This window comes from Lolium rigidum, chromosome 6 (assembly GCF_022539505.1).
Source record: "Lolium rigidum isolate FL_2022 chromosome 6, APGP_CSIRO_Lrig_0.1, whole genome shotgun sequence".
Lineage (NCBI taxonomy): Eukaryota > Viridiplantae > Streptophyta > Magnoliopsida > Poales > Poaceae > Lolium > Lolium rigidum.
This window is the reverse complement of record NC_061513.1, coordinates 190,620,467-190,692,555: the sequence shown is the minus strand read 5'-3', so window position 1 is coordinate 190,692,555 and position 72,089 is coordinate 190,620,467. Positions and strand designations below refer to the sequence as shown.

Below are 72,089 nucleotides of genomic sequence, written 5' to 3'. Positions count from 1 at the left end.
ATCATAGTATATCATCCTCCTCTCTTGACCCTTGAAAACTTCCTCCACACCAAACTCGAAACAAACTCATTAGAGGGTTAGTGCATAATCAAAAACTCTCATGTTCAGAGGTGACACAATCATTCTTAACACTTCCGGACATTGCTCAAAGCTACTGGAAGGTAATGGAACAAAGAAATCCACCCAACACAGCGAAAGAAGCAATGCGAAATAAAAGGCAGTAATCTTTCAAAACGAACAATCCGTAAAGACGAATTTTAAAAGGGCACCGGACTTGCTCAAATGAAAATGCCCAAATTGAATGAAAGTTGCGTACGTATCCGAGGATCACTCACGTAAATTGGCATAATTTTCTGAGTTACCTACAGAGAATTAGACCCAGATTCGTGACAAAGAAAGAAATCTGGAACTGCGCAGTAATCCAAATCTAGTATTTTTTTTTTTGAAACTTTCTACTGTGGGGGAGCCCCCCACAGCCTCACTTTATTACCCCCAAAACATAAGAGTTACAATATGTACAAAAGAGAAAAGAAAATAAGGGACAAGCTATATACAAAAGAAGCCTATGGGAGAGACTTTAGCCATATTGACAGAGGATCTACATCAACAGCTTTCACCCTATGCATAAGCATGGTGATGTCATGAAAAAACCTCGCCTTCCAACTTCCGAAAGTCGGCCTCGATATGTTTAAAGATGCATGCATTCCTTTGCTTCCAGATGTTCCAACATGCAATGACCACCACTTCAACAAAGCATGGGCCCCGAAAATTTCTTTTGGCGAGCATATAATGATGCAAGTGTATCTCCCGGTGCCAGGGTATTTGCAGATAATTCCAAATTCGTGTGCTCGTACATGCAATTAAAAAAGAGGTGTCTCCAATCTTCATAAGAGTCATCATGACACAACACACAACTCGTGAGTATCGGACACATTCCAATGCCTCCTCGCAGCATGTCCTTGGTATTTATTCTATCATGAAGAATAAGCCGGGCAAAGAATTTGTGTTTTGAGGTACATTTGCTCTTCCACAACCAAATAGAGGGAGTATGGTTTGGCATTGAACCAAAATGCAATCGATAGATCGGACTTGGCTTATATTGTCCATTACCTTTTTGGATCAACCAAGTGTCCTTTGTCTCCTCAGATAATTCCACATTTTGAAGAAAATCCCTCAACTGCAACATTTCTCCATGAGCCTGTGTGGACAAAGGAAGATGAAATCCATCTGTAATATCATCCATACTACAAAATTCTTTGACCGATCGAAGCTTATCCTTAGTGAAAGAAAACAGCCTAGGAAACCCGACATCCAGTGATTCCTCTTTCCACTTGTCTCCCCAAAAAAGTATGGACTCACCATTTCCAATTGTACATTTAGTGACAAATCTGCATCGATCCACCAAGCTGAACACATCTCTCCACCGTGAAGGAGCCAACAAGTACAGTGGCATGAGGAACTCGATCCAAAATAGTAAGAATCCCTCACTAATTGCACCCAGGGAGTAGCATCATTATTATAGAATTTATGAAGATACTTCAGCAGGCGGCTGTATTTTGAATTCTTAAATCAATGATGCCCAGGCCACCTTTATTCTTGGGTTTACAAATCATTTGCCAGGCAGCCAGAGAATGAATTTTCTCCTTATCTTTCCTTCTCCACAGGCAGTGTCTCCTTGCTCTATCAACTACATTCACCACTCCCACAGGAATCCTTAGAGAAAGCATGAAAAAAGTAGGCAAAGAAGAGAGCACCGAGTTGACCAAAACCAATCTATCCCCATAAGACAAAAAGGATGTAGTGGCAGTATAATCTCCTCTCCACCCTATCAATAAGAGGTGACATATCTCTCGATTGTTGGCTTAGTGGTTCCCATTGGGAGACCTAAATAAGTGAAGGGCATGCTACCCAACCGGCAATCAAAATCTCTAGCAAGATCAACAGACTTCATCATGTGACAAATTTATAGGGATCATAGAGGATTTATTATAATTAACCTTAAGACCTGTGAAAGCAAGCATACCGATCCAGGATATGTTTGAAGGCAGCCAATTGCACTCGTCGACAGGTAAGATAATAATAGTATCATCGACATACTGAATGATAGGAAAATCATTTTCAACAGGAATTGGAGCAACCAGAATTCCCTCTCTGTATGCAATATTGACCAATGTCTGTAGCAGATCAGCCCCTTGTACAAAAAGCAGAGGAGACAGAGGATCTCCTTGCCTTACCCCTCTCCTACATGGAAAAGATTTACCAGGCACACCATTGACTAAAATAGAGGAAGATCCCGAGGACAACACCTCCCTTACCCAAGTCGAAATAGCTCGGGATATCCCTTGGCCCTCATTATCCGAATAATGGCTTCATGGTCCGAGTATCAAAAGCCTTTTCAAAGTCAATTTTCGGGACTACAATCTGTCTCTTTGACCGCCGACACCGGTACAAAAACTCAAAAGACCATGCAAGGCGATCCCGAATTGTTCTCTCGCTGGATAAACCCATACTCGATTGGCATGAACAGCTTCTTTTGATTTCACTTTGCATCCTATTAGCAGCCAATTTAGTCAAGAATTTGAGGCAAGTATTAGTCAGAGAAATTGGCCTAAAATCATTTATAGTCTCAGGACTGTGTTTCTTAGGCACTAAAGTAATGAAGGATCCATTTATACTCTGTAGGGAGGCTTTGCCACTGTGAAACTCATGACATAAGTTAATAAAATCAGCTCTGACTATACCCCAACATTTTTTCAAAAATAAGCCATTGAAACCATCAGGACCAGGGGCTCTATCTGGCTTCATATGTTGAACAATCTTGTCAATCTCTTCATCAGAAAAAGGAGTAACCAGAGAATCAAGGTTATCCACCCTCTGAATGACAGACTCTCGGATCCATAGGAGTAGTTGCCCCGCAAACTCCCATCCTATTTTTGAAGCTATGAAGGAAAGCATTAGCCTTTTCACCATGAGTGGACAGAGTATTCCCATCATCATCCATAATATCTGCAATCACATTATGCCTATATCTCTCTGTGGCCTTGGAGTGAAAAAATTTTGTGTTTTCACCTCCAAGTTTGATCCATCTTATAGTGCATCTCTTCTTCCAATAATCGATCGAGATCTGCAGCGAGCTTTTAAATGTTCCTTCACAATATTCCTGAAATTAAATTCAGGCCTGCTCAACTCCCTTTCATCCTCCAACCGATCAAGAATCGAAATTGCCTCGGTTACACTTCAAAATTAAGCGCTCAATGGCGTGATAAGCTTTTCCCCCATCTCTTAAGCTCATATCTCAGATTTTTTAGCTTGGCTGAAAGAATGCCTGCAGCATAAGAAGATCTAACTGGCCAATTCCACACCTCCTTAACCAAGTCCATAAACCCAGGCTGCCCAACCCAATGATTTCAAACCTAAAAATGTGTGCTTTAGGTATAGTTGTAGCAATTTGAATCACACAAGGAGTATGATCAGACACAGGTTTGGCCAAGGGATGAACTAAGGTATTTGGATACTTGAGAGTCCATTGACGGCTAGTAAAAAACCGAGTCAAGCTGCTCAAGCAAGGGCTGATCCTGCATATTGGACCAAGTAAACTTTCCGCCTTTTAAGGGAATCTCCACTAAGCCAAGGTAACTAATAATTTCATTAAAAATGAAAATATCATTCATATCGACTCCAGGCTTGTTTCTATTATCAACGGATCTCATAAAGTTAAAATCCCCAACTAGCAACCAATGTTCATCAAAAGGAATCGAAGATCATGCAGCCATTGAACAAAGTTATCCCTCTCTATGCCTCTACAAGGACCATAAACACCGACCAAAGTCCAAGACTCTTTTGTATGCTTTGAGGTAAAAAGAACCCTCAATGCTCGATCTATGTATTTCCAAAAGAGTACCATCAAAAATAGAACTGTTCCATAATATAATAATGCCACCGAGAGGCCCCCACGAAGGGAGAAAGCAAACTGATCAAACCTTTTGGGGCAAAAGCTCCTGATAAAAGAATGATCAAAATTCTCACACTTAGTTTCTTGCAGACATACCACTGAGCAGTTACTTTCATCAATTTTATTATACACTGCCAAACGCTTATCTTTATCATTTAGGCCTCTCACATTCCAGTCCAGAACCAACCAATCCATTAACCATTGTTTTGTGCTATCCATTAAAACCCAGTGAGTAAAAAGCAGCACATAGCCATTGGACAACCAACAACTCATACAATACACAAGACAGCAAATAAGGTCCAAGCATCATAGCATTGCAGTTCATATATATATAATACTGTGATAGATAGTCTTGCACACAGGCATCATAAGTGTAGCTAAGGCAACAAAATAAGCCCACATTTGGGCACAAAAGCACCACATAAAGATGTATTATCATTTAAACTCCTGAAGTAGAGTCTTGCACGTAAGAGGCCATAAGCTTCTCCTCAGTCAACTTGTCTGCAGGTATCTCCAAAGCTGCACCAACCTTCTGAATCACCTTTATGGGAGTAAAAGGTGCAACATTCTCCTTACTGGGCTTGGACCTGGGCTTTTTCTTTGCCTCCTTCTTGGGCTCCAGCTGTTCATTGATGGGCTCAACCTTGTATCCCTGCTTGATGGCAGCCTGCCTAGTACTCCTCCCCGACTCCTTCCTCCGAACGGTGCACAACCTTTTTCCCGCGTCCCCTCTTCCTTGTACCCTCCAAGGGAGGCACCACCAGCTGATCAAGCAAGCATATCTCGAGAGTCTTGTACCGAAGAATTCGTGTCCGAAACCGAAGATCCACCGTGTACAAGCAGGGTCAGCATCCACCAACGGCTTCAGGAAATGCATCAAAGAAGCAGGCATTCCCAGTACATTATCTTGCAATGAATCAGGGATCAGAGCATGCTGAGCTGTGTTTGCAGATGAGCCAACCTGAAACCAAACAGAGTGCCAGACAGAGTATTTGTATGGGACCAGGGCAAGATGGGGATCAACCATATATCCCTGCACATCATGCATTGGTACATTCTGTGGCTGCTCTTCCTCCCACTCTTCAGTGATATCCTCAATCTCAATGAGCTCCATGTTTCCTTGCTCGCACAAGTACTCGGCCCTTCTCCGGGAACAAGTTGAACGAAGAAATAGTATGATCGGTGAACTGAACGGATATGGAGGAGGGGAGCTGCTGCATAAAGACGAGCCCAGGTACATCCCATCCATGGTTAACATTGTCATTACCGAGCATGACCCTCTTCATTCCAATTATCCCAAACCCTGGTTCATTGGGGGAGCCCAATTGTCTTGTGGTGGAATAGGACCAACAAAGAACTGTGGATGGGGATTGCCATTTTCTGGCTCAGGGGATTCATCAGGTGGCAGCACATCCTCTGGTTCACTAGTCAAAATGTAGATTGGAACGATCCATGATACTACCTGTCCCCCCATATCTCTCGTGGTTCCCTAATAACCAAAGACCTCGGGCACATCTCTAGTTCCTCCATATGCAACTCTAATCGGAGTACGAGCGAGGGTGGGATCCTCTCTAATCCATCCCCTCATCTTACCAAACTTGGCAACAGAATCCCTTAAGAATTCCTCATTGCGATAATCCATAGGCAAGTTAAGCATCATTAACCAACTAAGACGAGTATAAACCGTTGCTCGGAAATTTTCTCCTTCATCATGCCTAACAAAGGTTACTGTTCGACCATTTTCAAGTTGATGAGCAGGTTGATTAACTAGCAGATCTCTAACAGCACTATCTCGCATGCGGTACAAGCCCAATCCAACTGCACTTTCCGCAAAGTTCACTACCTCCAAATGCGAGATTCTCCTCGGATGTGATCATGTACCCGATTGAGAACTTCATCGATCTCTCGCTCCTCTCGGCCGCGGAAGAACTTGAGCAATGGCCCAAGACTCATGGCGACGAGGTGGTGGAGTCGCCGCCGTGACGTACATGCGCGCCGGCCTCTCATCAGCGCCCCAGGGTTGAAGCACCTGGAAGCCCGCCGGCGTGAATCGGTGGGGATCCACCGGGAAGTTCGCCATCGCCGCGTGGCAGGAAGGTGAAGAAGCAGAGACGGGACAGAGAGCTAGCACAGGATGAACAGTGCAGGGCGGGGCATCCGACGTATTAAGCACGGGAATTATTGCCTTCCGTCCATCCTCGCGCGAAACGAGGTTGCCGGCTTTGGACAAAACTTTTGCTACCCATCGCATTGATGGTGGTTTTCTCCAACGTCTTTTTTTCATGCCCATATCGGTAACACGATTTGCAACGAATTTTGCCAACACATTCCTTTGTACTCGTGCGAGAACCGAGGCATCGTTGGCAAGTCCGGACACGATCCACCATATCATCAAGCATTGATCGAAAATCAGAATCATGGGCCGGGCTATCGGGGAAAGAATCAATTGGGCCCGAGAAAACCGGCCTATCCAAATTCGAGGCTAGCCAAACCAGAAACTTCCCGCTCATTACGCTGATCAATCTGCTGAGCCCTTGGTGGAGTTGCAACACTGCCAAACTGAATTTCCAACGGTGGAGGAGGAGAAAGAGATGCAGCAAAAACCACCTTAGACTTTTTTCCCAACTGCGGGCAAACATACCCTGCCTCAATAAGATCATCTTTAAGCGTCTGGGAAGCAGGATACTCATAACTCTGTACAAGCGGGGTACTCCAATGAGAGCAGACAAAAGAAAGACGTTTTTGCACACCATCTACTCTTTTCTTTATGGCTGAAACAGATGGTCTGCGCTTAAGAACCCTAAGGGCATGATCTCGTACGCTTTTTATTTGGGCTAACCGAACCCATTCTTCAAGACATTCCCTTTGCCACAATTTGAATTCATGTTTCCAAGATGGTCCACCATTGCCCCAAAGATGAAAGAAGCATTTGAAAGCAGGACAAGCAAAGGATCTGAGAGAATAAACCATAAACCCAACATGCTTTGAGGCCACAGAGAATCTGAACATTCTATCCCCAAGATGAATAACATGCAGATCATAACATATGCCTCCAATGCAGGACTTCAGAGCTAAACCAACAGATGACTCATCCAATTTAAATTTGGCACGTCCAAAGGAGACAACCATGATAAAGTGGTTAGCCTTGCCTAAGGGATGAACTGTAGATCTAAATCTACGCAAGACATCCGATTGAAAACCAGATCCAAAGGAGAAGTCCATACCCAAATCAACTGCTTCATGCATAGAGAGGCTAGGGGATTCATCATTCAACTTGTCTAACCCATGAACACGTACCTTAGGGGCAGAGATGCATTGAGAGAGTGTTGCCGTGTGAGAGGGGAACCTCACATTTGTGCCAACCAAAAGAGAGTCCCCATTTTCAAGAGATCTACCAACAAGGCATTCACCTTTTGCATTTAGCAGATTAAGCCGAGCGTGATCCGACCAAAAGTGAATCATACCATCATAGGAGTTGTCACGACGACGATCTTGGTCCCTTGAGGTGGAATACTTGACCTTCCAAATGCCATCAGGAGCCGCCATACCGCACCAGCCAAACCAAGAAAAAGGGCTCAAAAGAAAGAGGACAATCCGCCGGAGAGGATGATTGGAGAGATTGGAGTGATTCACCAGAGATCAAAGAGATCGCCGGGGAAGAAAGTGTTTAGGGTTTGGGGTCGTGGGAGGGAGAGGGAGACGCCATCTTCGTTAAAACCATCCAAATCTAGTATTTACTTTACTATCAAAGACTTTACTTGGCACAACAAAACATAAAACTAAGATAAGGAGAGGTTGCTACAGTAGTAAACAACTTCCAAGACACAAATAAAAACCAAGTACTGTAGCAAAATAACACATGGGTTATCTCCCAAGAAGTTCTTTCTTTATAGCCATTAAGATGGGCTCAGCAATTTTAATGATGCACTCGCAAGAAATAGTATTTGAAGCAAAAGAGAGCATCAAGAGGCAAATTCAAAACACATTTAAGTCTAACATGCTTCCTATGAAGAGGCATCTTGTACACAAATGAATTCATGAAGAACAAAGTGACAAGCATAAGAGGATAGAACAAGTGTAGCTTCAAAAATTTCAGCACATAGAGAGGCATTTTAGTAACATGAAAATTTCTACAACCATATTTTCCTCTCTCATAATAACTTTCAGTAGAAACATGAGAAAACTCAACAATATAACTATCACATAAAGCATTCTTATCATGAGTCTCATGCATAAAATTATTACTCTCCACATAGGCATAGTCAATTTTTTTACTAATAGCGGGAGCAAATTCAACAAAGTAGCTATCATTATTATTCTCATCAAGTGTAGGAGGCATAGTATAATCAAAATAAAATTTACTCTCCATAGTAGGTGGCACCAAAAGACCACTATCATTATAATCATAAATAGGAGGCAAAGTATCATCAAAGAAAATTTTCTCCTCAATGCTTGGGGGACTAAAAAGATCATGAAAACCAGCTTCCCCAAGCTTAGAACTTTCTATATCATTATCAACAATGGTGTTCAAAGCGTTCATACTAATATTACTACCAAGCATGCAAATAAGATTTCATAGGTTTTTTAATTTTCACATCAAACAATCCATGTTTTAAATCGGGAAATAGAATAAGAAGCTCATTGTTGTCCATTATGCCAAACTAGTGTAAACAAGAAACAAAAAGATGCAATTGCGGGATCTAAAGGAAATAGCTTCGAGCACAAACACAATGGCGCCGTAAAAGTACTCGTTACCGGGACCGGAGTATGAGTGCCTTTTTACCTTTCCTCCCCGGCAACGGCGCCGGAAAAGTGCTTGATGTCTACGGGAGCTTCTATTCTTGTAGACAGTGTTGGGCCTCCAAGAGCCAGAGGTTTGTAGAACAGCAGCAAGTTTCCCTTAAGTGGATTACCCAAGGTTTATCGATCTCAGGGAGGAAGAGGTCAAAGATATCCCTCTCATGCAACCCTGCAACCACAAAGCAAGAAATCTCTTGTGTCCCCAACACACCTAATAGGTGCACTAGTTCGGCGAAGAGATAGTGAAATACAGGTGGTATAAATAAGTATGAGCAGTAGCAACGGTGCCAGAAAATAGCTTGCTGGCGTATGGTTGATGGTGGTAATATGGTAGCAGTAGTAACGCGATAGAAACAAGTAAACAAGCAGCGATAGCGATATTTAGGAACAAGGCCTAGGGATTAGACTTTCACTAGTGGACACTCTCAACTTTGATCACATAACGGAATAGATAAATGCATACTCTACACTCTTGTTGGATGATGAACACATTGCGTAGGATTACACGAACCCTCAATGCCGGAGTTAACAAGCTCCACAATTCAATGTTCATATTTAAATAACCTTAGAGTGCATGAAAGATCAATACGACTAAACCAAGTACTAACACAGCATCCACACTGTCACCTTCACGCTATGTAGGAGGAAATAGATCACATCAATACTATCATAGCAATAGTTAACTTCACAATCTACAAGAGATCATGATCATAGCATACGCCAAGTACTAACACGGATGCACACACTGTCACCATTACACCGTGCAGGAGGAATAAAACTACTTTAATAACATCACTAGAGTAGCACATAGATAAATTGTGATACAAAACACATTGCAATCATAAAGAGATATAAATAAGCACTTCACTATGCCATTCATAACAGTGAATAAGTATTCTGTGAAATATAGCCTAATAGACCCACACGGTGTACACACTGTCACCTTTACACACGTGGGACAAGGAGTCTCCGGAGATCACATAAGTAAAATTCACTTGACTAGCATAACGACATCTAGATTACAAGCATCATCATATGAATCTCAATCATGTAAGGCAACTCATGAGATTATTGTATTGAAGCACATAGGAGAGAGATGAACCACATAGCTACCGGTACAGCCCCGAGCCTCGATGGATAACTACTCCCTCCTCATGGGAGACAGCAGCGTTGATGAAGATGGCGGTGGTGTCGATGGAGAAGCCTTCCGGGGGCACTTCCCCGCCCCGGTAGCGTGCCGGAACAGAGACTCCTGTCCCCCAGATCTTGGCTTCGCGATGGCGGCGGCTCTGGAAGGTTTCTCGTATCGTGGCTTTTTCGTCTCGAGGTTTTAGGTCAGTGACCTTTAAATAGGCGAAGAGGCGGAGTCGGAGGGGCGACGAGGCGGCGACACCATAGGGGGGCGCGGCCAGGGCCCAGGCCGCGCCACCCTATCATCTGGGGCCCACAGGGCCCCCTCCGGCGGCTCTCGGGTGTTCCGGATGCTTCCGGTGAAAATAGGAACTCGGGTCTTCGTTTCGTCCAATTCCGAGAATATTTCGTTACTAGGATTTACGAAACCAAAAACAGCGAGAAACGAGAACCGGCACTTCGGCATCTTGTTAATAGGTTAGTTCCATAAAATGCACGAATATGACATAAAGTGTGCATAAAACATGTAGATAACATCAATAATGTGGCATGGAACACAAGAAATTATCGATACGTCGGAGACGTATCAGCGGGTGACAAGGATGATAGGAAATCAACTTCCGGGGCTTGCCAATTCCTTGGTAGGTCCTTGGTGTGTTGGTCTTCTAAGAAGCAAAATTGCATATCTCTCTCCACCGCCGAAGCCGAATATGTTGCCGCCGCAAGTGGATGCACTCAATTGTTATGGATGAGGCAAACTTTAAAGGAATACTTGTGTCATTTGTGACAAAGTGCCTCTATTATGTGACAATGAAAGTGCCATCAAGATTGCCTATAATCCGGTGCAACATTCAAGAACGAAGCATATTGAGATCCGGAATCATTTCATTAGGGATCATGTTGCCCGGGAGATATTGAGCTTATCTATGTTCCTACCAAAGATCAACTTGCCGATATATTCACGAAGCCTCTTGATGAAGCAAGGTTCTCTTATTTGAGGAATGAGCTAAATATCATTGATTCAAGGAGTATAGCTTGACCATCTTGCAAACACACCTTCGTCTCAAAACTTTATTTGGTTTAGATGTGGGCATGGAAATAGGGGAGTGCGGTTTAAATTATTGAGCTATCCCTCCCCCATAATGCCAACATTAAGAAATCATTCTCTTAATATCATGTGTTGATATGTGAGCTTCAATGATGAGTAGTGACTTGGACCCAAGATATATCTTCGCGGTGCCATGTCACGTCACTCATATATGGTGGCCTAGGCCACCACACTCTTCTTTGTGAAGAGTTGGAGTTATTTGGATCTTCATTGGTTTTTATTGACATCTCCTTGTTTATGGGAAATCACCCATGTTTGGTCTTCATTTGCAATATTTTGCAAATATGGGTGATATCGTACCATCAACTCGTGCTATCTCTCTATCCTAAGCCTCACCTTTCCTAAAGAAACCTTATCTATCTCCATACTCTAAAACTCCGCAAAATTTCGAGGGCTTTTGGGCTGTGGGCTGTGTCGGCGGCACTGCCGGCGCATTCACACCGGCACTGCCGGCGGCGCCGGCACTGCCGGCCTCGGCTCGGCGGCACTGCCGCTGTGGGCGTGGGATAAGTTGAGGGCCCGCAGGGGGAGTTAGGGCAACTGCCCTCTTTCTTCCCCAGCGCGAGTGCTCTCCTCCCACCCGACCCCAGTCGCCGCCGCCGTCGCCCCTGCCTTCTCAGCCGCCGTCCCGGGACCTCCCTCCTCCTCTGGTCGGCTGGATCCGGGCTGTGCCCTCTCCCCTCCATGGCTTCCTCCTCCGGTTAGCTTCCTCCCCTCCCTCTCCCTCTCTAGAATGGGTAGACCTCTCTAGAAGAAAGAAGGGTGGTTGAATCTCTCCGAAAGTTTTGCCATAGAGGTAGATGATCTTGTGCATTGTGGTGTGAAAGTTTGAGGAACAATGGTTGAGTCTAGAGCAGATCTGGTAGTTCTTCATGTTTGCCGGCACTGCCGCCCCCTCCACACCGGCACTGCCGGTCGGGCCGGCACTGCCGCCACTGTCGAGCCGGCACTGCCGCCCTTACCGCCCCGGCACTGCCGGTGTAGCTGTGCCAGATCTCTTTCAGCCTCCTCTCTTGTATCTTGAACACTTCTTTCACCATGCTTTGATTATCATGTTTTGCTTTGTTTTAGTGTACCTTATCATATGCTATTCCTATCCATTGCTCTCACAGGTGCAGGTGGTTCTCATCGCTCTAGCTCGGGCAAACGGGCGATACCTAGTGACTTTGAAGCCGAAATTCTACCTATGAAGAAGTCATCTCGTCGGGAGAGGAATTCCGCTCCGGCTGAACCTCGAGCTAACCTCATCCGGAGGTTGAGAGGCATGCCCATTGGGAAGTGGCCAGATAATGAGTATGCTCGGCTGCGTCAGTCCAACGCCTACACCTCTCCCAAGGGCACCAATTGCTCTGCACCGTTCCGGACTAAGTATCAAGAGAAGACTTTTGATGATCTCTATGCAAATGCCACTTATAAAGTTGCTCCTATGCATCACATCAACTTTGCTCACATGGATAAACACGCCAACTACTTTGCTGAAGCTCGAGATATTTGTGAGCAGTTTGGTCTTTTTCCTCTGATGAAGTTTCAACATCCTTACTGTGTGGAGGTGATTGGGCAATTCTTTGCCACAGTTTATGTTGACAATCATGATGCCAAGACTATGACTTGGATGACAGAAGGTCGCATGTTGCATGGCACTTGGGACCAATTTGCAGCTTGTCTTGGTTATCCGGTGCTCACTGGCAATGAAGATGGATACTTTAGAGCCCACAACACTCCCAAGCCCGTTGAGAAGGCTCTCCTTGCTGATCTTTATCTTGAAGGAGAAGTGGTATATGGTTCTCGAAATTCCTCCGTCCGGTGTATGACATTCTTCTCCGCATTTACCGAGAGGTCCTTAATCCCAAGGTTGGCTGCGTTGATCGGATCTATGGATACCTTGGGAACTTGTTGCTTCTTTCTCACCAAGCACCGTGACACCTGGTATGCAACTTGATGTGATGGACTTTCTCGTGGAATGAGTTTTGGGCTTGCATAATAGCTCGCAAGGCCCCTGTTTTTGCTCCCTACTTCATGTTCTTCATATGCTCTCGTTGGGACAATGCTGGATATGGCAAACTCACTGATGAGGTAAACCTTCTACCTCACAAGGCCAAGGATCTCAAGGTCAAGACTCATGCTAATCCTCCTCGTCTTCCCAATGATGAGGAGTCTGCCCAAGAAGACTCTGATATGGAGTATGCTCCCCCTGCTGACAATGGTTGGGTTGCTCGTATAGAGGCCAAGTTGGCCAAGATGTTCTGTCTCAAGACTGACATCAACGAGCGTCGATATCAAGCTCACAGGGAGCGGAAAATGGACAGGGAGGAACACAAAGCTCATCATGCGCAAGTTGGATATTCCGGTTGAGAGTGGATCTGAGGAGGTCATAACTCCTGAAGAAGAATGGCTCTCTAAGCATGGCAATGTGGCTGAATTTGAACAGCTTGGTCTTCCCGGTCCTTCTCGCCGTCGGCCCCCCTAGTGATGATGTTGAGCCCGCCGAGTCGGATGATGATGAAGATACGGAGGAATCCTCCGAGGATGATTGAGTTTTCATGGGACGATGTAGCATCGCTTCTTTTCTCCTTTTTGGTGTCTTGATGCCAAAGGGGGAGAAGAAGGTCTAGTAGGACTTGCACGGGATTTGCTAGGGTTTGAGGGCACAAGCATTTGCTCTTTATCATTCCGTTAAAGCTTGTGTCCTTCGTTTACCGTCTATGTTTATGTTGAACCTTATCTTGTGTTTTATGTGTTCTATGTGTGGTGAGCAAGACCTTTTAGTGAGTGAACTATTGCTATGGTCTTCGGTATTCTATATGGTTGAGAGTATTGTTATGAATTGGTATTGTTATGAATCGGTATGACCATCTTATATCTCATATTGTCTATGGATTCATCTACTTGATATGGTCATGGGATTCTTGTTCATGAATTTGAGACTATTGTCTTGTTTTGTTGAGGATGTCAGTATGCAAGGGTATGATCTTAACATCTCAACTTTTATCTTTGTCCATACATTATCTATCATATACATATTATGAGCATTGTGCTTTCTACCTTGAAAGTTGGAGTTGCTCCATACCTAATGTGTGCATCATTTTTCTTGCATAAATTTCTCGCATGCACACATCTAGGGGGAGTTTCTTTCTTATACCAAGCACAATGATTTTCTTGCCCTATTCTTTGCAAAATCCCGGTATTGTCATCAAACGCCAAAAAGGGGGAGACTGAAAGAACATTTCATGATCTCTAAGTTTTGTGTGTTTGTTAACAACACCGGTGACAATTTAACCGTGTGCTAAGTGGTTTACAGTTATGGAAAAGATACCACGGAAAATCTCGACCCACTCAAAAAGGAAGAAAAGAAAAGAAGGAAGAAGCTGGAACCTGGCAGTGGCCGGCACTGCCGGCAACTCCGGGCCGGCACTGCCGGTGTGTACACCCCGGCACTGCCGGCGTTTTCGGCCCGGCACTGCCGGCCTGTCTGTCGATCTTCAGGTTCAGAAAAAGGGCCGGCACTGCCGGCGTCTCCAGGCCGGCACTACCGGCGTTTCACCTCCAACGGGCGAGAAAAGTAGGTGGGGTATAAAAACCCCCTTCACCTACCTTGGAAGGTTGCTCAAACCCTAAGATCTTCATCCTCCATTGCTGAGCCACCAAGAACACCAAAATAGCCGGATCTCCTCCCTCAACCACCCAAATCACTTGTGCTTTGGAGAATCGAAGGAGAAGACCCCGATCTACATCCTCACCGAAGCGTTTCTCATTTCCCCCTCTTATGCTTGAGGGCCCCCTTGCTAGTGTTCCTCTTTGGATCCCTAGTTGTTGTTGTTGATGTATGCTTGTTGATTTGTTGTGTTGTTACAGATTTGGGAGCCTCCAATTTGGTTGTGGATGTGTGCCCCAAGAACTTTGTAAAGGCCCGGTTTCCGCCTCGAGGAAATCCCTTAGTGGAAGTGGGCTAGGCCTTCGTGGCGTTGCTCACGGGAGATCCGAGTGAAGCCTTCGTGGCTGTTGGTTTGGCTTGCGTAGCAACCACACTCCTCCAAACGTAGACGTACCTTCTTGCAAAGGAAGGAAACTACGGGAATCATCTCCGTGTCATCGCGTGCTCCACTCTCGGTTACCTCTATCCCACTCTATCTCCTATTGCGTTGCTATACCTTGCTTAGTTGATATCCTTGTCATATAGGTAAATTCACTTAGTTGCATATCTAGAGAATTTACCTTTGTGTCAAGCCTAAATTGAAAAAGAACTAAAAATTGGTTAGCACCTATTCACCCCCCTCTAGGTGCGGCATACGATCCTTTCGGACATCCAACTCAAATCATAACTCGGTGAATAAGTATTCCGTAAAATATAGCCTAAGAGACCCACACGGTGCACACACTTGTCACCTTTACACACGTGGGACAAGGAGTCTCCGGAGATCACATAAGTAAAATCCACTTGAATAGCATAACGACATCTAGATTACAAAGCTCATCGTATGAATCTCAATCATGTAAGGCAGCTCATGAGATCATTGTATTGAAGTACATGGAGAGAGAGATTAACCACATAGCTACCGGTACAGCCCTTAGCCTCGATGGAGAACTACTCCCTCCTCATGGGAGACAGCAGCGGTGATGAAGATGGCGGTGGTGTCGATGGAGATGCCTTCCGGGGGCACTTCCCCGTCCCGGCAGGGTGCCGGAACAGAGACTCCTGTCCCCCAGATCTTGGCTTCGCGATGGCGGCGGCTCTGGAAGGTTTCTCGTACCGTGGCTTATTCGTATCGAAGATTTAGGTCAGGGAGGCTTATATAGGCGAAGAGTCGGAGTCGGAAGGGCCACGGGGAAGCCACACACCAGGGGGGCGCCCCCCCGCCTTGGCCGCGCCGCCACCACGTGTGGTGGCCCTGGGCCTCTCCTCTGGCCCCTCTTCGGTGCTCTGGAAGCTTCCTTGAAATATAAGATGTTGGGCGTTGATTTCGTCCAATTCCGAGAATATTTCCTTACTAGGATTTCTGAAACCAAAAACAGCAGAAAACAGGAACTGGCACTTCGGCATCTTATCAATAGGTTAGTTCCAGAAAATGCATAAAAATGACATAAAGTGTGTATAAAACATGTAGGTATTGTCATAAAACAAGCATGGAACATAAGAAATTATCGATACGTTGGAGACGTATCAACCATCCATCTTTGTTTGACCGTAAGCATCGCCGTATCCCTGACCAAAACGCGGACGCGTGACAGTTAACCAGCATCGATTTGTCGAGTAAAACTGGGCACGTTACTCCAATCCCTTACGTACTATCATATTTGCATTCGAAATTTCAGAGGATCCGATATAAAGAAGATATCGGATGATGAAGACAATTCAGAACACATCGTCGTCATGATCTTCAAGTAGAACAACTTGAGTCTACGCACGGTTGCAACATCCGTCCCTAGACTCGGGGGCTACTCCCATCGGGAGCGCTGGACACGCACCCGATATCAAGAGGATTGAACTTCATGATGAACAAGGAAAGCATCGATAGCGGAGATTTACGAGTGGTACAACTTGAGTCCACGCACGGTTCCAAGCATCCGTCCCTAGACTCGGGGGCTACTCCCATCGGGAGCGCTGTACATGCACCCGATAGAAATGACTTTGGAGCTGCGAAGGACTCGAAGATTCACTTTATTTCGATAGATAAAGATGTTCGAATGAAGACAATTAAATTCCTTGCCTGAAGCTTCACTTCGGCCAGTTACTCGGGGGCTACTGATGTGGGCATTACCCTTCGGGTAACCAACATTAGGCTACCTCCACCGGCCCAATTGGGGGCCCATGGAGATTGCCGAATATCCAAAGTGGGCCTGCGCATCGATGTTGATGAAGAAGACTCATCCGAAGGAAAGATGCTTGATGGACAAGGAAAGAAGATGCGATACAAGGACACCTTACACTATGACTCTTTGTACCCTAGTCGAGTTCGGACAGATCTCTTGAGACCTGGCTTGCTATATAAAGGTCAGGAGAGGATCTGCCGGATGACAACTTACACGCATAGAACCACCGCAAGATTAAACCCTAGAGTTTAGAACCCTTGCCTCTCGACGAGACCACCGTAGCCTATCGGCTACCCCATTGTAACCAGATATACTTTCGATTATCAAGATCAAACAAGTAGTAAGTAAGGGTTTTATCTCATCGAGGGCCCCGAACCTGGGTAAATCTCTCTCCCCGTTTGTTCGATCACCGATGTCTCGTGCTAGCCTGCAAGATTCCGTCAACCCTAAGCCACACATGGTGGGCATTACCGGGGAGCACCCCCGACAGTGATGTTGTTGCTGCCACAACGAACCTCCCGGCTGGTCAGGAGGTGGCGGTCTCGGTGTCACCGTCGGTGTGAGACGTGGATGTGGATCGTATCGTCGCTGCTTTTGTGTGGAGGGCGCAGGGCAGGTGACGATGCTAACGTCCGAAGTACGACTGCACGTGATAGCAACGTAGATTCCGCGTAGTTTTTCCTCCATACTTCTCACCCAGGACTTCTGCTTCTCCCACGGCAGAAGAGGCCCCGTCGATAGGGAACGCGCGTATCTACCTCCAAGTGTGTCGTGCAACAAAAACCACCTCTCCACATGCTCGTGCTCTATCCACTGCTCAAAGTTTTTTTTTATCTTCCTTCCCCTCTTTCTCTTGTACCGGGCGAGTCAAATACGGGCAAGTCACACAGACGTTGTGGTTCCTCGTAAACTAGTGTTGCCATGTTGTTGTTTGTGCTACAACTACCTGCATATGTGCTGCTATGTTTGCATCTAGTGCTACTTTCCTCTGCACAGCTTGTTGCTTTATGTAGTCCTGAAGTTTGCGCCGCAATAAACTATACTTTCACTCATGGTTCTAGATGCACAGCTTCTTGAAGAGATTCATAAGGTTCTTATTCTTGAATTGTGTTTAAAATTTGGCCCCCTGGGTGGCGCATGCACCAACGGCTCTGAATGTCAATCCATGGTGTTTGTTCCCCAACCTCCTTCAATGTCTTAATAGCTTTGAGTATACCTCCATTCCCATCATGAACGATGCAAACATTCGGCTTGTCCTTCACAATTGATATTTTTGGCTACATGAAGAACGATAACCAGCTTTAAGTGTTCTCGCTCTCCACAAAAGCAAAAGCGAGTGGCACGATTTTCTTGTTGCCGTCCATTCCAATGGCGGTCAAGATTTGACCCTTGTACTGCCCAGTGAGAAAAGTGTCGTCCACACATAACACGGGTCGACAGTGTAATCGAAAGATTCGATGCATACACCGAATGAGAAAAACTCGATGCAGAACCCTATAAGTTGGGTGCTATCGCAAGAACAAGTCTTGGATGTTTATATGTGTGCATGTAACTTTCTCTTCCCTGTATCTTCTTCTTTCATATGGTTCTGCATGCGTCCATTTTCCTCGTCACCATCACCCTCACCACTAGAACCATCTTCTCATGTGTAACCATCAGCCTCACCACTATAACCATCTTCTGTATGACTCATGTATCTTGACTCGTAACCATCGCCTCCACCGTGTGCATCACTGCTCTGTTCGGGTGAGTAACCACCGCCACCACCATGTGTCTGACAGCTCTGGCCTGATTCGTAACCACCTCCTCCACCGTAACCTCCTTCCTGAGGAGCGACCTCCTTAGCCACTGGAAGCACTAAAGCCACAGGGTGAGTTCTAAAGCCACAGGGTGAGTTCCTCTCGTCTCAGACCCTTTTAACTAGCACACCCACTTAGAGCTTTCATCTACCGAGCTTAGATACCAGAAAAATGTTTGATAGCGACTTAGTCCACAAAGCATATACACTCACTGTGTACACTTCAGAATTAAGCCCGAAGCATTATGTTAACAAGTCCTTCACCTGCTCCATTGTCCATGTTTTAGGGACTGTTAAATTCATCTCTACTGACTTGAACTCACTCAGATCAACTCCCATCTCATTTGATCGGACAATACCTAAACCATAGTAAAATACTATCTTCACAATATCCGACATCTCTTCTGACCTAAAAAAAATCGAACACATCAACAATTAACCGATCAACTAACAAATGTAACTACTCGTGAGCACAAATATACACGACCATAACTAACCATGTACCGAACACCAACAACAACCCGCATAAGCATAAATAATTAAAATTAATAGCCAATGATTAGGGTTTACCATTGAAGCGCGAGGAGCCTCTCCGTGAGACGTCCTGAAACCACCCTATAGCAGCAACACCACCACGCCGCAGCAGCAGCTCCACCATGTGCACACAACAACATCTCCACCATGCCGCACCTTACACCACCACAAAGCTCCACCACTTCATCACCATTGCTACAAAACAACACCATCAATTGCCTCCAAACACTAACCCATCTATAGATCGGGTTCCCCTAACTCGTATCAGCAAAGTGGTGAAGTTTTGGTTGAATTTGAATAGAAATTAGACAAAACCTGTTCATACTTAGGCGAATTTATTACATACGGATAGTTAAATTTTAGAAGAAAAAAAAACTTAACACCGGTGGTTTTTTAGACTTTCGGCATTTATTTTTCATTTTTTTCTCTTTTCTTTTTCGGTTTTGCTATGTCTCAGTCAACTGAGATTTTCTTAAGTCTAAGTCAATTACAAAAAAGTACTTGAGTTGCACTTTTCTGTTAAAAATGTGCAATTGCACTTTTCTGTCAGAAATGTGCAACTGAACCGAGTTGCACTTTTTTTTAAACTGCAGTTGCACTTTTCTGAGTTGACTGAGACTTAAGAAAATCTCAGTCAACTTAGACATAGACACACCCTTTCTTTTTACCTTCGGCCACGAAGAAAAAGGAGATAAAATCCTACCTTCGCTCCTCTCTCGGCGGCCGGTCGCTGCCCCCGCCCAGACGCCGCCACCGGCGGTGGCTCTCCTTCCGGCAGCAGGCTCTCCCACCTTCCACGAAGCCGCCGCCTCCTCATACGCAGGTACCACCCCTTTCCGATATTTATCCTGAAATCCCTCCCCACTATGTCTTGCAGATGTGTTCTTGTTTAGTAGGTCAGGAAGGCACTCCCTGCATTTAACGGGGGCGACTAGTTGGCCTATGCATCAAGTAGATTCTGGCTATATCCTCAACACCTGGACCATATTGGTTTTTTTATTAGATTGAAAACATGGATTTGCATGGTACATCCATAAATAATACGGAGTACCCTATTTTGTTTACGTAAACTACAATACTGTATTTATTAGAATGAATGAAATAGCAGCATTAGTGAGAACTTTTCTATACGAGATGAAGAAGGAACTTGTGATTTTGCCACCTTAGCATGTGTAGGCTACTCCGACTAAGCAATTCTACCAATATATTGTTCGGAGGAGTGGTGAAAGTTATAATGATTTTGGACTTCACTTAGATATTGCTCTGAAAAATCTTGTTCACTTCACCTGATCATGTTTTGTGTTTGGTACTTATAAGGTGTGCCTGTGAATTCCGAGAAAAAAAAGGTGCATGAGATGTTTTCTGAAAATCCATTGCTAATTCATAAATTTCCTCCAGAAATTTGTCATCTGTGAATGATATTACGGGGGAACTTTGTATATTTTGTAGCAGTGTCTCATCGTAATTGGGTGTCTAATCTGTTGCCTTTACCAACTAATACACTACTGAAATGTCATCACCAAGTTTATCCTCAGTGATAATTAACTGGTGGCCTGCTGTGTGATCTAACACATTCGGATTATCTATGCGTTGGCTGTGTCGCAGCTGCACAGAAACTTTGGAACAAATATATATGTAGCACACGCCACACAGACTTTGAGAGAGTAGTTTCCATCACTTGAATACCAAAGAAAAGAAATTTTAATGTGCTCACACAGTCACACATGACATGCTTGAAACATGGTACAAGTGCAGTAAGGGCGAATGAGTTGACGCAATCCATATCTCATAAAAAGAAGTCTGAAGAAAATCCATGACAAATATTTTAGCTTTGTGTGCACTGTGCTAGCTAGATGTCACTATTTCTGACTCTGGGTTCTTTGTTTTTCCATGGAGTTCCTGTGCTTTTTTCACGAGGGAATCAAGGGTGTCGGTAGTAGCAGGCAGTGTCGTCGTTCCGGTGATGAAAATCATGGAACTCTCGATATCCAACATGGCCTCTGATACGCTGGACAGCAAGACCATGAGGCTCTCCAGATCAGCTCGTTCGACGACAGTGCCATGGCCACTGAGTTTCTTTATTTCTGCTATCACCATCCTAGTGGTAAGCTTCATAGCTTTCAGGCTCTCGGGGGTGATGAGATACCTGTTTTTTTGCACCATCTTAATCGCAAACCTGAACGCAACGTGTTCTCCTTTATCTTCTTGGTCTTTTTCTCCCACCGAAATGGCATTGATATCGAGGTTTAGTTTCTCACATGCCGTCACACAGAGGGATAGCATGGCAACATACAACTTGTGATGTTTCTTTTGCCCAGAAGAGCGGGAAATACATTTTTTATTGTTCTTGTCGTTGTTGTTGGTGACTTGGCTTTCGATGTCAGTACTTGATGTTGTATAACCGGGATTTCCTTCTTCTCCTGTCCACCCAGATAGTATTTCTCTCAGCACCTGCAACGTAATAACAATAATTCTTATGGGTACATGAATGTGGCCAAGCAAACGCTAAGGATATGCACTCATTAATTGTTTCGAATGGGGAATGTATGAATGACTGGCTTGGAGGATTCATCAATTATTTTTGGAAGAAGGAATAGATATTACAGAAATGAATAAAGAAGAGATTAGGTAAGTACCTTTGGCATCAAATCCTTTATAGTATTCTTGAGTAGTTTATTCCCGGTGTACTGTATATACAGATGCTCCAGAATTTCTGCTGCACTTTTACTGCATGTGTCGTTGTCCCCAACTTGTAAAAGTATTTTAGCAAGATCACCGACAAACTTATCATTTTCTTCCTTGGTCAGGAGGGAGCCAACACTTTTGGTGCTAAGGAACAGCACAACCAGTGTTTCACCTGTAGTCTTTCTGATGGAGTCATCGCTGCTATCACCATTAACGAAGATTCTTATGAGCATCTTCGTTAGATTACCTCTGTTTTCAGTTTTGTCCATGCATAACTGCGTGAGGATCTGCATGGCCTTCATGTGCAGCTCTCCGCCTTTACATCCTTCACAGGTAACAATTCTTTCCATGGTGGTGATTGGCCCCTTGTCGCTTGTGATCTGTTGATGCAGGTCGGCCCTAGTGTCTCCCTTGGCTGTCACAATCAGCCGAAGCATCACCCCCAGTGATCTCTCTGAAACCTTGGTAGACCATTCAGTATGACCTGCGCGGTGCATTAGGTTGCAGCTAACAGGTACCATGATCTTGGAGACAAGATTTTTGGTGTTGCTTATGATCACACAGTTGTCCTCACTGCCCGCGAGGCTCCAAAGGATACTTAAACCAGTCAAGACCATTTCTTTGTAGCCATGGAGCGCCTCAGGTGATGAATGATCGACATCGCTGTCCGAGTCTGATTCTGAGTACTCTGATTCTGTATCAAACAACGAAGTGTTGCTGCTTCCTTGTTCTTCTTGATCATGATATCTCTTTGTGTTTGACGAAGCTGGAGGCCTTGTGGTGGTGTCGTCTGTGCTTAGTGACAGTGATGATACTGATTGACGTGGTCGGAGTTGATAGTATTCTTCGAAGGAGTTGATGAGTGAAGATATCGATTGAATTCCTCGCGGGAACTGGTCTAAACGAATCCTGTCGGCAACATGATCCACTATCCTCGCAGCGGCTCCCCTCATCTTTTTGTCATATGAGTGTCTTGAATCCAGTGTTTCAAGCAGTTTTTGGAGAATGTGGGTGGCGGATGCAGAGCCTAAAAGCTGCCTTATCACCCTACACTGCTGCACAATGATCTCGTCCTCCGTTTGCTGATGTTTCTTCTTTCTCCTTTCCTTTATCTTCTTCATGTCTCCCACTTTCGTCATCTTCCTCTCTTCCACATTCTTTCTCCTCTCCTCCCTCTTCTCCGTCTTCTCCTTTTTAATCAGATGAGCTCTAGTCTTGTCCACAAAATCTATTTGATGCTGCTGCTCTTCTTCATGTTCAATCAAATCAGGGGCTTTTATCTTGTCCAAATGTTGTCTGGTGAGTAGTCTGTCCAGTATCAGCGTCCCGGAAAGGAAGCTACTAGGCGACTTGGACTCCATGAGTTCTATCGCATAAGTGATGAGGTTCCTTTCTCTAACGGAGGATGGCTTTCTTATGCAATCCGACCTTATTTGTTGACAGTAGCCCCAAACTGCACGATCACCATCTTGGAAGCCGTATGCTTGGCTCACTTGGTCCACTATCCTCTTCTCACATAGCAACAAGAGGAATCTATATAGGAACAAGGCACATTGGGCCACACACAGGATGTACAAGACGTTATGCGCTTGGTACATATTTGTTCTGCCCTCAGCCGTGTCACGGTAATAATCGTGTTTCACTAAACCGTAGATCGAAAGCGAAATGGTGATGAGCACCCCAAAGACAATGAGACACATGCCGAAGGAAATGCAGAACACCAACAACACACTGTGAACTAGCGCTAGAACCCATCCCACCACCACACGTAGCGCTAAAACAACTCGCTTAATGACTGCTAGTTTCAGGTGACCACTACGTGCATTATCAGCCAGCTGCCACTTGCGCGTCAATAGTTTTTTCACCATCTTCAAGCTCGATAACGTATAAGAACTAGTTTGCAGCCTTTCGATGAAAGACGCATTTATCCTGTCATAGGTATATGTTCCAAGTTAGATACACTTATGAGCGAAGAGAAACAAAATTACGCATTACAAAAAAGACTTTTATATACCCTCCTGTTTTCACTTGCAGAGTTGCATTAGCAAACTCGACATGGTTAACTTTGGCAGTTTTGGCTTGTCTAGTGCCTTTTCACCTTTTCTCTACAGTTTTGTCCTCTTGCTCCTCCAGCATTGACCCGCTTTCCCAATTGTCTCTGCCCAACCGGTGGATGGTGGTCGATCACCACTGCTCGGCATTGACTTTTGACGGCTCATCTTCTTTTAGCCACTGCCAGATCCACTATGTTTGATGATCATCCTCCCCTTCTAAGACGGAGATCAAGAAGTACCCTAGCTTGCTAACGTCAAAAGTGACGCTTCTGAAGTGGTGGAAGTTTTTTTTAAAACACTTTTTTTTTAGACGAGGGCAAAAGTTTGCCCATTTCATTGATTAAGCAAGGAGTTTACAAGAAAATAAAAGACTATTATTACAAAAGAGTATTACTCTCCCGGCATCAAATGGCCCAAATGTTTCGCACCGGCAAGAACCCAAAGACGTGCCTCTTTTTTTTACCCTATCGAAGATGATTTGTATCAGTGCTTGCTTGTTCTTGAATACCCTATCGTTTCGCTCATTCCAAACCTCCCAAATGATGAGCATAAAAAGCCTGGCCAGCCCTCTTCGTCCATTACCCGAGGTCGATATATTCCACCATTCCGGAAAAGAGAGGTCCGCCCAATTGTTTGTGCGAAGCGCATGGAGGCCCAACCACTTCTTAGCTTTGTTCCATAACCGCAAGGTGAAGCGGCAATGCACGAAAAGGTGGTCGGCGGACTCGATGCAACATTTGCAAAGGGGGAAAGACCACAATTCGGCCATCCGCGCTTGGCCAAACGGTCGGCCGTCCAAATCCTATTTTGGTAAACAAGCCAAATGAAAAACTTGATCTTGGGAGGGGCCCAATTCTTCCAAACCGACTTGTGGAGAGTTGAGATAGTGGACCCAAGGAATTGCACCTCATAAGCGGATTTGGTATTGTATTGCCCATCTTCAGTGAGCCTCCACGAGATATCATCCTCGATGTTGTCATCGAGATGGAAATTTTGTATGAGGTTCCAAAGCTCCACAAATTGGGATAGGTGGTCGAGGGAGAATTCATGATTGAAGACAATCTTTTGAACCCATGCACTATCATGCAAGGCTTGTGCAACCTTCCAATTTTTCCTCTTAGAAGAGGCAAAGATCAATGGCGCAATGTCGATTGGCCTTTTTCCCTCAAGCCAAGGAGCATGCCAAAAGGGGGTCTTTTTCCCATTTCCAACCGTGATGCAAGTGGCGGTATAGAATAAATCCATGTCTTGTTCCGTGTAAGGGTTCCCGGATCCCCTCCAAATTTTGTTGGGGTCCTTCCACTCTAGCCATGGCCACCGGAGGCGAAGAGCCGTCGCAAATTTGTCGGTGTGCAAAATGCAAGGCCCCCATATTTTTTAGGCCGACAAACCATTTCCCAATTCACCTTGCACTTAGCCCCCTGGTGTGGTCCTTCCCGGCCCAAAGGAACGCACGCTCGATCTTGTTGATGAAGGTGATAGTGCTTGCTGGGATAGATAGTGGGGTAAGGTAGTAAATCGCTTGAGAGGCAATGACGGACTTGACAAGAGCGGCCCGTCCGACCGTGGTGATGTATTTCCCATTCCAAGTGGGTAGCTTCCCGGCACATTTATCCTCAAGGTGTTGGATGTCTCCCCTCTTGAGGCACCTAACCGTAAGGGGGAGCCCAAGATACCGAATCGGGAAGGACTCCCTTTTCGCCGGGATTCCATGAAGGATGTCCTCGAGGTCAAGGTTGGCACACCTAATGGGTACCACGGAGGTTTTGAGGAAGTTTGTGGATAGCCCGGTGACCTTTCCGAAGTTATGGAGGATGCAAGCAAGGTTTTGAATATCCTCTTTGACCGGAGCCACAAAGATAGCCGCATCATCCGCATATAGCGAAGTCCTAATGATGTTTCCACGACCTTTCAACTTGTGTAGCAAGCTATGATCAGTTGCCCTTTCCAAAATTTGTGCAAGCGTGTCAATGCCCTTTAAAAAAACTTTTTGATTATTTGGTGGAAGCTTTCTTGAGGTCGAGTCCAGCCCTAGTGCAATTTAATCTCAACCCTACTTCACGGATGTGTGACAAGCCAACGAAGTGAGTTCCAGTGTACTTAAAGCCCTAGCCTTCTCTTCTTCTTTGCAAGTGATCCATTGACAATAGACAACAGTTGATCGAGCTGAAGCTATAGCTGGCATAGGCGGTAGAGGAGCAAGAAAAGATCGAAGGAAGCTAGATTCGACCAAGCAGAGGAAATGCTTCTGTGGAGTAAGGCATCGTGGCGGCACCAATCCATTGATTGGTCAGCTAGAGCTAGCTCTCGAAAATCTTCTTTACTACTCCCTCCGTCCCACGAAGATTGTCCGAGTGTTAAAATTTGGATGTATCTAGAGACTAAATAGCATCTAGATACATTTAAATTTTAACAAATCTGAAACAACCTTCATGGATGGAGGAGTATTAAATTGAAACAGGACTTGGCGGTTGGTAAGTTGTCCAGAAATTGTCCCTAAACTTGAAACAATTACAGAATATGCCACCCCCAAGTCAACTAACCTGTTGATTTTCTCTTTTCCCTGCCTCGACACCGTCCTACAATGACCATGTCGCAGGCCACACCTGCAGCCACCCGCTACGCCGGTGATCTTCTGCGCAAGGCGCCAACGCCATACGCTGCTGCTCTCGGTGTCTTCGTGCGCTCAGCCAGCCTCACGCCATCTCAGCTATGTCCGAAGGGGGGGATTCCTGATCTTGACCTCGCTCCCACCACCACCGGATGGGGGCGTGGACAATGGGCCGACACAACCGACCTAGACAATTTATTTGCTTGCCACGGAGTTTCATGCGCGTGTGGACGTACGTTCACCGGCGGCGTTCACGGAGAGCCCCTCCTCCTATCTCTTTGCCGCCGCTAATCTTGTCCCGGTTTACCATCAGGTCCTAACTACTCAGTACATGCATATCTCTGCACCCCGCCTTGGACTTTGTGTTTGTTCACAATTCATTCAATTAGTTAGGCCAGAGCGACTGTCCTTCTTTTTTATGTGGTTAGATTCGTGTGTCATCCTGATCAATTTTGTTTGTTCCTGGGCAGAAACATAATCAGTGTGTGGTGGGGACTGCAGATGAGCAATGAGTCAACCTGGAGGAGCAGACTTGGCAACTAGAGAATGAGCTCGTGGTTAAAGAAAGGGAGGCGCTTCATGTGCTCAAAGAACTGGAGTCAGCCAGTTACCGAATACAACAACTCACGATGAGCAATGAGTCAGCCAAGAGGATTATCGCATGTTGAAGTTACCGAATACAACAACTCACGATGCATTAGAACCGGTACAACCGGAGGAGAAGCAGCCTGTGGACAAGTTCCCATGGCAGATCCTGTAGAGGATGTCTGAGGGAAATTCTGAAGCTCACGTGGACCTGTCGTGTGCCCTACACATCTTTGAGAAAATATCCCAACCACGTTGGTCACAAGGTTTAGTCATTCATGATGGAAATAAAAAAGATGCATGGCTTCCAATCCATTTTATGCAAGATCATCGGAGTAGCTACTCTTCAGTACTTAAGAACTGACTCAGATTCTTAGAACAAGCAACAGGCTTAGAAAATAGTTTTATACGAGATTTAAGGGGGCGATACATGATTGGATTAATGTTTATAGCGGCAAAGACCGAAGCCAAAGTGAATAGGAGCACATGGTAGTCAAGAATGGAGAAACAGTAGACGTGGCATTTTTCTTGATGACATTTTGCTTGTAATAAAACACTAAACTTCTGACATGTTTCATGGGACAGAGAAATTAAATAAGTTAATTCGAATAAATTGAGCAGTAAAGAAGTAAAGATGCATATAAATAAACGAGATGATAGATAGATATACTAACCAGATTATCTGTATGAGTGTAATCACTGTGAGACGCCAAAAGTCGTGCTTATCTATCATAGAGACGAAGCCACCGAGAAGAACAACCGTGGTCCATGTAACCACCAGGAAGCCTATCCCTCTGATTGCGGACAGCACATACGCCACAAGCACGGCGTAGGCATTAATATCACGCACTTCCTTCCATCGATAGTCGTATCTACGCCAAGCTATTCTTGGCATCAACGGCAAGGGGATGGTGCAGATCCGGTTTATTGGCATGGCGAGAGAGAGAGAGAAAGTGAGGGGCAAGGAGAAAGTGAGCGTGCGCTACTGCGCTAGCCCAGAGCTTCTGGTTTGGAGATAAGGGGCTGCGCTAGCCCAGAGCTTCTGGTTTGGAGATAAGGGGTACAGAGCGCCAGCAAACATGAGAGAGACGGAGGAGCAAACATGAGAGAGACGGAGGAAATGAAACAAAACACAAGTACTACCGTCTACCAGCTAAGAGCATCTCCACCGGCGGTTCGATAGTGGTCTCGATAGTTTTGAGGGCCGGAAGTGAAAATAGGCTCGCACCAGTGCATCTCAAATGGCGTCGGCTTTTTTTCGAGCCTAATAGAATCGTCGGCAATCCCGTGCCGGCCCCTTCGCCAAGGACGCAAATCGGACGCGCCGACGCTCTGCGGAACGACGGTTTTCGCGGGTGGGGGCACCTTGTCAGCGAGAGGACGCGGCGGTTCGCGTCGAAAACGACGCGGGGAGGTTGTTCATCGGCGTTAATGGCCTCCTGCGTGGAAAACCAAATGGCGAGGGTGGCGACTGGCCACACGGCGTCCACCTACCTTACCCACGCGCCTTCAATGTGCGTCCGTCACCTCCCTTAAAACCCCACCGGCGCGCACTTCTCGCTTTTCCCCGCCGGCCAAGAATCTTGTAATTCTTGTGCTTCTTGAGGTGGCTCTAATGGTGATGAACTTGGCAGGAATTTGAGCATCTTGGGGAGGAGGAAGAAGGGGGGTATAAATACCCCCTCCAAAATCCAGCCGTTGGAGATATTTGGGGCCTGGATTATCTGGCTTAAGTAAGGGGCGGATTATCCCCCCCCCCCCCCGGATTTTCCGGTTTCTGGAAAAATTCGGAAAAGTCCGGCCTGGATCCAGGGGGTTACTGAGCCACTCAGAAAGTCCTTAGCCGTTTTCAGGGGCCGGATATTTTGCAAATATACGGCCCGGATTATCCGGCCTGGTGAAGTTGTTCCTGCTGCCTTTTGTCTTGTTTTTTCACACAAAACAACCACATACACATATATAAATATTATATGCACCATCTCGTCAAACATTAGTGTATCGCATATATTGACATCAAACATTCCAAAACTAATCCGAGAGATGTTCTTTCAACGACGAGGAGGACTCAACTTCCTACGACACGTCGAAGGACACCGGCTCTTCGGAGGAGGTGTCGAGCCGGAAGCGTCGCCGCCAGGACGATGAGGCGGGGCCATCTAGGAAGAAGAAGTAGTTTAAGTTTGTTTTAAAGTTTTTATATGTAATTTTTATGTTTATTCGAAGTTTTATATGTAATTTGTCTATGTTGCACCACTTAGTTTGTTCAAAGCTTTCGTTCGACGAGGGTACTGCCGTAGAATTGCAAATTTCCCCCCAAACACACGCGTGCCGTATATCGGGAAGACGAGGGTGTTGCCGTAGAACCCATGCCTTTGTCGCCGACAGCTCGGGGCCACCTGACGGTTCCCGTGCTTTTCTCTCGTCCGGAGTCCCCGAGCACTCCCCGGGGACCCGGGGATGGCCAGTGCTCGCCGGACGGACGAAAGGCCTAATCCGGGGGAAAACGAGGAGCCGGGGCGCGACTGGGCCGTTTTCGTCCACCCGGATGAAAAAAAGGCGTCCTGGGGGCCTTCCTGGGGAGACGGCTGGAGATGCTCTTACCTTCGACAAGGCTGACGTACTGTACTGGCATTGCATCCCCGTGCCAGTACAGTACAAGTTGCCGCACGGCTGGCACGTCTCCAACGGCGGCTTCGTCGTGCCTCCGCTGGCACCGCCAGGAGCACAGACGCGAGCCCTCGCCAGGGAACGGCGGGGCCAGATGACGCGGAGGAGAGGAGCCTGACGGGCAAGACGCTCGACAACACGGCCTGGGCACGAAGTTTCGAAGATGAGCGCGCCGTCGAGCTCGCGCGGACGGACAACCGCTCGGGCGGCCGCTTCAACAACGTCGGCCGCCGTGCCTGGTGGTACGGTTGCGACATCGATGACACGCTCCTCCAGTACGGCTTCCATTGTGCACCCGCGGGCAACGGGAGCCGGTGTACTCCCCGCAGGCGGTGAACATGGCGCCGGCGCCGACCCTGCAGAGGGCGCCGGAAAGGACCGCGGCGTCCGGAAGCTCGCGCACCAGATCATCGTCTAACGTCGCGCTCCCGCGCCTCCTTCCGGAGGCATCGTCATCCACGACGAGGCGAGGCGCGCGTCCTCTGCTCCGGCCCGTCGGACGACGGGGTCGGGCCGCCGCTCCCGCGTCAAGGAGGAGGACGCCTCGCCACCATTTCCGCCGATGAAGAAGCAATGGTGGGAGAAGGAGGCCGAGGCGTAGGCGGCCCTCCGTGGCGACGGCGACAAGGAGGAGTTCCCCGGCCAGAACTTCATCCTCGGCCGCTCCGTCGATGAAGACTACCAGCATATCGCGATCGACCCGCGGCAGGCGACGGTGTGGTCCGCCAGGGACCGTGGCGCCAACTACATCAACCTCGCCGGACCATCCGAGCTGCCGACGCCAAAGGAAGAGAAGGCCGACGAGGCTGACAGCTGGTCCTTCGGGTCATCAGCGCCGACGGTGATGACCTGGACTTCAGCGCCTTCGACTCCCAGCACCGCTAGATTTTTTTTTATAGTTGTTTAGTTTGGATTCACGATAAATTTGAAAAAATTTCATTCAAACTTTGTATGAATATCGTTTTCAAAATTTGAATTTGACTTTCTAAATCTATCGGGGCCGCCGATGTGGGAGCAGCATCTCCAAATAGAGGATGCTCTGCCAGCATCCCTGCTGGCGCCTATTTTGGGACCACTGGTGTAGATGCTCTAATACTAGGACTCGTTTGATCTTCGTCACATGCATGGCCAGAAAAAAGAAGAAAAATGTGAGTGAACTCATAGTGCCACCTCTATTTTCCATGAGAGAGAGGGAGGAAATGAAATAAAACACAAGTACTAACAGATAATACTAGGAATCATTTTATCGAAAAGTGACTTTGGCACATGAGCACAATGCTTCCGGTTTTATTTAGAAAACAATTCCTAGAATTCCAAAAAAGATTCAACACTTGCATGAGTATTGATGACATGTATGTATTCATGGAATATTTTTTATAATTTTTTGAAACATAAAAATATAATTTTCAATTAAAATCAGGAGCACTAGTGCTCATGTGCACCAAATCTGCATCCGCATTTTATATTTGGGAAGTGGTCCTTATTTTAAATTGTTAAAAAATTGAAACGGAAAAATTGCATGTACATATTTTAGGTTCTACGCGTCCACAAAGTCGTTTCATGAAAAATTGATTTCCATATGGCATGCTAAAAAAGATAAAATTTGTTTCTAAAACTAAAACATTTCACAAGATAAATTTTCTCTTTTTTATGTAGTCCCTAAAAATTATTTGGGTTTTCAGAAAACTTGACGAACAAACATGTATTATGGAGATGTATATGTAGAATGTTTTATAAAAAAATCAACACTTTGAAATATGTAATTATGTTAGAGGGGGCATATGCATCCTGGATCCGAATTAAATTTCCGGCTTCTTTTTACAAGGTTTATAATCCTGTAGTAGGTTGATAATAGATTTAGTGCAGCAATAAGTTTTTCAACGCGAAGGAACATCAAGCAGGCATAGCACTGCCGGAACTCTCCCGAAAACCCCCCTCCCCTCTTCTGCGACCCGCGCCCCCCGCGGCGGCCGGGCCGCGCCCTCTCCCCGTCCGGCCTTCCCCCTCCCCTCGCGCCCCCCCTTGTCGCCGCCGTCGGCGGGAGCCGCCGGGCCTTGCCTGGGCAGTGCCGGCGGTGGCGGGATCGTCTCTACCCGTCGCTGCGCTGGGGGCGTGGGGACCTTGGTTGGCGGCGGTGCACTTCGAGGGCAGCGGTCCAGCGCGGCGGGGTGGAACCCGTGCGTCGGGTGGGTGGAGGAGCGGTGGCGCGACCGTTGGTGGCGGAGCAGCGCAGGCGGACGGCCATGGCAGGGCCTGCTCGGCCCAGATCTGGGCCCAGTTTGGGGCCCAGAGGGGCTGGGCGGGCGGGCTGCGCATGGCGCGCCGGTGATGCTCCCTGGAGGTGGAGTAGATGCAACAGCGGTGGCTAGGTGGCGGCGATACTCTGGTCGGCCCGCTGCAACGTGGTATTGAGGTCTTTGCGGGCCTGTTTGGGCCCGGTCGGGCGGGTTTGACCTCGCTGCCATGTCCGGTCGGCTACCGCGAAGGCGGTGGAGGTAGTTCCCTCCCGCTCGGCTGAGGTGCTGCTACCCCCAACCCGGCTGTCTCTCAGCTCTACGTCTAGGCCCTACTCCGGCGACCACAGCGAGACAGCAAGGATGGCTTCAAGATCGCGGTGGCGTGTATTGGTGGACGGCAAGTCTGGTGGAGCACGTCAAATCGTCCGGGTTTGTGGGCTGGTGGTCGGGAGAAATCTTGTCGGCAGGCCCGATACTGACGCAGTGACGCCTGCGGGTGTCGCCTTGCCTTCTACGAAGGGCGTCGGTAGTCCCTCCTCCCCAATCCCTTCCGCGTATTGGGGGGAAACTCTAGGACTGGTCCGGGCAGCAGTGGCATCGTTGTCACTTTCCTTGTTGAAGGTGTTACTTGATACGCGGCGCTTTGGCGTGCTAGGAGTGTGTTGCCTGCCAAAACCCACCGGCGAGCAGCGACGAGCAACACGAAGAGCCAGGAGGCTCCCAGAACTGCTGGTGGGTCCTGGTCCCTCGGGCGACGGCCCGCAAAACTCCGGCACACGTCCTGGCTATTGCGAGGGCGTGCCACTGACCTATACCTGGTCGGGGAAGGTGATGGATTGCTTCAATTAGTTTCCTGCATGGCAGACACGTAAACATTAAATCCGAGCCTCGATCGGCTCTCAGGTTACCCTGTGAATCGACTCAAAGAGCCGATTGACCCATGGTTCGTATTGGATCTACAATAACATGGGGATCCTGCTTTATCAAAACCAAGTTAAATCGATCTACGACAGTCTAGGGCTTTCACCACATAATTGGAACATCCTACGCGTAGTTGAGCACAGCGGATACGAAAGATAACGAGAAAACTAGTCCTAGAAGAGGCCTAAAAACCAACGCGAGTCGATTCCCGGAACAACCCCTCTTGGATCGGCAAACCATACCTTACGCACTCTTTGGATCATTCAACCCGTTTGCAAGGCCTAACCATGCGGATATCAAACTAATCCTTGGAGAACAAGGAACAACCATAACAGATCAGATCTACTAAATAAAGACCAAGCAAGTTGCTGCCCTTACACCCAAGATAGGTGCAAAGGCAGCTAGATATTTAGGGGCAACATAACTAAGCTAACATATCAGAAAAGTATCGATGTTAGCCCCAAAACATCTATGATAACGGTATTGCTCGCCATCAACAAGGCTTCAGTACGAGCAACACAAAACAACGAATAAGCGATCTTGCTCGGATCGCAAGATGCGATGCGGGCAGCATGACGCTTACCGGAAGAAACCCTCGAAACAAGGGGTGGCGATGCGCCTAGATTGTGTTTGTTGTGAACGTGATCGTCCTCCTTCTCAATAACCCTAGGTACATATTTATAGTTCGTAGACTTTCTATCTTTAGAATAAACCTAACTGTGTACGAACCAAACTCTATCTCTTAATTCAAAACTAAAACGTGATCTACATAATGTACAGATATACAGGCAATCTAGCCCAAACTCTCGCACGAGGCCGATTCAGAAACACTTTATGTACATATCCTCTAAGCCCATCTCAATCACGGCCCATCTCTGCTTGGCTAAAATCCGGCGATAACACATGCCCCCTGGTTTTGGCAATAATAATTCCAAAACCACTCTGTTTTCCTTCATCGGGTTACGCGTTGCGGAAGCGAGAATCGCTACGGTGCCCTTCCATCATGATGCCTTGCCTTCTCAACTTCTCCGTATTGCACGATTTGACAGTTTTGGCACTGCATCCTCGAAAACTGCCCAAGCATTGAATCATCTCCCACTATATCCCCTTTATTTAACCTCATCCGAGAAGTTCGCCTCCTCATCCTCTTGCTCTGCATTAGCAATCGAAACTCCCCTCCTCTGCAACCATGGACTCCTCCTCTGCCTCTTCGGGTCTCTCCTTCCAATCCTCCCCCTCCCGTGAGCCGACACCGGAGTACGACCCGATAGCGGCGTACGAGGCCCTCGCCCCACTGGAGTGGGATGAGGCGGATTGGGATTTCGCCGTCTGGTCAGAGGATGACGAGTCCTTGACCGACGGGGAGGACAACCTCCAGTTCCTCGGCCGACGGGGAGTTGGAGGAAGAGAGCGACGACGACGCTTTCTCCTGGGGAGAGGACATCTCCTCCGACGAGGAGGATGAAGCGGAGGACGACACCTCCTCCGATGAATACCCGCCGGCGAAGCGCTTCCGCGCCGGGTCGGAGGACGATGACGACGATGATGAAGACGAAGAAGAAGCCCCTGCCGACGGCTTCAGCAGCAGCGGCGAAGACATCGCCGGCAGCAGCGCCGGCGGCGGCGAGGACGGCGGCGACGAGGGCAGCGGCGGCGGCGACGGCGCCGGCCCCTATACTAGGGACTACTAGAATAGGGCTAGTAGTAGTACATTAGGTAGCAGATCTTCCTTTTGTGAGCAATCAGATCTTATTGTAAAAACCCTCTTTTAATCAATGAAGAATGCTTCTACGTCTGATTTTCCCGATTGTCAAAATAGGTCAACGCACAAAGAGCCGATAGCAACGCATCGGTCTTTTACCAAAAAACTCCAGCAAAACCAGACTCAGTTACCCATTTAGACCGGTCCAAGCGGTCATTCCCCAAATTTCAAACGGTAACCTGTGACCCTCATCTCAGATCTCCAATTGCCCATCGAACAGATTCAACTCGCGGCAACACGAATCCCAGATCCCCAACCGCGCGATTCATCTCCGCCGGCGAATCGGATGGCGGAATCGTCCAATGCCAACGCAACGGTCTGCGGCACGAAGGTAATCCTTAACTGCCCCTCGCCATCCGAGCATAGTGTTAGAACTAATAGCAAACATCTGAATTAATGCTTTATTCCACCATTAATTTTAGGTATCGGACATTGCTACGTTGCCGCATCCTTCTCTTCCAAACTCTCTTTGTCTTGGCCCCGTCTTGCCGAGAGTCCTGCCCATCTGATTTCTTGCGAGGCCAATAGGATTCCCTTCGTGAAACAGAATTTAGATCTAGCTTCTTGGGCCGACTGCCTACGAGCCTGGCCTAACCCTCCTGAAGATTGGGTTTCCTGGTATAGTAGAGTATCCAAAACTTACCAATCCACATGGGAAACCACAGGAATAGTCGATGCTCTGTCCTTATCATTGTCCCCCCTGAGAAGCATGAAAACCTTCTAAAAACCATCGGCTACTTCGAGTCGATGCTGCGAAGCTGCTTCATGTTTGGCCACGGCCCCATGACACCAACTCTGCTAGATGTGGTAATGATCAACGGCCTAGACCTCACATCTCCTAGCCCCTCTGCTTTTATGCTGCCAAGGGTCCCTTTCAAACTCTCTTCCAAAACGAGTGCACAAGCTGAGGTGCTTATCTTCGACGCCATATGAAAAATAAAGGCCCTGTAACAGAGAAAGAACACACGGCCTTCCTAAATTTCTGGTTGGAACACTTCATATTATGTGGCCCTTCACTTGCTCCGACCAAGAATTATCTTTCCTTGGCCTATGAACTTGCCGGAGGCACCCGGCTTGGCCTCGGCAAGCTGTTCCTTGGAGAGGTCTATCGATATCTCCAACTAATGTCCGTCAAATTATTCTCCCAACAAACGGTCAAAACGGGAGGTCCCTGGTGGTTTATTCAGCTATGAGCTCAGCTTGTATTTCCGGAACCATATCCCAAACTTCCCACTTTTGGCCACTTGCACCTTTCCGGAAGCTAACGGGAAGCGGATCCGATGCACTAGCTACGGCCAAGCCTTGTATAGCCTTCCGGGTAGTAAAGCTGATCCCCAAGGAAGCATCAAAGTGGTTCAGCATTTTCTTCCAAGGCCTGGACAATCCTCTCTTCTTTCCTTACACGGAAGGCTGAAAATTTTGAAAATCCAGTCTCCTTCGGGCTAGACGGCTTTGCCGATGACCCCGGCACCCGGCACTTGTATTCCACCATGATCCGTCCCTGCTTCCTTCCGAGTTGGCATGAGCACATCAAACGGAATAATCAAACCTGGTTTATGAGTCCTATCGGCCCGGTCGTAGCAGCCCGACGGTTTGGTCTTGGGCAGGTGTCTCCCCATTTCTTCCTCCACCACTTAACGAGCAGAGAGGCTGACTTGCCCGATCTCCTCACCGGTCGGAGGTGTTACTCTTTCTTTGATGCTCTAACCATTCCAGGTCCCTAACAACCTCTCTTTCACCTCGTCAACCGATGGTTTTGAGACACAGTGGTCAATGTGGAAAACTCATGCCTTCGGGAGAGCTGCGGGACCGTTCGTCGAAACAACTCGATGCTTGAATATGATATCCCCGCAGAACGAGTACTACCACTCGCAAATTTTCTTGAGGTGGCTTACAATGATTTCTATAACCTTGCTCCGTCTCCTTGCAGCAACAAGACGGTCCAGAAACTACACATGATGACGGCTCCCCCTTTGAATTCTTCCCACCGGCTCCTGTGGTCCTCTTCTGCAAAAGCTCGCCACCTTTGAAAAAGGTCGTGATGCAGAGCCAGCCGATTTCACCAAAATCGGCTTCCAAGAGCAAAGTATCTTCCGGGCCAGCTGCCCCCCGAGCCCCAACTAAGGCAAGAACGACGGTGAGGAAGGTAGCCGCCGAGAAAACTTTGAAGCGCCGAGCCCTTCTCCAGGTCAAGAGAGCTTGCACGTACGTTGATCCATGCCTTGACTGATTTCATCTATCCTTATGGGCTTCTGCAAACATGCTTGTGCTTAGTAACTCTTCTTTTATAGGCCTCCACCGAAGACAACTCCAGCGAGGAAACACAATCCAGTCGAGGGGATTCGAGCTCGGGTAACTCTGGGAAAATCACCACGCAGAGCCAGCCAGATTTGCCACCATCGGCTTCCGGGGAAAAGGCCGGTTCTCGAACCTGTTGTCCCCCAAGCTCCAATCAAAGCGGGGCAAGGCGGTCTACGCACAAAGAGCCGATGCACCAAGAGGACTCGAAAGGAACCGCGAGCCCCTTCATCAAACCAAGAGGCTTCAAATGTAATTACCCTCCATACTCTCCCCGGCTCATCTTTCATGCTAATCCATTGCTGCTCGCATCGGCTAACCACCTCCTTTGCGGATCGATGACACTTCTAGTGGGGAGTCGAGGAAGTACTCGATGCCCTCCGCAAGCTTCGGATCCGAGTAATCCCTAAAGGTGCGCGTTGACAAGGTCGCCAATTTGGCCAAGTCCCCAGCAGAAACACAAGAGCTGATTACCTCATCATCGGCTGTCCCCCTGGTCTCAGGAGAGGTATACTCCTTTCGTTCGGCTTACCCTTCCTTTCTGCTGCATACTGACGCTGTTTCTGTTTGTCAGGGTTGTGGCCTCTTGGGCTTGCTAACGTTTGACCCTGAATCCATCGAACCAGCTCCTTCTACGGCATGCAATGAACCACGACCCAGCGCTATCCTACGTCAATTTCAGCGTCTCAAAGCCCTGCTTTCCTCCCCGATCGAGACGTTGGTCGAAGACCCCGAGGAAGTGAAGAGTGTTCTTGAAGAAATCCAGCACCACCTCCGGTAACGTTGCGGGTGAAACTTTGGCCGGTTGTGACTCGTATCGCCTACGGGTCAAGGGGTGAAGTTAGCTCGTCGAGAGAATCGATCTACGCCACGCCCAACTTCCGTTGAAAGCCGATATTGCGGACAAATGTCGGCGGCTCAATGAGAAAAGGAGGCCTTAGATGCCAAAGCCGACACCTCGCGTCGGCCGCCGAACTTGAGACCTTGCGAAAGGAATTGGAGGACCTTGAAGAGAGGGTCCGGGCAACCAAGCAGCTTATTCACGATAAGGAAGCTCTTGTTGCCCGCTCCCAAGAGGAAGCAGAAGGCCTCAAAGCTCAGCTGAAAACTGATACGCAGAAATATGGGCCACGAACAAACGGCTAGTGACGGGCGAAGACGAAGATGACGAGGCCGAGATCGCCGAGGTGGATCGTGTCCGTGCTCGACGCCCTCCGTGCCTTCGAGGCATTCCTTCAGTAGAGCTTATCCATGTAACCTGATACCTGCTCATAACAGCTTGTACCTCTAGAGTCGATGGCTGCGCATCGGCTTTTTTTTGGTCTAAAGTCGATGTCTGTGCATCGGCTGTGCTTTGTATATTTTTTTTTACTGGCCGATTTCATGCATCGGCCCCCATATTTCACTGTCCATCATCCCACATACTTGGGAAATATTTCTTGAGATGCTGACCATTGACAGCCACTGGGAACTTCACACCGCTCAGCTCCTCGAGCATGTATGCATTACCCTTTAAAACTTGGTCGACCATGTACGACCCGTGCCAATTTGGAGACCATTTACCATACGCTGCATCCTTAGTCCCTAATGGCAATACAGCTTCCCATACCAGATCACCAACGTGGAACTCCTTTGGTCTCACCTTCTTGTTATATGCGCGAGCTACCTTGGCTTTGTTCTCTTTAATTTTCTCAAGCGACCACAGTCTGAGTTCCGTTAGATCCTCAATGCTATCACTCATCAGGGCTGCATATTCTTCAGTTGTTAAATCATTCTGAAACGTAATACGTCCGACCCAGCCGTGATTTCCCAGGGCAATACAGCTTCTTGTCCATAAACCAGATGGTATGGCGAGGTTTTTATCGCTCCATGACATGACATGCGATAAGCCCACAAAGCCTCCGACAATACCTCGTGCCAACGTCTAGGGTGCTCGTCGACTTTCCTCTTAATCAGCTTGATAAGGCTCTGGTTGGACGCTTCAGCTTGCCCATTTGCTTGAGCATAGTATGGAGATGATCGGATCAACTTAATTCCCATGTCCTCGCAGAACTCTCTAAACTCGTGACAAATGAAGACCGAACCTCCATCGGTCGTGATAGTCTGGGGAATCCCGAATCTATGAATGACATGTTCTTTCACGAAATCGATAACATCTTTCGATGCCACTGACTTCATAGGGACGGCCTCCACCCATTTAGTGAAATAATCTGTAATGGCCAAAATCCACACATGGCCTTTGCTCGATGGAGGATTGATTTTGCCAATCATATCCATGCCCCAACCTCGAAATGGCCAAGGCTTGATGATGGGGTTCATTGCTGATGCAGGTACCTTCTGAATTTTCCCAAACTTCTGACACGCTTGACACCCTTTATAGTACTTAAAACAATCCTCAAGCATGGTGGGCCAATAAAACCCCGATCGCCTGATCAACCATTTCATCTTATGAGCCGATTGGTGAGTTCCACGAGCGCCTTCGTGTACTTCGTGTAAGAGCCGATTTTATTCGGTTGGTCCCAAACATTTGAGAAGTAACCCTTCCAAAGTCTGTAGAACATGTCATCTCCAATAAGGACATACTTCATGGCCTTGTACCTTATCCGTTTAGGTGCCCCCGAGCCGAATCTTTCAAGTAATTGAAGATATCGGCTCTCCGATCATCCGATTCCAGGAGCTCATGCACTGAACATCGGCTCCACCTGCTCCGTCCTTGTAGCCTGACGCCATCTGTGCGAGATCGTTCGCTTCGATATTTTGCGACCTCGGGATCCAATTGAAGTTTATGTACCTAAATTGTGCCATCAGCTCACGGCATTGCATCCATAATGGGAAGAGCGACTCGCTCTCACATTTGTATTCCTCCGTGAGTTGGGAAATCACCAATTTTGAGTCTCCAAAAAGTTCCACCGCTTACGCCCGGCTTCAAAAGCAACTCCATTCCCTTGCGTATTGCTTCATACTCGGCGACATTGTTGGTGCAAGGGGTAGGTAGCCCGATGGAGAAGGAATATGTTGCCCCCGGGCGACACGAGTAGAATGCCGATGCCGCAACCATCATCACAAGCCGATCCATCGAAAAACATGGCCCATGCACGCACGGACGGTGCTTCGCTATATCGGTGTTGATTCGTTCAGCAATAAGATCGGCCAACGCCTGTCCCTTGACTGCTTTCGCAGGCTGATACCGGAGATCAAATTCCGATAATGCAAACATCCACTTACCGAGTCGGCCTTTCAACACAGGAGCCGTCAGCATATGTTTGATGACATCTGATTTCCATATGATGACAATTTCTGCTGACAGCAAGATATGACGAAGCTTGGTGCAGGTAAAAAATAGGCAGAGGCACAACTTCTCGATCTCAGGGTACCTAGTCTCTGCATCCAACATTCTTCTGCTGAGGTAGAAAGCGACTCTCTCCAGACCATCATAAACTTGCACCACCACTGAGGCGATGGAAGTGTCAGCTACTGACAGGTAAATATAGAATGGTCCGTCTTCGTTGGGGCGGGACCAACACGAGTGGCTTCGTTAGATACTCTTTAATCTCGTCAAACGCTCGCTGTTGCTCGCCCCCAGTGAAACTCCTCATCGGCTTTAATTTTTACCAATCCCATGAACGGCTCGATTCGCCACTGACAGATTGGAGATGAACCTTCGACGAAGTTGATTTTGCCGATGAGACTGCAGGAGTTCCTTCTTCGTGGTAGGTGGCTTCATTGTTCGCACTCTGCCTCTCGAGTTTTCGAGACCGATCTCAATTCCACGTTCATGAACCAAGAAACCCAAGAATTGACCGGCCGTTACACCAAAAGCACACTTCTTTGGATTCATTCTTAGCCCGAATTTTCTAGTTCGGTCCGGGATGCGTCGCAAATCCTCCAAGTGTCCTTCTACTCGAAACAGACTTGACTACCACGTCATCAATGTAAATCTCCACTAACTTGCCGATCAGATCATGAAAGATGTAATTCATGGCTCTTTGGTATGTTGCGCCGGCATTTTTCAGTCCAAATGTCATGACTACATATTCAAACAACCCTACCGAACCTGGTACTCTGAATGCAGTCTTGTGTATATCTTCTGGAGCCATAAAAATTTGGTTGTAACCGGCATTGCCATCCATGAAACTTAAAACCTTATGACCAGCAGCTGAATTGATCAATGTCTCTGCTACCGGCATTGGATACTCATCCTTTGGAGTGGCTCTATTGAGATCCCGAAAATCTATGGCGACGCGTCATCGGCCATCCTTTTTCTGTACAGGTACGATACTAGAAATCCACTCGAAGCATACCCGCATGGCCTGATGAACCCGGCGTTCAACATTTTCTCGATCTCTTTCTTGACTTCTTCTAAAATTTCGGCCTTCATCTCGTCGTGCTCGGCTGCTGGAACGGCCGAAATCCTTTCTTAAGAGGGAGCCGATGCTCAATGATGCTCTGTCTAACCGGGCATCTCTGTGTAATCCCGGGCAAAGCAATCGGGTATTCTTTCAACAAAGCTATCATCGGGCCCCTCGGATGCGGATCTAACTTGTTTGCTGATAAATGTTGGTCGTGGCTTATCCCCGGGACCAATGTCAATCTCCTCTAGCTCATCAGCCAACGTAAACCCATATCCTAGCTTTCCGTCGCCTGCTAGATCGATATCGAACACAGGCAAAACGTATGGTGAGGATAATTTGGGCCGATTGCTGGAATCGGCCCCCTTTTCGATTGCATTGCTCAATGAAGGTTTACAACTTATTTGTGCTCTACTACGGGAGGGAGTCTCCCTACTACGACTACGTGACATGCTTGAGGTGAGATCATTGCCTTTTATTTTTTGGGGCCGATCGCAGGGATCGGTGTTGCCACGTACGTCCATCGACTTTGCTCTTGCTACTCTGTCAGGCCGGTGGATAAGACCAGCCTCACCCCATTTTTTGTAGCTTCGATGCGCTCACAGCCATCCAAACTGACTCCAGAGATCGGCTCTTGGTCTGCTGCGTCCCAAATATTCATGCCAGCTATTGAGATCTCGATCGAGTCATCTGCATGAACGATCTCCACTTCATCTCCATCCCATCGTATCGGGCATTGGTGCATTGTGGATGGAATGCAGCAGTTGGCGTGAATCCAATCTCTCCCTAGCAGGACAGCGTAGGTGCTTTTGCTGTCGACGATGAAGAATGATGTAGGGATGGTTTTTCGGCCCACGGTTAGATCCACGTTCAGAACGCCTTGCGTTTCTGATGCTTGGCCGTTGAAGTCGCTTAGTGTGACGTTGGTTTTGATCAGATCTGCGTTAGAGCGTCCCAAACGCCGTAGCATGGAGTATGGCATTATATTGACTGCCGCTCCCGTGTCAACCAACATCTTGCCGACAGGCTGCCCGTTGATATAACCTTTTAGGTACAGGGCCTTCAAATGTTTGTAGCTCTTCTCTCGAGGCTTTTCAAAGATAACTGGCCGTGGGCCGCGGTCAAACTGTGCTACCGGCACTTCGTCGGTTCTTGGGGCACGAAACTCCGACGGAAGTATGAACACCATATTTGTGCCAGCCGATGCCTTCGCATCGGCTTTTATTTGTTTGGGGCACCATTCTTTCTTCTGCGGACGAGTCTCCGCCTCCAAAGTTTGCTGAATTTTCACGGCCAGATCGGGCCGTGCTTTCCTCAACGTGTGCAGTATTGCGCCTCGGCTTCCTCCAAGCTACGTAGCCGCTGAACCCTATGCTTTTGGGAGTGACTGAGTCCATCAGGGCACCACCTTGGCCGGTGGTATCTATCTTCTCCTTCATCTTCTGATTCCTCGAAATCTTCCACTCGAGATGACTCAGCTCGTCACGTTGCCGAGGTGGGAGAGGCCCTAGAGCCCGAAACCTCACCGTGTCCTCCTTCTGCTGTCTACATTCCGGGCAGTTGTCGATTGTAGGCAATCGGCTCATTCCTGAATCCCAGCAGTGTTTAAAGAAAGGACAATCCCAGTGTCTGTCCATGTCTTCCTGCTCTCTCGACTTCCCCTTAGCGCGGAGCTCATATCCTTCGTCGTCTCTATCATACCGACGATATTTTCCGTTGTCGACATCAGACCGACGATATCTTTCGTCATCTACGTCGTACCGCCGACGTCGGTCGTACTGACGCTCATATTTGTTAAGGAGATGCGCTGAGAGCGGTCGTTGATACCGCACGTTTCTCACTTGTTCCTCGGTGATGTACCGTCTATCATTATATCGGGGCCGGTCGCGTGGGCCGTCCTCCTCCTTTTCCTTGCCACGTAAGTGACCGATTTCTTCTTTATCCCTGCCATGGTGGTATACAGGCCCTGCCATGTTAACATCGAATGAGAAATCTAGCTGACGCCTCGTGTAGTGATTGAGTTCCACCATGTTGACGCCAGGAAACGGTTGCGTGTCCACTTCCATGGCAAACTGACCAAGGATCAGACGGCCTTGTTCTATCGCCGTTTGGATCTGCCGACGTAACTCTTTGCAGTCATTGGTGGTATGGGTGAACGAGTGATGCCACTTGCAGTACGGTCTCCCGTTCATTTCTTGCTGTCGTAGGGATTTTATGGCCTTCGGGTAACTTCACTTGTTTTTCCTTAAGCAATAAATCGAATATTTGCTCAGCTTTGCTTATATCGAAGTCAAACCCTTTTGCAGGCCCTTGTTGTTTCACCCATTTGCAGGACACGGGAGCTGCCCCCCGAGCCCATTCAGCCACGGCTACTTCCTGGTCCTCTGCAGAGTCCCCAACTTCTTCTGTCTCGACCGGGCCTATCGGACGCTTGAACTTGTCTTGGTACAATTCTGGGTGACGCTGCTCATACAATGTCAATTTCTGGACCATGTGCGCCAGTGAATTGTATTCCACTTGGAAAGCCAAATCCTTGATCGGCGCTGCGAGGCCCAACACTGCCAGATCGACTGCTTCTTTCTCAGTTAAACGAGCCGAATAACATTGGTTCTTGACAGTCCTGAAACGCTGAATGTACTCCGACACCGTTTCTCCCCGTTTCTGCCGCACCTGCGCCAGATCGGCAATGCCAGCCTCGGTAGCTTCTGAGTGGTATTGAACATGAAACTGCTCTTCCAGCTGCTTCCACGTCTGGACTGAATCTGGTGGCAACGAGGTATACCACCCAAAGGCTGGTCATGTGAGGGATTGCGCAAAAAACCTCACACGTAACGGGTCTGATGCTGAAATCATGCCCAACCGTGCCAAATATCGGCTCACATGCTCAATTGAGCTAGACCCTTCTGATCCATTGAACTTTGAGAACTCAGGGAGCCGATACTTGGGCGGCAGCGGAATCAAATCATATTCGTTGGGGTACGGCTTGGAATAGACGATCGTTCTCCTCTTTGGCAGGATGCCGAATCTGGTCTCTCAAGATTGTACTGATTTGTTCCACGGTATGAGCTGCAGGGGCTGAGCTTTCATGACTCGTTCCAGTGGCATATTTAGCTAGCCACGCCTGTTTATCGGCGTCCGCTCCAGAAATCCCTCCTGCTGCAATCTGGTTCGTGCACGCCAAGTTATTGCAGTCCGGCACGTATATGCACACGTATCCATGTGGGATTTCTTTAGGCGGCTCATACAGGAATTGGCAATCGCCAGGATCGCCTCCAACCTTGTAGACGACGTATGCCGGTGAACCCTGTGGCTCTGGAGCTGCAAGCGCGAATGGCAGCTGCGGTCTGGTCTGGAACGGTATTTCTCCCTGGTGAGTCCCTAGGGCAGGCCCTGACGGAGAGTACTGATGCTTCATGATTTCCTGAACCACGCGAACCGCAATGCGCTCGAAAGCGTTCACCAGCTCTCAGAGTGACGGTGTAGAGAATGAGCCACCATGTAATTAACTTCTCGGCGCGAGCTGCGGTGCGTTCCTCGCGAAGGGAGAGATAGATCTACTTCATCGAGAACGCCTTCGGGTGAGAACCCTCTCCACCTAATGCCATGTTTACGGGTCCTCTCGAACGAGCCGATGAGATCGGATTCGAAGACGGCTTTAATCTCATCATATTTCTTCTTGTGCTCCTCAGGCAGATCTTCGTACGTGATTGGTTCGTCCGCCATCTCAGCTCGCGGATGTTGACGCGATTGCTTGTAGAATGTGGTCCCACCGGGGCGTGCCGAAATGTGTTGCCTGCCAAAACCCACCGACGAGCAGCGACGAGCAACACGAAGAGCCGGGAGGCTCCCGGAACCGCTGGTGGGTCCTCGGTCCCTCGGGCGACGGCCCGCAAAACTCCGGCACACGTCCCGGCTATTGCGAGGGCGTGCCACCTGACCTATACCTGGTCAGGAAGGTGATGGATTGCTTCAATTAGTTTCCTGCATGGCAGACACGTAAACATTAAATCCGAGTCTCGATCGGCTCTCAGGTTACCCTGTGAATCGGCTCAAAGAGCCGATTGACCCATGGTTCGTATTGGATCTACAATAACATGGGGATCCTACTTTATCAAAACCAAGTTAAATCGATCTACGATAGTCTAGGGCTTTCACCACATAATTGGAACATCCTACGCGTAGTTGAGCCTGGCAGATACGAAAGATAACAGAAAACTAGTCCTAGAAGAGGCCTAAAAACCAACGCAGAGTCGATTCCCGGAACAACCCCTCTTGGATCGGCAAACCATACCTTACGCACTACTGGATCATTCAACCCGTTTGCAAGGCCTAACCATGCGGATATCAAACTAATCCTTGGAGAACAAGGAACAACCATAACAGATCAGATCTACTAAATAAAGACCAAGCAAGATGCTGCCCTTACACCCAAGATAGGTGCAAAGGCAGCTAGATATTTAGGGGCAACATAACTAAGCTAACATATCAGAAAAGTATCAATGTTAGCCCCAAAACATCTATGATAACGGCATTGCTCGCCATCAACAAGGCTTCGATACGAGCAACACAAAACAACGAATAAACGATCATCGCTCGGATCGCAAGATGCGATCCGGGCAGCATGACGCTTACCGGAAGAAACCCTCGAAACAAGGGGTGGCGATGCGCCTAGATTGTGTTTGTTGTGAACGTGATCGTCCTCCTTCTCAATAATCCTAGGTACATATTTATAGTCCGTAGACTTTCTATCTTTAGAATAAACCTAACTGTGTACGAACCAAACTCTATCTCTTAATTCAAAACTAAAACGTGATCTACATAATGTACAGATATACGGGGAATCTAGCCCAAACTCTCGCACGAGGCCGATTCAGAAACACTTTATGTACATATCCTCTAAGCCCATCTCAATCACGGCCCATCTCTGCTTGGCTAAAATCCGGCGATAACAGAGTGTGGTGGCATTCTCCGGAGGGCGCAGCGGTTGCGAGTCATTTTTGTTCTTGTCAAGCTGCCGGTGTCGGCTTTGTTTTCTCTTTCTTTCTCTTGTGTTTTCTTTTGGGCTTGATTGTGCTGCAGCCCCAGCGTGCTTGTTGTATCGGTCGGTTGCTATATTAATATAGCGGGGCGAACGCCTATTTCGAGGAGGAAGTTACAGCATGGAAAGTCATAGTATATTTTACTTGGCCCTTGATTATATTCAAATGTATTTGAGGTACCTCGCATATTTTTACTGGATTTTGGTAGTGGGAATATCTTCCATAGATTCTATAGCCTATCTGAATTTCCTATGGTTTTTCATAGTTTATAATTTACATTTTCTTTTGGTTTTTAGCTTTTTATAAGGATTTAGTCTTTAAGAAAAAAAAAACTTTGCCTATGTCCACCAAACAGCGTCAACCATCTCCCCACTCTTTTCATTTCCTTCCATCCTCACTGGATGGGCTGATGAAGCCAATTTCCTTTGCCCTCCCATGTTGACAGAATGGGCCGAATGCAGACGTGAGTTAGGTTCAGGACTTGAGGAACCCGGAAATTGGCATCACGCTGCGCTGACGCGCACAAGAGACTTGAGATCCTTTGCAAAAAGAAAAGAAAAAAGACCTGAGATCCTCGAACGGCTGTTTTTTTTCTCCTCGTTTGACTTTACAAGTACTGCCCTTTATGCTTTACAGCCTTTATTATTTAGACGTCGTGTGATTCAGTTGGTCAGTTTCACGTCTAGCGAAGGGGAAAGACGTCGGTTACTAGTAATTTCTTGAGCAGCTTCGAGCTAGCTTCCAAAAGGACAGGAAAAAGTAAGACTTGTCGCGCGTATATATCGGTCAAAGCATGATCTTTCCAGGCTTGACTCATGCTTTTGTTTTCTTCTTTGATAAAAGCTCACCGGTACTAGAGTTGAAAGAAAGCAAGCTTTACGCTCTCTTCCGCGCTGCATTTTGACATATCGGGTGGCATGTCCTACGTGCGCGGAACAGTGGTGGAGCAAAAGGTACTACTCTAGCTAGGCTAGCGATCAGTAGTGAGTAGTGACACTCGTACTGACTGTCTTAAATTAATAAATAAGGCTGTTGCCGGTATTAGTGAACATGAACCGAAGAACAACAAGCACACATAAAAAAAGGAATGAGCTTTCGAATTAATTAACATCAACATTCGCTATTTGGACGGTAGACCCCTGTCCCATAAACGGCGAGCTCAGCGTCACATCCACATTGAAGCCATGGGCGTACCCAGCGGGGGGGCCGGGGGGCCGGGGGGGCCGTGGCCCACCCAGAATTCTGCCAAAAATAATTCATACCCCTCCGGCCCAGGGAAGAAACGACCCAAACAGTCCAAGGAAGAAACTACCCAAAGCGTTCAGCCTCGATACCGAGGGACAGAGGCACGGAGCGAGAGCCAGCGAAACCTACCTCTGCCGCTCTGCGCTCTGCGGCGGCGTGGCCTCCGGCACTCCATCCCTCCGGCCTCTGCGCTCTGCGTCGGCGCGGCCTCCGGCCTCCGTCAGTCCGGCGCTCCGCTCTCTCATCTCGCCATCGCGGGGTTCGCGGCGCTCGGCCGGACACTGCCCGCCGTCGCAGCCAGGCAGACACCATCCGTCCATCTCTCCACCACCGTCCAGCAGCTGAGCAGCAGTTAGCAACATTGTTTGGCTGTTTGGGAGGAATCAAGAATATGTGACTATATTTTGTTAAAATCTGTCCATAGACCATAGTGTTAATCTGAAAATTTCTGTCCATAGTTGGTTAATCAATTTATTATATCTCTGTCTATGATTTGGTAAATAAATTTGTGAAATCTCTATCCATAGACCATAGTTATAGTTTGGCACTTGTAGAAAACTACAAATGCAAGGTAATATTCTATCGAGAGTGAGATTGAAATTTATACAACACCACATCCACTTTCACCCCAACAACCAAATGCAAGGTAATATTCTATCATTTAAGACTCTATTTATGTTTTGAACTATTTATGTTGCAATCGTGACATTTGATATATGTATTGAACTTCAATATTGACAATCAAATTCTCTTATATATTGTTCATTTGGCAAACGATTTTCACAATTTGGGTGGTGCAAAAAAAAATTTCTAGGTGTGCCCCCCCTCCAATTTCTTCCTGCGTCCGCCACTGATTGAAGCCGTAACCAATCCGTGTAGGCGCTAGACGACGGCACCCGATTAGCAATTAGTTTGGCCACAAAACGCATCAATGTAACTGTAACTGTAACCGGATGCGGACATGGGCGTGAAGCACACTAGTTTGGCTGATGCCTACACGTACCCTCTTTCGGGGCTTCTTTCTCGCGGGCTTAACTGATCAGGAAAGCAACCCCTGCATGGCCGGGTAGCTCACTGTCGCTGCACTACTTAATTAACAAATACAACGATCCATTGATCGATTGATTCTTCATAGTATGGAGTCGTTATCGGGGACGGGGCTAAACCGCTCGAGCGGCGGCCAAAAGCGACGTGAGGCGTAACTCCGGGTCGATCATGGCAGCGTGCCAGCGCACGCACACGTACGTGCATTTTTTTTAAAAAAAATAAGCACTTTATTACTTGAAGCAATAGATCCGGCTTCTGCATAAATATGATGCACACAGTCGTACAATTATCTGTTACGAAATCACACTGATGTGCGAAAAAGACAACAAAATCCAAGGAACAATAAAAGGCTAGGTAGGTGGATCCAGCCGAAGATCACGCAGCCACCTGTGCTGGGAAAAATATTCCTCGTTGTGTCCTCCAATCGTGAAGATACCTCCGTAAAGAGGTCTCGATGCTCCACCCGCTGCAATGGCACCCAAGAGTGGAGTGTAGCTGTGCACCGGTAAATGACCTTCATAAAGGAGGAAGAAATATTAGTATTGAAAATCTTGTCATTTCTACATAGCCACAGCGACCAAATAATTGCAATCGCTCCCATCCTAATAAGACGCTTAAACCTTACATCCACAACATTGAGCCAGTTGCCAAATATATTGGCAACACTAGGGTAGACCCTATTTGAACGGCTGACCATATAGACCTAGCAAACTTACATTGAAAGAATAAGTGTCATCATGATGACAGAAAACACACTTTTTACTTCCATGCCAATTGAGTTTGGCAAGATTATCTTTAGTCAGAATAACCCCACGACGAAGATACCATGCAAAAACTTTTGTTTTAAGCGGTATCCTCATCTTCAAATTTTTTGACTTATTATCGACCAGAATATCAGGCTGGATAAGAGCATTGTACATGGAGGATACTGAAAATGATCCATTCCCGGTAAGATTCCAGCGAAATACATCCGTTCCCTGCGTCAATTGAACCAGCTCAAAACGCTGTAACAATTCCTGCCAGGAGATTTGTCTGGGACCGATGAGGTTTCTTCTAAACGCCACATTTGGTCGGACAATTTCCATCACCTTAGCGATAGTATCACTCTTGTGTCGCACAATATTATACAATGCCGGATATTGTTCTCGGAGTGTGGTATTACCTAACCATTTATCCTTCCAGAAACGAATTTCCGATCTATCCTTAATAGAGAAAGATCCATATGGAAAGAAATACTTCTTTGTGTCCACAAGACCAGCCCAAAAATGAGAATCTCCCGTTTTCCAAAGAACCTGGGATAGAGCTTTTGAGCCAATATACTTTCTCTTGAGAAGTGTTTGCCAAATACTGTTGGGGGGATGACCCCCGGTATGCCAAAGGCATGCCGAACCGGCCTTGTTTAAGCTATAAAGGTACCGGTTTAAAGATTATTCCGGACATTGGAGTTAAGCTTGTGGCTAAGTGAATCTATGCCGGTATCCCAGAAGGGGTATACCAGAATAGACTAAGAAGCTACCGGAGTACCGGCACAGGCTACACTGTAGCACGTCGGCAAGCTGGTCAAAGATTCTCTCAAGAGCTAGAGGACAAGGATGAGCGAAGCACTTCAGCTTTAATCAAAGCTCTGAGGCAAAAGCAGAAGATAACGTAAAAGGTACCGGAGGATGTCACCGTTCCTGATTAAAGGTCTACCGGTGTCACCTGCTGCCAAAGAAGCATTGTAAAGTAGTTTGTCTAGTCAAAGATGCCATTAGGGTTTCTTCCCCTGTAAGCCACCCTCTCCCCTATATAAGAAGAGGGAGCACACCCCTGCGCGATACGATCAATCAATTAGCAGTAGAGAGATAGGGCTTGTATTGTACATCTTCAACCTCTGGCCAAGGCCAAGTTCATCAATAAAGCTACCGGAAATCAATCCGGAATTCATCCCTGTGGTACCAAAACCCTCCCCCGAATCCTCTAGCGCACATTCGGCCCCAACTCAAGCCATCCCATGGCATCTGTCTGTTCACCACAACGACAGTTGGCGCCCACCGTGGGGCCAGCAGCTGCGCTTGCTGGAGTTCATATTTGGGCGGGCCTCCTCACCATCTCCGGCGAGCGCGTGGTCACTGGCCTCGTCGACCGCCTCTTCTCGATGGACTTCATCAACGACAACACTGGCTGCTCCTCCAACGGCGGTAAGTTCCCCAAGAACGGCCGCATCATCGAGTTCGGTAGCCTCCGCGTCTACTACGGCACCGTCCCGGAGCGCCAGTGCCTCTCGCCGGTGCTGGTAGCGCCGGACCCGCCAAGATCTGCAGTTCGCAGTGGCCACGCCGCCGGCAGCGTAGAGGTGCTGGTGGTTGGCGCGGCTGACGCCGGCAAGGAGGTCGCGGCGGAAGGCGCTGGACAGGCAAGGTCCACGCGCACGGCCAAGCCGCCGACCGAGCGTGACCAAGCGGTTGCGGGTGCATCTGCAGCGCCACCGGAGACTCCTCTTCAAGCGGCCATGAACGTGCTGGCGACGCCCATCGCGCAGAACATCGACCCGGCAGCGGCTCAGGCGGAGCTGGAGGCGCAACGGCAGAAGTTGCTCTCCGGAGGCGCGGACATCATCCGGGCGCAATGCGAGCTGAACCTAACCCTACGTGAGTATAACGCTGCCCATGGCTTTTCTTCTGTTAGCGCTCAGCCTGCTAGAGTACCGGAAAACCGGCTTAGAGCTCGCAACTTAGACCAGGATCTGCGTAAGGAAGTTCTTGCCGGAAAAAGTACCTCTGCATATTTGAGCATCATAGAAAAACCTAAGTACAGTAGTCCGGATAAAACCATAAAAGTTGCTAGGGCTGCAGTAGAGCTGTGTGACTCGCTTACCGGAGATGCTTTAGCAAAACAGGAAGATCGTGTTAGGGAGTTGCTTGATATGATACAGGAACAAAATGCTGAGCAGCTTGCTAAAGTAAACAAAGCTGCAGCGTCAAAAGCTGTGCGTTCGGCAAGAATGCCGGAAGCAAGTCCCATGGGCAGGCATCGTCCCCCCATCCGGACAGGAGAAAAGAAAAAGAAGTGAATGCGCAGCAAATGACTGTGTATGATCCGGTACTTGCCGGAAAACAACAAGCCGGGCGACATGAGGCCGGAAGAAAAAGCCAAGGGGCAGGACGTGGCTATGCCGGAAATGGCTACGCCGGAAATGATTATGCCGGTAGAGGTGAAACCGGGCAAAATTATCGCGCAGCAAGAGCAGCTTATGTTGAGGAGGAAATGCCTCCGCCAAGGTACCGGCAGGCAAGAGCCGCGGTACCGGAACGTTACGATGAAGCTGATTCAGGAACTGAAAGAATCGCAGCCTACCGGAACCCTTTGGGGGAACGCGTAGGAGAAAGGTGCCTGCCAGACCGGGATGCGAGGCACAGGCTGGACAGAGTATACTTATCTGAGATGATTGAGGCGGAAGGTCCTCCGGGCCCAAAATGCTTTGGCCCACGAATCATGAAAGAGTAACCACCGGTTCGCAACTTCCAGTTGCCCCGTGACACAAAAACATATGATGCCACCACGAAGCCGGGAGACTGGCTTGCGGATTATGTGACCGCAGTATACGTCGCTGGCGGCGGAGGAACCGTAACAGGTGGAGGGAACCGGCGTTGGGCCATGAGAATCGTACCGTCCTTTCTGGTAGGACCGGCACGCATTTGGCTTAACAACTTGCCAGCAGGAAGCATAAATGGCTGGTTGGACTTTGAGGAAGCTTTCGTAAGTAACTTCAGCAGTACGTACCGGAGGCCGAACAGGCCGCAGCAGCTCGCCTTGTGCGTGCAGCGCTCCAATGAAACAGACCGCGATTACCTGACCCGGTGGAACTCCACAAGGAACTCCTGTGAAGGGGTGATCGAGGCACAGGCCATTGCTTGGTTCTGCAATGGGTGCAGAAATGGTTCACCGTTGTGGCAAAAGCTGCAGAGAAACATGCCGGTAACTTTGGCAGAGATGATACGTGTGGCAGATAGCTACGCATTGGGAGACCCAATGCAACCGACGGTTCAAGCTGAACCGGCACAGACAAGCCAACCACGCCAAGATCAATACCGGGACAACCGGCACAACAAAAGAAGGAAAGATTTTCCGGATCGGAGGTATCGTCCGCAGCAAGTAGCCGCGGTGCGGGATAATTCCGGCGCCAGCGGAAGCCAGAGGCATAAAACCGGATCGCAGCCGTGGGCGGGTCCTAAGAAACAATGGGTTAAAAATAAACCGTGGCAAAATGATGAATGTTACACCGTGGAATCCGCTATGGATCAGCCATGCCGGTGTCACACACCGAATCCGGCGAGACCGGCGAACCATTTAACAAAAGATTGCACTTGGACCGAGAGGTTAATGGAAAGAGGCATGATGAAAGATGCAAGGGACCAAAGTACCGGAAGGTTACCGCCACTGATGTCTACGCACGCTTCTATTCCTGTAGACAGTGTTGGGCCTCCAAGAGCAGAGGTTTGTAGAACAGCAGCAAGTTTTCCCTTAAGTGGATCACCCAAGGTTTATCGAACTCAGGGAGGAAGAGATCAAAGATATCCCTCTCAAGCAACCCTGCAATCACGATACAAGAAGTCTCTTGTGTCCCCAACACACCTAATACACTTGTCAGATGTATAGGTGCACTAGTTCGGCAAAGAGATAGTAAAACACAGGTGGTATAGATGGTGGTAATATTGCAGGAAGTAAAGATGCAGTAAAACAGTAAACAAGCGATGTTTGCAGTGTTTGGAAACGGTGCCAGAAAATAGCTTGCTGACGTGGGAGGCAATTCTCTGTGGTGTAACTTTTCTATTCGGAAACAAGGCCTAGGGATCATACTTTCACTAGTGGACACTCTCAACATTGCAATCATAATTGAATATAAATAAGAACTTCACTATGCTATTCTAAATTACTCTCTGGCGGGATAACGAACACTAATTCACCATGTAGGGCTGCAAAAGCAAACCTTAAAGATGTATTCTCAAGTACTAATAAACACCCCACGCTGTCACTGTGAGCATTCATAGGAGGTACTAACACACCACAATTTCATAGAGACGTCCAACTCAAATCATAACTCGGTGAATAAGTATTCTGTGAAATATAGCCTAAGAGACCCACACGGTGCACACACTCGTCACCTTTACACACGTGGGACAAGGAGTCTCCGGAGATCACATAAGTAAAATCCACTTGAATAGCATAACGACATCTAGATTACAAAGCTCATCATATGGATCTCAATCATGTAAGGCAGCTCATGAGATCATTGTATTGAAGTACATGGAGAGAGAGATTAACCACATAGCTACCGGTATAGCCCTTAGCCTCGGGGAAGAACTACTCCCTCCTCATCATAGGAGACAGCAGCGTTGATGGAGATGGCGGTGGTGTTGATGGAGATGCCTTCCGGGGGCAATTCCCCGTCCTGGCGGCGTACCGGAACAGAGACTTCTGTCCCCCGAATCTTGGCTTCGCGATGGCGGCGGCTCTGGAACTTTTCTCGTATCGTGGCTTATTCGTGTAGGGTTTTCGCGACGGAGACCTTAAGTAGTCGGGAGGGCAGCCTCGGAGGGGACCTGGTGGGGCCACACAGTAGGGGGGCGCGCCCCACCCCTTGGCCGCGCCGCCCTGGCGTGTGGGGCCCCCTGGCTCCCCTCTGGTCTCTCTCCGGTGTTCTGGAAGCTTCGTGGAAAAATAAGGTACTGGGCGTTGATTTCGTCCAATTCCGAGAATATTTCCTTACTAGGATTTCCGAAACCAAAAACAGCAGAAAACATGAACTGGCACTTCGGCATCTCGTCAATAGGTTAGTTCCGGAAAACGCATAAAATCATCATAAAGTGTGTATAAAACATGTAGGTATTGTCATAAAACAAGCATGGAACATAAGAAATTATAGATACGTTTGAGACGTATCAAGCATCCCCAAGCTTAGTTCCTACTCGCCCTCGAGTAGGTAAACGATAACAAGGATAATTTCTGAAGTGACATGCTACTTACATAATCTTGATCATACTATTGTAAAGCATATGAGATGAATGAAGTGATTCAAATCAATAGTAAAGATAATGACTAAACAACTGAATCATATAACAAAGACTTTTCATGAATAGTACTTTCAAGACAAGCATCAATAAGTCTTGCATAAGAGTTAACTCATAAAGCAATAAATTCAAAGTAAAAAGCTTTGAAGCAACACAAAGGAAGATATAAGTTTCAGCGGTTGCTTTCAACTTCAACATGTATATCTCATGGATAATTGTCAACACAAAGTAATATAACAAGTGCAATAGGTAAAGATGTAAGAATCAATGCACACAGTTGATACAAGTGTTTGCTTCTAAGATAGAAAGAAGTAGGTAAACTGACTCAACACTAAAGTAAAAGAATGGCCCTTCGAAGAGGGAAGCATGGATTACTATTTTTGTGCTAGAGCTTTTATTTTGAAAACAAGAAACAATTTTGTCAACGGTAGTAATAAAGCATATGTGTTATGTATAAGATATCCTATAAGTTGCAAGCCTCATGCATAGATTACCAATAGTGCTCGCACCTTGTCCTAATTAGCTTGGATTAACATGGATTATCATTGCATAGCATATGTTTCAACCAAGTGTCGTAAAGGGGTACCTCTATGCCGCCTGTACAAAGGTCTAAGGAGAAAGATCGCATTTGATTTCTCGTTTTTGATTATTCTCAACTTAGACATCCATACCGGGACAACATAGACAATAGATAATGGACTCCTCTTTAATGCATAAGCATTCAACAACAAATAATATTCTCATAAGAGATTGAGGATTGATGTCCAAACTGAAACTTCCACCATGGTTCATGGCTTTAGTTAGCGGCCCAATGTTCTTCTCTAACAATATGCATACTCAAACCATTTGATCATGAAAATCGCCCTTACTTCAGACAAGACGAACATGCATAGCAACTCACATGATATTCAACAAAGGTGAAATAGTTGATGGCGTCCCTAGGAACATGGTTATCGCTCAACAAGCAACTTATAAGAAATAAGATACATAGCTACATATTCTTCACCACAATAGTTTTTAAGACTATTTTCCCATGAGCTATATATTGCAAAGACAAAGGATAGAGTTTTTAAAGGTAGCACTCAAGTAATTTACTTTGGAATGGCGAGAGAAATACCATGTAGTAGGTAGGTATGGTGGACACAAATGGCATAGTTTTTGGCTCAAGGATTTGGATGCACGAGAAGAATTCCTCTCAATACAAGGCTAGGCTAGCAAGGTTGTTTGAAGCGAACTCAAGTATAAAATGGTGCAGCAAAGCTCACATATGAACATATTGCAAGCATTATAAGACTTTACATCGTCTCCTTGTTGTTCAAACACCTTAACCAGAAAATATCTAGACTCTAGAGACCAATCATGCAAACCAAATTTTAACAAGCTCTATGTAGTTCTTCATTAATAGGTACAAAGTACATGATGCAAGAGCTTAAACATGATCTATATGAGCACAACAATTGCCAAGTATCAAATTATTCAAGACATTATACCAATTACCACATGCAGCATTTTCTGTTTCCAACCATATAACAATGAACGAAGCAGTTTCAACCTTCGCCATGAACATTAAGAATAAAGCTAAGAACATATGTGTTCATATGCAATAGCGGAGCGTGTCTCTCTCTCCCACACAATGAATGCTAGGATCCAATTTTATTCAAACAAAACAAAAACAAGAACATACAGACGCTCCAAGTAAAGCACATAAGATGTGACGGAATAAAAATATAGTTTCACTAGAGGTGACCTCATAAGTTGTCGATGAAGAAGGGGATGCCTTGGGCATCCCCAAGCTTAGATGCTTGAGTCTTCTTGAAATATGCAGGGATGAACCACGGGGGCATCCCCAAGCTTATACTTTTCACTCTTCTTGATCATATTGTATCATCCTCCTCTCTTGACCCTTGAAAACTTCCTCCACACCAAACTCAAAACAAACTCATTAGAGGGTTAGTGCATAATCAAAAATTCACATATTCAGAGGTGACACAATCATTCTTAACACTTCTGGACATTGCACAAAGCTACCGAAAGTTAATGGAACAAAGAAATCCATCAAACATAGCAAAACAGGCAATGCGAAATAAAAGGCAGAATCTGTCAAAACAGAACAGTCCGTAAAGACGAATTTTTTAGAGGCACCAGACTTGCTCAGATGAAAATGCTCAAATTGAATGAAAGTTGAGTACATATATGAGGATCACGCATGTAAATTGGCAGATTTTTCTGAGTTACCTACAGAGAACCCTGCCCAAATTCGTGACAGCAAGAAATCTGTTTCTGCGCAGTAATCCAAATCTAGTATGAACCTTACTATCAAAGACTTTACTTGGCACAACAATGCAGTAAAATAAAGATAAGGAGAGGTTGCTACAATAGTAACAACTTCCAAGACTCAAATATAAAACAAAATTGCTGTAGTAAAATAAAAACATGGGTTATCTCCAGAGAAGTGCTTTCTTTATAGCCATTAAGATGGGCTCAGCAGTTTTAATGATGCACTCCCAAGAAATAAGAGTTGAATCAAAATAGAGCATCAAGAAGCAAATTCAAAACAAATTTAAGCCTAACCCACTTCCTATGAAAAGGAATCTTGTAAATAAACAAGTCATGTAGGCATAATGCAACAAGCATAGGAAAACTAGACAAGCGCAACTTCAAGATTTTTAGCATATAGAGAGGTGTTTTAGTAACATGAAAACTTCTACAACCATATTTTCCTCTCTCATAATGATTTTCAGTAGCATCATGAACAAACTCAACAATATAACTATCAAATGAAACATTCTTACCATGAGTCTCATGCATAAAATTATTACTACTCCCAACATAAGCATAGTCATTCTTATTAATTGTAGTGGGAGCAAATTCAACAAAGTAGCTATCATCAAATATAGGAGGCATATTGTAATCATAATTAAATTTATCCTCCATAGTAGGCGGCACCGGAAGACCACTATCATTATAATCATCATAAATAGGAGGCAAAGTATCATCAAAGAAAATTTTCTCCTCAATGCTTGGGGGACTAAAAATATCATGCTCATCAAAACCAGCTTCCCCAAGCTTAGAACTTTCTATATCATTATCAACAATGGTGTTCAAAGCGTTCATACTAATATTACTACTAGCATGCAAATAAGGTTTCATAGGTTTTTTAATTTTCGCATCAAACAATCCATGTCTTAACTCAGGAAATAGTTTAAAAAGCTCACAGTTATTTTCCATTATGCCTTACTAGTGTTTAACAAGAAAGAAAAAGATGCAATTGCAGGATCTAAAGGAAATAGCTTCGAGCACTCACACCGGCAATAGTGCTAGGAAATAGCTTAGTAGTCGGAGGATGTGAATACCTTTTACCTTACCTCCCCGGCAACGGCGCCAGAAAATAGCTTGATGTCTACGCACGCTTCTATTCCTGTAGACAGTGTTGGGCCTCCAAGAGCAGAGGTTTGTAGAACAGCGGCAAGTTTTCCCCGAAGTGGATCACCCAAGGTTTATCGAACTCAGGGAGGAAGAGATCAAAGATATCCCTCTCAAGCAACCCTGCAATCACGATACAAGAAGTCTCTTGTGTCCCCAACACACCTAATACACTTGTCAGATGTATAGGTGCACTAGTTCGGCAAAGAGATAGTAAAACACAGGTGGTATAGATGGTGGTAATATTGCAGGAAGTAAAGATGCGATAAAACGATGAAACAAGCGATGTTTGCAGTGTTTGGAAACGGTGCCAGAAAATAGCTTGCTGACGTGGGAGGCAATTCTCTGTGATGTAACTTTTCTATTCGGAAACAAGGCCTAGGGATCATACTTTCACTAGTGGACACTCTCAACATTGCAATCATAATTGAATATAAATAAGAACTTCACTATGCTATTCTGAATTACTCTCTGGCGGGATAACGAACACTAATTCACCATGTAGGGCTGCAAAAGCAAACCTTAAAGATGTATTCTCAAGTACTAATAAACACCCCACGCTGTCACTGTGAGCATTCATAGGAGGTACTAACACACCACAATTTCATAGAGACGTCCAACTCAAATCATAACTCAGTGAATAAGTATTCTGTGAAATATAGCCTAAGAGACCCACACGGTGCACACACTGTCACCTTTACACACGTGGGACAAGGAGTCTCCGGAGATCACATAAGTAAAATCCACTTGAATAGCATAACGACATCTAGATTACAAAGCTCATCATATGGATCTCAATCATGTAAGGCAGCTCATGAGATCATTGTATTGAACTACATGGGAGAGAGAGATTAACCACATAGCTACCGGTATAGCCCTTAGCCTCGGGGAAGAACTACTCCCTCCTCATCATAGGAGACAGCAGCGTTGATGGAGATGGCGGTGGTGTTGATGGAGATGCCTTCCGGGGGCAATTCCCCGTCCTGGCGGCGTACCGGAACAGAGACTTCTGTCCCCCGAATCTTGGCTTCGCGATGGCGGCGGCTCTGGAACTTTTCTCGTATCGTGGCTTATTCGTGTAGGGTTTTCGCGACGGAGACCTTAAGTAGTCGGGAGGGCAGCCTCGGAGGGACCCTGGTGGGGCCACACAGTAGGGGGGCGCGCCCCACCCCTTGGCCGCGCCGCCCTGGCGTGTGGGGCCCCCTGGCTCCCCTCTGGTCTCTCTCCGGTGTTCTGGAAGCGTCGTGGAAAAATAAGGTACTGGGCGTTGATTTCGTCCAATTCCGAGAATATTTCCTTACTAGGATTTCTGAAACCAAAAACAGCAGAAAACAGGAACTGGCACTTCGGCATCTCGTCAATAGGTTAGTTCCGGAAAACGCATAAAATCATCATAAAGTGTGTATAAAACATGTAGGTATTGTCATAAAACAAGCATGGAACATAAGAAATTGTAGATACGTTTGAGACGTATCAGCCACCACCCCGCTTACTGGAGCAAATGCGCTACCGGTACAACCTCAGCCGAACCGGCAGCAGCAACAACAAGTTCATCAGGTGGAAGATGGCAATGGCCAACCACCACCACCGGCACCTTTGGGCCGGAACGTTTACAAGTATCCGCACATGTGCTGTGTTGTGTTCGTTACTGAGCCAATAGATAAGCAAAGCATGCATCGCCGTTCCATGGAAGTGAACGCGGTGATGCCGGCAGTTCCGAAATACATGCTATGGACAGATCAGAAAATTACCTGATCGTTCAAGGATCACCCGAAGATAATGCCAACCCGGGTGGCTACGCTCTTGTTGTGGACCCAATCATGCACGGGCCAACGACTCGAGTCAAGTTCAGCAAGGTGCTGATAGACAATGGGAGCAGCATAAATATCATGTACCAGCACACCATGCATACGCTGGGGATAACAGAGAACATGCTACAACCAACCCACACAACTTTCCATGAAATCGTTCCAGGATTGTCCTGTTCGCCCATGGGAAAAGTCCGGGTGGATGTGTCGTTTGGAGGACGTGACAATTGCCGGGTCGAAAACCTTCTGTTCGAAGTGGTGGACCTAGACAGTCTTTACCATGCACTGTTGGGGAGACCGGCGTTGGCGGCGTTCATGGCCTCAACTCATACGGCATATCTCAAGATGAAGATACCGGCACCTCGTGGACCCTTGACTATGGTGGGTAACTATAAGGTCTCACTGGAAACTGCTTCCGTCGGATCAAACCTGGCTGAATCGCTGGTGATCGCAGAGGAAAAAAGAAGGATACAAACCGCAGTTGCGCTGGCTCAGTCCTCACAGTTGAGCTTAGCGGCAATGAGTGGCAACTTGGGCACACCGGCATTCAAGCCAACCAAGGAGACAAAGGACATCATGCTGGACCCGGCATACCCTGAGCGTACCATTAGTATCGATTCCGACCTGAATGAGGCATAGGAAAGCGCGCTCGTCAACTTCCTCCGTGAGAATCGGAATATCTTTGCCTGGTCTACCGATGACTAGGTAGGTGTTCCGAGGGAGTTGGCTGAGCACTCTTTAAATGTCCGGAAGGATGCAAGGCCGGTAAGGCAGCCGTTACGCCGGTTCGCTGAAGACAGGAGAAAGATCATTGGAGAAGAAGTGACAAAGTTACTGGTTGCCGGTTTCATCGTGGAGGTACTGCATACCGAGTGGCTAGCCAATCCAGTGCTGGTCGAGAAGAAAAAAGAGGAAGACCCCAAAGCTCCAAAGGTGTGGCGCATGTGCATCGACTACACCAACCTGAACAAGGCTTGCCCAAAAGATCCGTTCCCCATACCTCGGATTGATCAAGTGATCGATTCTACCGCTGGCTGTGAGTTGTTGTCTCTTCTGGATGCTTATTCCGGTTTCCACCAGATTCCCCTGAAAAAGGAAGATCAAATAAAAACTGCGTTCATTACCCCGCACGGGGCTTATTGCTATGTCACTATGCCTTTCGGTTTGCGCAACGCTGGTGCAACGTACCAGCGCTGTATGCAAAAGTGTTTGTTTGATCAAATTGGAAAAAATGTGCAAGTTTATGTGGACGATGTCGTGATAAAAACTAAGGTAAAAGAGACCTTGATCGATGATCTGAGGCAAACGTTTAACAACCTGAGAAGGTTCCGGATGAAACTCAATCCGGCAAAATGTACTTTCGGCGTTCCTGCCGGAAAACTGCTTGGCTTTCTCGTATCAAGCCGCGGTATAGAGGTTAATCCGGTAAAAATCCGGTCCATCGAAAGAATGACTATACCGCAAGATCTCAAAGATGTGCAAAAGTTTACCAGAAGCTTGGCGTCGCTAAGCCGCTTCATAAGCAGGTTGGGAGAAAAGGCTCTGCCACTCTATGCTCTGATGAAAAAATCCGATACCTTCGTCTGGACCCCTCAGGCAGACGTGGTGTTTAAGGAGCTAAAAACAATGCTAGCAACTGCACCGGTATTGGCTTCACCTTGGAAAGGGAACCCATGCTGTTATACATAGCGGCAACAAACCGGGTCGTGTGTGTTGTGGTTGTGGTAGAAAGAGAAGAGGAAGGAAAAACCGCGCAGAGGCCGGTATACTACCTGAGCGAGGTGCTCTCCCTCTCAAAACAAAACTACCCACACTTCCAGAAAATGACCTACAGCGTGTTCATGGCCGCCACAAAGCTGAAGCACTACTTTGAAGAGCACCCCATGAAGGTGGTGAGTGAGGCACCCATTTCAGATATCATGTGCAACAAGGATGCTAGCGGTAGGATTGCCAAATGGGCAATTCAGCTATCGCCGTATGTACCGGTATACGAGAGAAGAGATGCCATAAAATCGCAAGCCTTGGCTGATTTTCTGGTTGATTGGGCGGAAGTGCAATACAAACCGCCGGAACAAAAAATAGAATACTGGAAAATGCACTTCGACGGATCCAAGCTCAAAGAGGGTCTAGGTGCCGGTGTGGTTCTTACTTCGCCTAAGGGAGATCATCTCCGGTACGTTCTGCAGGTACACTTCAGGGCATCGAACAATGTCGCTGAATATGAGGCTCTAATCCATGGGCTCAAGGTCGCAAAAGAAATCGGTGCACACCGGATCATTTGCTACGGTGACTCGGATCTTGTGGTGCAGCAGTGTTCCGGAGATTGGGACGCGAAAGATGCCAACATGGCCTCATACCGGTTTCATGTGCAAAAGATTGTCGGATTCTTCGAGGGGTGTGAGTTTCACCATGTGCCGCGGGTGGAAAATGAAGCCGCGGATGCGCTCTCTAAGTTGGGCTCCTCCAGGCATGCAAGAAATCCCTCCGGAGTAACTTTGGCTCACCTAAGGGCGCCATCGATCAAACCAAGTCCGGAGTCGGAATCCATCTTCGTACCGGATTCACACGTTGTACCAATGGACATTGACGAAGGAAACCCGGGGACTGTTCCGGTAAGCCCGGGGACTGCGGGGTCGAAGCCGGAAGAAACTATGCTGATAGACAGTATGGAGATAGACATGCCGGTGTTTCTGGTTCGAGAAGCACCAACTTGGGTTGAACCTATTAAAGAATTCCTGATCAACGACACCTTGCCGGTTGACGAAACTGAGTCGAGAAGGATCCAAAGGAGGTCCAAGGCCTATACCATCATCAACGGCGAGGTATACAAGAGAAGTGTTACCGGTGTCCTCCAAAGGTGTGTGGAACTGGAAGAAGGAAAAGAGATGCTTCTGGAGATTCACCAAGGAGAATGCGGGCACCACGCTTCATCAAGGGCGCTGGTAGCAAAAGTGTTCCGGAATGGGTTCTACTGGCCCACGGCACTGGAAAACGCTGAGGATCTGGTACGAAAATGCAACGGGTGCCAGAGGTACGCCAAGCAAAACCATACTCCAGCATCCGGTCTGAAAACTATACCGTTAACTGTTTGGTGCCTTGACATGGTTGGCCCATTCAAAACCGCAAGGGGAAGCATGACTCACATCCTAGTGATGGTGGATAAATTCACCAAGTGGCTTGAGGTGAAACCTATCGCAAAATGTGATGGGCACACAGCGGTGAAATTCTTGAAAGATGTTATCTTGCGGCATGGATATCCGCATAGTATCATCACCGACAATGGGACAAACTTTGCCCAAGGGGAGTTTAAGCGATTCTGTGAGGATAACAACATCCGGTTGGATTTGTGTTCAGTGGCACACCCGCAAGGTAACGGCCAAGTGGAAAGAACCAATGCTTTGGTGCTTTCTGGTATCAAACCAAGGCTCATTGAACCGCTTGAAAAGACACGGGGATGCTGGCTCGATGAGCTACCATCAGTGTTGTGGAGCATAAGAACAACACCGAACCGGTCTACCGAATACACTCCATTCTTCATGGTTTATGGGGCGGAAGCCGTCATACCAACCGACATAATTCATGATTCACCAAGGGTTCAGCTCTATACCGAAGAAGAGGTAAAAGAGGCCCGAGAGAACGATGTGGACTTGCTCGAGGAAGCAAGAGAGCTGGCTCTGGAAAGAACAACCATATACCAACAGAACCTCAGACGCTATCATAGCCGGAAGGTTAACCCGAGAGTGTTCCGGGAAGGGGACCTGGTGCTACGCTTAGTGCAGCGCACTTAGGGGCGCCACAAACTCTCACCTCTGTGGGAAGGATATTTCATTGTGAGCAAGGCTCTACACAATGATGCCTACTACTTGATCGATGCACATGAATCAAAGAAGGGAAAGGCGGACAGGTCAGGAGAGGAGACCAAGCGCCCATGGAACATAGCTTTGTTGCGTCCTTTCTATTCCTGAAGATGTGTTGTAAGGAGTTCCTTTTTGTACCTTATTTGCTATGACTAAAAGATGCCGGCACCTCGAATGAATCTCGGGGACTGCCTCTACCGGAATTGCATGTAATGTGTTTATTTTTTCAGTATACCGGTTTGATTGTTGGACGTTTTCTCTTTCCGGTTTAGTAACGTGCTAAACCTACCGGAGTCTTTGACTTTGCTGCTGTCCGAAACCCGGCTTCATGGCAAACAAGATAAACCGGAAGGATCCAAGCACGTGAAACACGCAAAGAGAGATTGAGAACAAACAATCCAAAGAAAGCTTGATTAACCCCGGTTATACCGGTTTTTTGTGAAAAATTTCGAGTTATTTCTAAGTTCAAGAAAGTGCTTGCTTAGCAAAAGAACTTTGTGACTCATACGCCAAAAAACCTAGAGAGGTAGGCAGAGCCAAAGCAAAAGAACCAAGTGTGCATCAGATTGGATGCGGAAACAATTCCGGAATCTTCACTGTGCAAGATCAAAGCAAACCGTAAGGGCAGATTGCTAAGGTAGCATACCAACATAACTTAATAAGTTACCGGTATATCGTATAAGATACCGGCGTAATGAAGTGTAGCACAACCAAAAGGACCTTAAAGTATTATCTTACATCAAACACCCCGGCATACCGGGGTAGAATTTAACAAACATTGTTTCAAGGCAACATGTGTGACAAGCAGACAGTGAGATAATTAAGGCGACATGGGGCTGAGGGCCAGCTTCCGGAGGGGCATCATCTTCAGGGGCCTCCTCTTCGTCCTCCCTAGCGTCTTCTGCCTCATCCTCGGATATTTCTTCCCTGGTGTCAGGAGGAGGAGGGATGATGATGTTGGTGCGGGCAAACTGGGCGACCCGGTATGCGCGGTCCTGGCGCTTGGCGGTTAAGACCGAATCTTTGTCGGTAGGTGCATCGCCGCGCAGGCTGTGGAGGGCATCGAGGTCCAGTTCCTCGTACCAAGAGCAAGCAACGCGGAGCGCTGCATCAGCTCCGGCACGGGGAGACGAGCGTTTCCACTCATTGAACCTTTCGCCGGCATCTTTCAGACGATCGGAGAGGAGCGTCAGATTCACCGGTACCGCTTCTCCTGGCCACAGGACCTTGAAGAGTTGCATAGCCACCTCCGGCAGATCGACCAGATGCCGGTCCACAGCTCTCATATGTGAGATCCGGGCGGCCAGCGCGACAAGATGGTCGTAGGCGTTCCATGGGGCATCCGGAGGGCTCACAGCGTGTTCAGCCCTGAGCTCTGTCACCCTCTTGTGCGCGTGCGGCTGGGAATCCGGGAAAAGCTTTGAAAGGAAAAGTAAAAGAAAAAAAGAAACCGGTATAAGGACGTACTGCCGGAAGATGTAAACTTATAAGCGATAAAGAAAGAGAAGAGACTTACTGAAAGCCAGCTCGTCGGCCTGAACGACCAACCGGTCAAACTCAGCCTGGTCCGATATGAGGGTGGCGTTCCGGTCCTACGCCTCCTTCAACAGCCGGGACTCCTCCTCCAGCTCCTTCCGCAGTTGTGCGCTGGCATCGGAGAAGTCTTTCAGCGACTCGTCCTGCTTGGCTTCAGCAGCAGCTTGGGCATCCTTCAGCTCCCACGAGTGCCGGAGTTCAGCTTGCATGAGCTGGTCCTTTAACCCAGCGGAGATGTTCTCCTGCGCGTCCAGGGCCTTGCGGTTCTCAAGGATGAGCCACTCCTTTTCAGCTGTAATCCGGAAGAACAAGCGATTAACAAAAAGAAACCGGTAGATTCAAAAGAAGCAAGACAAACGAGCAAAAAGTTATACCTTTTAGCGCAGAGACCTGAGCGGAGAGGTCCTCAAAGGAGGCTTCCGGAAGAGCAGCTGTGCAAAGAACTTGTGAATATAGATTGAAAGAAGCAACCGGTACAAAAGGAGCCGGAGGCAGAAAAACAAACCTTGACATTTGCTGTGGGCCTCGGAAAGGAACCGGTGCTCCCACAGAAGCTCCTCAAAGAGCTGCTTCCGGGCATCCAGAGTGCCCTGTCCAAGTCAAAAGTTCCGGTAAGGCTATGCCGGCGATTTGTTTCAACTATAATTTCGCGCTAAGAACTGCGTACTCAACCCGAAACTCGGGGACTGGCTATGCCGGTTTTTTGCAAGTTTCGCGCTAAGAACTGCGTGCTCAACCCGAAACTCGGGGACTGGCTATGCCGGTTTTTTGCAAGTTTCGCGCTAAGAACTGCGTACTCAACCCGAAACTCGGGGACTGGCTATGCCGGTTTTTTTCAAGTTTCGCGCTAACAACTGCGTACTCAACCCGAAACTCGGGGACCGGCTATGCCGGTTTTTTTGTTTCTAGAGAGTTTCGCGCTAAGAACTGCGCACTCAACCCGAAACTCGGGGACTGGGAGGATATATATATAAGCTGGGAGATTGAAAACCGGCATGAATTTAAAGAACTTTGAGGTTCAAGTGTGCAACTTACCACCACATTGCCGCTGGCATCATGCCACGCGGTGTCAAACTCCTTGACGGCACGCTTGAGCCGGCCAAGGTGCTGCGCCGTACTCCGCGGGCCGGAAGGGTCGACGACCGGAAGCTTGTCTTTGCCCAGGCCGCGGGAAACCGGCGACAAGTCCGCCAGGTTCCACTTCTCAGCGTACTCCAGCAGCGCGCCCAAGTTGACCTCGCCGCGGTTGAGCTCAGTGATCCGGCCCAGCTGAGCCGAAGCCTTCTCACTGGCCGCAACGGCGGCGCGGCCGACGTGCAGCACTAGCGTCTGCGAGCCGGAAGATGGAGAGGTTGCCACTATGACCACTGCAGCGAGCTGCTGAGCGGTATACTTGGCGCCTTCCGGGCGAGCTGGCTCAGCCGTAGCAGGTTTGCTGGCGGGAGCTACCGGAGGAGGTGACGCTGCATCCTTGGTTGGCGCAGGAGCTTCCGGCGTTCCCTTGGCCGGTGGTGGGATTTCCGGTGCGGAAGGTTCCGGCACGTTTGTAGAGGGGGAGGCAGTGGCCTTCTTCTTCTTCGGAGTGGGGGGAACCGGAGGTTCCGCCCGCTCCGCTTCTTCGGTGCCGGCGCCGATGTTGCTGGCGCCAATGTTATGAACTTCTGGAGGGGAGATGAAATCCTCCTCCGCGCGGTGATGAGAAAGTTCAGGGGCCGTGCGCCCTGCACTTGTGTTGCCTCCCAGAGGGGAGGCTGGAGATTTGCCGGCACCAGATGGTACCGGACTTGCTTGAGGAGGAGGATAGGTCCTGGTGGCGTCCTCAGGGGCTTCCGGCCTCATGCCCGGGGCGCTCCTGGTGAGGCTCAGAGCAGGACTGAGAAAGAGATAGAAAAAGAAAGTTAGAAAGAGCAATGCGACAAGGAGAGTCACAAGGTTAAGACAAAAGGAAAGAAGAACCGGAAGCTTACCCGGTAGCAACCGACATCTGACTCCGGTACCGCTTCCTGGTATAGGGCTTGCCGCTGCCATCCTTCTTGGAGCGCTTGGCGGGGGGAGCTTCGTTGGAGCCGGCCTCAGGGGCCGGAGCTTTGTTCTTTTGCCCCCGAGAGACTAGGTTGTCCAGGAACTCCTGGCCAACCTCGGCCTGCAGGGGAACCGCGCGCTCCACGACCTGGGGGTTTGCGTCGGCTGCGCGGAGATCTACAGAGAAACAATGTATAAGGAAACGGATGAATGAAATACCTCCAGGATAGCGACCTCGTCGTCAGAACCGGAATCGTTGATTGAGAAGTTACCGGGATGCTTGGTGTGCGTCGGGCCCATCTTGTGCTTTCCCCTCAGATAGGGATCCGGGTCGCAGTCGTCCTGAAAACGCCGGTTGGGGGCGAAAGAGGGCGGCTCCTCCTTGGCGATCCGGCGGAAATTCTGAAATACAAACGAACAAGTTAGAACAAAAGATTCATATCTATACTGGTAAAAGGTTTTCCGGAGGTCCCGAGGTCTTACTCGGGGCGGCGGGGAGTTGCTGCGGCTGTAAGGGACCAGCCCATACTTCCCGTTGGGACTCAGCGAATTCTTGCAGATCTGCTTGGCCTTAAGTACCAAGTCAGTAGCGCTCAACCGGTGAGTCGTAATCCGTGTCGGGTCCATCGGGCCCGACATCTGGCTGATCTTGTGCGCGCGGCGCTGAAGAGGCAGCACCCGGCGCGAGAGAAAGACCCGGACAAGGTCTTCAGCGCAAAGGTTGGTCTCCTCCTTGTTCGTGTCAACAAAATCGGCCACCCGCTTGGACTCCTTGTCGTCCTTAGGGTGGTGGAGCCAGTTCTTCATGGAGGGGGTCCAAGAACATATGCCGGAAGGTTGATGAAGTCTTCCGGGCCACCGTTCCGGACGTAGAAGAAGGACTTCTGCCAGGTCCGGACGGATTCTAGACCGGAGAGTTTATAGAAATTGCTCCCTTGGCAGGGCGAAAGAATGCAGCCCCCGCACCGGACAAACGGTTTGGTGTGCGGAAGCTTCGTGTCCTGGATGGAATTCTTCCGGAGATAATAGAAGAAGGAGAAATCATCTACGGAAGGAGTGATACCGGTGTATCCCTCCATAAAAGAGGTGAAGGAAGAAAGATAAAAGATGGAATTGCCCGGAAGGTGATGGGGCTGAAGTTCATAGAAATCGAGAAAGCGCCGGAAGAAATCCGACGCCGGAAGGCCTAATCCGCGCTCAAAATGAGCGGAAAAGACCACATATTCGCCCGGCTGAGGCTCGGGCTGGCGCTCCTTGCCGGGGATGCGGCACCAAACCTCTTCCGGTATCCTCCGGGAGAGGTAGAGCCAGTCAATCTCTGCTTGGGTCACGTCGGAGCCCATCCAGGCCCCGCGCATATAAGAGTCCAGATCTATGCCGGTGCCCTGGCTCGAGCTGCCGGCTTCTCCTTGATTACCGGTATCTTGAGCGGAGCTACCGGTACCTGCTTCACTTTGGGCGTGGTCCGCCTCAAGCTCTTCGTCGATCTGGTCAACCGGAGTTTCCCCTCCGGAAGAAACGGTGGGGCTCTCGCTGTGGTGGCTGCTAGCGAGGGATTCCGATACATACTCCTCGGAAGACATATTGGCCTAAAGTTCAAAGAACTACCTACAAACGGATTTCCCCGAACCTAGCCTCTCGTGAAGATCTACGAGTAATAGAAAAAGCAAAAGAAAAGAGGAAGTAAATACGCTACCGGCTCAAAAGCAATGCAGTGAAGAGGGAGAAAGATGATGTGTCCGCGAGACTAACCTGGAGACTAACCCGCGAGACTAACGGCGAGGGGAACGCGAGCAGCAGGAGCTCTAAGCGCACAGGGAGTTGTGAATGCGGGGAAGAAGACGATGAGGAACTGTCGCGCCCTTAAATAGGGAAAGGGGTTCGTGGGTCGGCAATCGCTAGGCCTGCGACGCTTCGCCTCGTGGGCTGCCACGTGGCGCAGGGCTACACACGTAAAAAAATGAGATGCCATAGGGAGGCCACATGGATCCGGAACGGCAGGGAGGATCCGGTGCGGCACATTAAATGTGAGCGCAGAAGTCGAAGGGAAGTGACCCCACACTGGCGCGTCAGAAATAGTGCGCATGTCTCTGATAGGCACTGTTTCCGAGATATTCTCGACTTCGCCGAGGAGAGTTTAATGACAAGGCTACCGGAAAAGATCGGTATGATGAGATAGGTTCGGCATAGATGCCGGAAGGTTTTGAAGTGGTTTCCGGAAGAGTTAAACCGGTACGTTACGAGGTAGGAACCTGGCATGGTCCGTCGGATAGGATCCGCCGGACTATACCAGCTTCGGCGACTAATGTTGGGGGGATGACCCCCGGTATGCCAAAGGCATGCCGAACCGGCCTTGTTTAAGCTATAAAGGTACCAGTTTAAAGATTATTCCGGACAGTGGAGTTAAGCTTGTGGCTACGTGAATCTATGCCGGTATCCCAGAAGGGGTATACCGGAATAGACTAAGAAGGTACCGGAGTACCGGCACAGGCTACACTGTAGCACGTCTGCAAGCTAGTCAAAGATTTTCTCAAGAGCTAGAGGACAAGGATGAGCGAAACACTTCAGCTTTAATCGAAACTCTGAGGCAAAAGCAGAAGATGACGTAAAAGGTACCGGAGGATGTCACCGTTTCTGATTAAAGGTCTACCGGCGTCACCTGCTGCCAAAGAGCTTTGTAAAGTAGTTTGTCTAGTCAAAGATGCCATTAGGGTTTCTTCCCATGTAAGCCACCCTCTCCCCTATATAAGGAGAGGGAGCACACCCCTGCGCGGGACGATCAATCAGTTAGCAGTAGAGAGATAGGGCTTGTACTGTACATCTTCAACCTCTGGCCAAGGCCAAATTCATCAGTAAAGCTACCGGAAATCAATCCAGAATTCATCCGTGTGGTACCAAAACCCTCCCTCGAATCCTCTAGCGCACATTCGAACACAACTCAAGACATCCCATGGCATCTGTCTGTTCAACATGACGACAGATATCCTCTTCAATAAGTAGTTTGGTGGACAACCATTTACACGTACGTGCATATCTTCAGCGAAACCTAGACGGAGACGGACGAAACACAACATAGACGGAGACGGACGATACACAACCAGCGCGCGTGCACGTGCCTACGTGTCTCGTGTTGTTTTTAGACGCAACCAAGTTCAGTTGCCTTCTTTTCCCTGCCTCTTTTGCGTGTCGTGGAGAAAAAAGCACAGGAGAAAGTCACCAACGTGACATGCTGCGGCATGGTGTACGTACTCTTCCCTCGAAAGCAACTGAGAGACCGTTCCGGGAAATATTTTACAAATATAAACCCTGCACAATCTTAATGTTAAAATAGGCCACCACGCTCGTGATATGCTTAGGTTCGGCTCCTCGCGGTGGACTAAAGACCAACTTCCTATTTGTTTGTATTGATAGATTTGTTTACAAGTAATTAGGTGCCGTGAGGACGTGGGCATAGCCTGATGGTTCGGGTCGCAGTGGTGCACTCCAACGACCAGAGTTTTGAATTCTGTCAGGAACGAATTTCTGGAATTCTCACGTCGATGTTCCGCTTCTACTATATCATTTAGTGTTTAGTTCCTCCTAGCACTAATTCATTTTTTTATTTTTAGGTACCGTGAGTCGGCTAGAGAAAGGACGAATGAAATCAGTGGCGGCTCCAAGAATTGGAGTCTGGGTATTCATTGTAATTTTTTTCAAATGCAATACGTAAACTATAACAATTGATAGCAGTATATATCAGAGGACTGCTGTATATGATAACAAAAAATTCATTCAAGTAACAACCAATAAGGAAAAAGCCATGACACCTTAATTCCATACGAAGTACCAATACGTACAATAAAAATTCAGCATTGAGGCATTACATCTTGCTTGAAGAATTGATCAAATTACAAAATAACGTTGCGATCGCCTTGTTGGAAAAGATTAATGATATCCTCGTCTATAACTTGATTGAAGAACTCTCTCTCAATAAATGTAACCGTACAATTGTTCAAGCACTCATCACACATCTTGTTCCTTTGCTTATTCTTCACATAGTTCATTGAGGAGAAAACCCTTTCAACACTAGCAGCTGGTAGAAGCAACACCAACTTAAGAAGCTTGTAAACAATATAATACTGCTCATCGAAGTATGCCTCGACAATCTTAACTGAAAGTTCATTCAGATTCTTCAAGCTTTTAAAACTTTCATCTCTGCGCACATGACTAATATACATGTCCAACTGCCATGGAAGTCTTGCCAGTTCATCACTTGTGAAATCATTAGCATAAAACTTTGTAGCAAGCCTAACCAACTTCTTTTGATCATAAGCAGCAAATGAACGAAGTGGATTGAATGCTGCCATGGAAGAAAGTAGATCCTTGTTTACCTCATCAAATCTTTCATTCAACTCTGAAAGTTGCCTATCAATGATACCCACATACATATCAACATGGAAGCGATGGAAATTGATTGCTTTATTATAGAAACGCCTTCTAGGTCGCCCAACGGGATAGTAAGGACCATCTATATCAATAACTTTGATCTTATGCTTTGTACAGAAAGTTGTTACCTTCAAAAGAAAATCATCACATCCATGGTAAGACCTCAAGCTCCAAGTGGTACTTTGTGAGATCAACAAGCTCAATAGCATTAACAATATCTTGGTCTTTCCTTTGCAAAGCTCTGCTCAATTCATCTGTGTATCCAAATATTTCTTGCATCAACTGTGCCATGAAAACAAACTCAAATGACCGAAATGATGTCAGCACGGTTGGAGCT

General features: G+C 47.6%; 1 protein-coding gene and 1 long non-coding RNA gene across 3 annotated transcripts; one reads left to right on the top strand and one right to left on the bottom strand.

The window, feature by feature from the left end:
• Positions 1-20,781: 20,781 nt before the first annotated feature.
• LOC124661389 lies at positions 20,782-28,175 on the bottom strand. Of its 2 annotated transcripts, XM_047199246.1 has the most exons (4): positions 28,128-28,175; positions 27,741-28,089; positions 21,768-23,745; positions 20,782-21,582 (listed from the first exon to the last, which is right to left on the bottom strand). In XM_047199246.1, exons 2-4 carry the CDS (start codon positions 27,998-28,000, stop codon positions 20,977-20,979), a joined length of 2,844 nt encoding a protein of 947 aa, XP_047055202.1. In that variant the 5' UTR covers positions 28,001-28,089; positions 28,128-28,175; the 3' UTR covers positions 20,782-20,976. The 2 variants fall into 2 exon arrangements, with proteins under 2 accessions (XP_047055202.1, XP_047055203.1); XM_047199247.1 differs by lacking the exons at positions 27,741-28,089; positions 28,128-28,175 and adding an exon at positions 23,831-27,215.
• LOC124661390 lies at positions 21,032-22,126 on the top strand. The gene is made up of 3 exons (XR_006990172.1): positions 21,032-21,235; positions 21,564-21,759; positions 21,939-22,126. It is a non-coding gene; the product is annotated as an uncharacterized LOC124661390 (long non-coding RNA).
• Positions 28,176-72,089: the final 43,914 nt, after the last annotated feature.

Bases quoted from the DNA above. Each gene is read 5' to 3' on its own strand.
- LOC124661389 (XM_047199246.1), bottom strand. From the start codon at position 28,000: ATGCCAATAAACCGGATCTGCACCATCCCCTTGCCGTTGATGCCAAGA. The intron at 23,746-27,740 runs GTTAGTATATCT...TACCTATGACAG, and splicing joins ACACTCATACAGATAATCTG to GATAAATGCGTCTTTCATCG. The intron at 21,583-21,767 runs GTACTTACCTAA...ATTACGTTGCAG, and splicing joins TAAAGGATTTGATGCCAAAG to GTGCTGAGAGAAATACTATC.